This window comes from Miniopterus natalensis, chromosome 10 (genome assembly GCF_054644295.1).
Source record: "Miniopterus natalensis isolate mMinNat1 chromosome 10, mMinNat1.hap1, whole genome shotgun sequence".
In the NCBI taxonomy this organism is placed as follows: domain Eukaryota; kingdom Metazoa; phylum Chordata; class Mammalia; order Chiroptera; family Miniopteridae; genus Miniopterus; species Miniopterus natalensis.
The window spans coordinates 53,892,102-53,964,190 of NC_142090.1; positions in this window are offsets into that span (position 1 = coordinate 53,892,102).

Consider the following 72,089-nt stretch of genomic DNA (forward strand, 5'->3'; position numbering starts at 1 on the left):
GATAAAGGTATTACTAGTTGTAATACCTAATTTTCCCTCTTCTACCTGTATTACTAGTTAAAACTACAATTGGTAATCTGGTGCATCACAAAGGTAGAAGAGATCACAAAGAGCTGGGATTTAAAATATATAAATGAATCAAAGTCTCCTGCCAACATTTAATAGAATCTCTCCTAAAGCTTTGTCTAAGTGCACAGGTTTCTACAACATGGTGTTTATCCTTTCACTTTTCTCTCTCTTTCCTCTCTTGAGTAAGTATGTGTCATCAATTTACTTTTCCAGAATCACAATGAATAATTCTGAGTTTCAGAGTCTGAATGGGACCTGGTGTGTGTGTGTGTGTGTGTGTGTGTGTGTGTGTGTGTGTGTGTGTGTGTGTGTGTAGATTAACCAAAGAATTTGTATGCATATATGCATAGCCCATGGACACAGACAGTAGTGTGGTGAAGGCCTGCAGCAAGGGGTTGGTGTGGGGAGAAGGGGTCACTGGGGAAAAAAAGGGGACATCTGTAATTCAACAATAAAGATATAAATAAATAAATAAATAAATAAATAAATAAATAAATAAATAAATAAGGCCTGGTGAGAACTAGTTGAGCCAAATTGCTCTGTAGATGACCCTCCAGTTAGTCTGTCCCTTGCTTTTTTCTACTTCAGGGTAGGAAAAAATAAATGCTTATCCTTGAGGTTAGAGGAGAGAGTGAAAGCTATAGACACGTTTTTTGATGTGTTTGTTTTTGCATTAAATATAATATTCTATTTAATCTAAAATACTATGGATTATTTTTTAAAAAGAAAAAAATGCTACCAATTAAAACCATAATGCAATGCTTAACTTTTAGAATTTTTATTTTATAATAATTGAGAGAACTCTTTTGGTTTTAATTATACTGTCTTCTAAAAAATATAAACCAACATTTTTTAAATAGAGCAAAAAAATATAAGCCAACTAGATTGGGTATCACATTTCTAAACTTGTCACATTCAGAGTACAATTTTAAAGTCATTTTTCAATTCAGTGTTGTTGATTTTTATGTTTTTCACCATATAATCAAAAGCATTGATGGTAGAGAACTTTTAAATAATTTTTTAAGTTACTAATGCTGGGCTCTCTGACAATTACACAACATTGAACAAGCCTACTTTGGGCTCTTATGTTTTGGAAACATTTTAACTGCATTCAATCCATTATCTTTTAACTATTTGTTTCTTATGGATTAAGAGTTGTCTTCCAAATAGCTAATACCCTTTTCCCAAATTCGATGGTTACATTTTGAACACACATGAGCAGGTTGTGAAAGAATTATCTCTCAATGGAGAGAAATTATAAAATATTATTGATGTTAAAATGCATCGATATTTCAGAAATGTTAAAACTTGAAAATATGCAATTTAAAAATGAAATGATCTCAGTATAATAGTATCCTGCTGCCATTTTTTGTCTCTGACAAAATTTTAAATATACTTTCAAGAATAAAGATAAATTAAAAACAAAATAAAAACAATTTTAAATATCATTTGCTTAAATTATATTGCAAATAAATTGCCTTAAGAAAGCTTTTATTAACTTAGCATTGGGGACAACATAATCTAAAGGTAATAATCAATTACCTTTTTCTGTAGCTCGGTTTTTCTTGTCTTGTTTCTGTTTCTTCTGACTCTTTCAAGGAGGATAAAACTTGTCTGACCATACCTAGCCCACCCTCCCTTTAAGACCCTTCAAAATATGAAGCAATTCCTGATATGAAGCAAGCATTGATGACTTAAAATTTCTTTCACATAAAATATTAAAGTTTTATCAATTTCATACTATAATATTCTGTGTTTTTTCAAGTATCCAAACAAATATCTATTTTTATTTATATAGCATACATTGCATTCTAAGGAAATACTATATTTCTAGTGCTGATTATATTGCTAAATTTTACATTATATATATTTCTGTTGTGCTCGCGGGACGCGAAGAAAACTCGAGACACGGGGAATGTAGAATTTAGGTGGAGATGCAGAGGGTTGAGGCTCTGGAGGCGCTGCAACAACCCTCCTCACCATCCAGCGATTTTTATTGTGAGCCACAGAAAGGCAGGTGTGAGAGATAGTGATCAGTAGAAACTATAAAATGCGAATGAACAAATGGCTTTGTTTTGTGCTAATGCTTCACATTTGTTCTGAAGGCCATAACTCTCCTGGGGCAAGCTTCCTAGATCGATAAGGGTCTGTTTTCAGTTCCTGTCAGAAATGTCTCCCTTGTTTTCAAGGGGATTTCTGCGATTCTGGGGAAGCTTGCTACCCAACTCCTTCAGAGTTTGCTTGTTGTTTGCTGGCCTTTTCCTACACATTTCTGCCTATCATACAACACATTTGGATGTTCCCAAAATCTCATACACAACATATTCAAAGTTGAATTTCTATTTTGCCCCTGAAACCTACTTGTCAACTTCCTGTCTCAGCACCTTCTAATGGAAAGCTAGAACTTGCACCTACTACTCTCTTCATTATTCTATCAGCAATCTAATCCTATAGACTGTACCTTCCTAATATTTCTTGAAACTGGCTCTCTCTCTTCTTTCGAAGATTCAGTGACTTATTTCTGCCCATCACTAGTTCAATCTCAGATTAATGTGATAGCCTCTTTACTGGTCTCCCTATAACCAGTCTATCTTCTACTCACTCTAACATCCTTTTAGAAGAACTTATACAATTATCTTTTCTAAAACTTTAAGGGAAAAATGTTTTAACTGTTACACTGAACACAAAATGCCTTTCACAATCTGCACTCCAATAATTCTATGCACAATATTCTTAATTTCTATTTTATTATTTTATTTACCCTGAGCATTACAAATAATTCTATGTATTTTTGCTTTGCATATGCTGATCTAGGTGCATTAAAGCCTCCCACATTAGCAGATTAATGCCTGCTCATCCCTTAAAATTCAAGTCAAGTCTACTCATCATTTTGGGAAAAAAGTCCTCAAGATTCTCCTAGTTTATGTGACTCTCCTCTGTGTCATCGTGAAGCTCTTTGCATCACATCTCTATCATTACACTTAACTCATGGTGCTATAATAATTAAGTCAGATCTTCCTCCTGTTTTATCCTATAAGCTACAAAAAAGAATGGACTCATTTCTTATTGGGATGTTCACTTTTTTATTTGTCCTTTTGTTTATTTTAACTTTATATTTCCAACAAAACTAATAAGTGTTAAGCACTCATAAATATTTACTAGGGAAATTAGTCTTCCTTGTATTACAGTTTATTATTACAGTTAGCAAGGAACATGTCTGTTGGCCTCCAAATACTGGTTTTCAAACTTCACTCTGCCAAGTGCTAGGAATTATCTTGAGCTATTTTTGGAATTTGCTTGACATTTTAAAATATGTATATAAATATAAAACTTTGATAAAATTAAAATTATTAAATAACATAAAGAGTAATGTCAATCACATAGGTATAACTGGCATGCTTCATTTCACCAAATATCAGTAGGAGGAAGGAAAGTTGAAGTTTAGGGTTCAGATGTAGTGACTTCTCCCCAACCTAACAAGATTGCCAGATATTACATCAGCTCTCAGTCCTCCTTTAAAAAATATTACATGGACATTTCTTACCAAGACTGCTCAGGACATTAGATTTATCCATCAAGGCTGATTTCTAGAGTTTTTTACCTTACAGAGTCCCAGTTTTAAGTCATGGTTTCTATGCTGCCATTTTTGCAATAGTTGAGGACTTTCTGTTTCCAGGAACTGAACTGTACTGTATAACACCCTGTTCTTCAGAGACAATTCAGTAGTTGAAAAATGGTGTCCTGCTGAAAGTGATGAAATACGGAGTTCCAACATAGGTTCCTGTCCACTACGTGGATTACATTGGAGACCAAGTTATAGAAACCAAGATGGACCAGAATTCTCCTGTAAGGTTCTCAGGGTGCTGCAACTCGGTCTGTGAGTAGGTTTCAGAGCATTCTTGAAATTGTATGGGTAAAGTTATATTATTTTCACTGATCTCTAATGAAATTTAGCATTCCCTTCAATTATCAAGGAAGGTAGCATAGTTTAGTAGGTTTAATAGTTTTAGCAGTAGCTGTGATTTTTCACTATAAAAAAAGTCACAACGTACTTTTACACAAGTTTAATAACTTTTGATACTAGATCTTTTAGCACTCACACATAAGTTTGTCTTACAAAAGAAAATCATGGCACACATTGCACTAGACTGGAAAGGATTCCCCTTGAGAAACAGACATTTTTATAATTGAAATTGCACAAGGTCAATTTACTAAAAGCCAATTTGCCAGAAATAAAATGACCAATTTACCTAGTTAATTTAATGAATTTATTCATTTTTACAACTTGTTTTAAAATTTTTGAAAAAGAGTGCTCAAATATAGTTGATCAATTTTTATTTTAAAAGCGCTTTTCCACTTTAAGGAATGTAAAACATTCATAAATTGAAGACCCAAGGAGTGTTTGATTGTTATATGTAATAATCATGAATATGTATTTTATTAGTAGTAATTAAAAATATTATCACAAGGGTTACCTTTTCCCCACATCCTGGCCAACACTCAGTGTTTGTTGATCTATTGATAATAGCGATTCAGACAGTTGTGAGATGATATCTCATTGTAGTTTAAATTTGCATTTCTCCAATGATAAGTGATGTTGAGTATCTTTTTATATGTCTGTGGGTCATCCAAATGCTCTCTTTGGAGAAATGTCTATTCAGGTCCTATGACCATTAAAAATAATTTTTTAATAAGATTGTTTTATAGGTGTTAAATTGTATGAGTTCCCCCTTTTTTTTTTTTGCATTTTAACCCCTTATTGGATCTATCATCTCTCATTCAGTAGGTTGTCTTTTTGTTTTGTTGATTGTTTCCATCAGAAACTTTTTAGTTTGAGGTAGTATCATTTGTTTATTTTTTGTTTTGCTTCCCTTGGCCAAAGAGATCGAGCCTGAAACAGAGGTACATGCCTATGACCAAAATCGAACCCAAGACCCTTCGGTCTGAGGGCTGATGCTCTGACCACTGAGCAAAACAGGCCAGGGCAAAAAACTTTACTACAGTAAAACCCTAAGCTCTACGTGGCCTGGCCTCTGTCTACCTCTCTAACTTCACTTTTTTCCATTTCCCCGCTTGTTTCTTCTGCTCCAGCCACAACAATAATCTTTCTGTGCTTTGATCAAACCAATGTCTTCCTTACTTTGGTCCTTCACACTAGCTGTGGCTTTTGTCTGTTATATTTTGCACTTAATTTTTGCTTGATTGACAGCTCTTTGCTATTCAAATCTCAGTTTATTTGTAGTCTTTTCTGAACATTGAAACCTATTTTCATTCTCTACATAGGAACAATCACAATCTGATTTCTTGCTTGTTTATTGTTTTTCTCTATTGAAACATAAGCTTTATGAGAAGTTTGTCTGTATTGTTTCACAGTTATATTTTAGTGCCAGTATATACAACACATTGTAAAAATTATGTAACAGTTTTGGAATTAGAATTAGGGTGATAGTATAACTTGAATAGATAAGTGTTCTTTCAAGTATGAGTTATTTGACGTAGTTGTGACAGGGTCAATTAGAATGCAAAGAATTAATACTGAGAGCACAAACATTTTTTTAACAATACTAATTCATGTGTTACTTATGGAAAGTTGTTTCATTACTGCTACTCATTATTTTTAGTTGGCTACTTATCCCAAAATATTTTAATGTACATTTTGTCTTTTCTTTTGGGGGAAGAAACTACCTCATGAGGGTACTAATATATCTTGAGTTTCTGGCAAAAGTCATCTCACTGTACAATTTTGTTGAAACTTTTCTCATTGTTGCCTTGTCTGGAGGAAATTTTAGATGCATAATTTATTATTTTTTCTTATAATTCTTTACTTACACTGGCAGCCTGAATTCTTGTCGTTTCTCTGCCAAGAGTTAAACATCTTTCAGTAAAGGCATTATGCTCTCCTTGCTGAAGAATTTTTGGTTGCCTTCATTTAGTTTTACTCTTAGACGAAAATGTGACAACTTTTCATGAGCTGCTCTTGGAAGTTATCCTATAGAATTGTGGCAGTCTCCATTAAGACAAACTTTCATAGGAAGCTTGCTAGATACTTTGAGGTCTATATAGAATCCATTATATTAGATTATTAGACTCTATATAGAATTTTACATAAAAGTATATATAATGAGTAACAAAACTAACTTCTGTTTCCATTGTAACTGGCTTTCTGTGCTGTCTTGTTCTTCTGATTCAGTTCTCTATTAAGGAAGAATTTTTACTGAATTTCAGTAAACCAGCAGAAAACAAATATAGCCACTGGGATTTTAGAAATATTGTCCAGTGCAGCAAATTCCTTGTGGTATAATTAGACGACATTTTTAGGATGCCTTAAAATATTCTGTTTCCACCATTTACGTGGCTACTTGTCTGACTTTGTAAAGTGTTGAGTGTTCAAAATAAATTGTATGCTCTAGCGCTTCCATTTGTAGTGCTTTTACATTAAAATGCATCCTATAGGAATATAGTGATACTTATGCAAATAAATAAATAAAATAAAAAACTGACAAATATCTTACTGATTAAAGTATATGAAAATTCCTTGTCATTCTTTAATAAGTGCTAAACATCTCAAATATTGTCTTCACTTTTTGCATAACTCTAGTGTAATATAATAAAATAATAGTGTAGACACGTGTATTTTAGATTTAGATATGCATTAAGTAAAGCCTCCATGAATTGTGCCTTAATCTATGATCATCTGATTTGTCTTTTCTGAATCTCACTTGAATTAGCTAGTTTTGTCTTATTTTGGTGTTACTTTTGTCTCTTCCTATTTGGGTTCTTTTCCCCTTTCTCATTTAAAATCTCAGAAGCTACTGATATTGTCTTTTTAAACAACCCTAGGAAGGAAACCTCTTGAAGGTACACTACCACTACTGTGTGTGTGTGCGTGTGTGTATCAATATCAATAAATATTTGTTGAAGGAATAAACTTGAAAAAAATGAACGTAAAGAATGGTACATAATTGTTCTATGTTATGTCAGTTACTATTGCTTATTTCACTTAGCATAATGCCCTCAAGGTCCATGGTATTTTCACAAATGGAAGAATTTCCTTATTATGGCTGAATAACATTCCACTGTTTATATATACAGCATCTTCTTTATCCATTTATTTGTTGGCAGACACTTAGGTTGTTTTCATATCTTGGCTATTAGTAAATAATACTGCAATGCACATGAGAGCACAGATATCTCTTTGAGATTCTAATTTTATTTCTTTGGAGATATATATATATATATATATCCAGAAATAAAACATTTTTAATTCTATTTTTAATTTTTGAGGAAGCTCCATATTGTTTTCCATGATAATTATATTAATTTGCATTCTTACCAAAAATGTACAAGGGTTCTCTTTTCTCCACATTCCTGCCAACACTTTATCTTTCTTATTTCGATAACAGCCATTCTAACAGGTGAGAGGTTATACTTACTGTGGTTTTGATTTGTATTTCCCTGGTGATTACTGATGTGAGCACTTTTTCATATGCCTGTTGGCCATTTGTATGTCTAATTTTGAGAAATGTCTACTCATATTATTTGTTCATTTTTAATCATATTATTTGTCCTTTAGCTTGAGTTATATGAGTTCCTTACTATTTTAGATATTAACCTCTTATCAGATATATGGTTTGCAGTATTTACTCCCATTCCATACATTGCCTTTTCATTCTGCTGATTGTTTCCTTTGTTTACAGAAGATTTTTGGTTTAAAGTAGTCCCACTTGTCTGTTTTTGCTTTTGTTACCTGTGCTTTTGGTGTCATATTCAAAGGACTGTTGTCAAGATCAGTGTCAAGAAGATTTTTTCCAATGTTTTCTTCTATGGGTTTTATGGTTTCAGGTATTGCATTTAAATCTTTAATCCATTTGGAGCTGATTTTTGTATATGGTGTGAGATAATGGTTCAGTTTTATTCTTTTGCATGTGGATACCAACTTTTCCTAATAAGGTTTATTGAAGAGACTATCCTTTCCCCATTGTGTGTTCTTGGCATCCTTGTTGAAAATCAGTTGACTGTAGATGCAAAGATTTATTTCTGGTCTCTTCATTCTGTTCCATCAGTTTATATGACTGTTTGTATGCCAGTACTACACTGCTTTCACTACTGTAGCTTTGTAATATTTTTTGAAATCAGTAAGCATGATGGCTCCATTTTTACTCTTGCTCAAGATTGCTTTGGCTATTCAGGATTCTTTGTGGTTCTATATTAATTTTTTTAAAAAATCTCTTTCTGTAGAGAAAATGTCATTGGGATTTTCAGAGGATTTTGATGCAGCCATTGTCAGTTTTTGTGCTACGCAGGGTTGCTGTAACTTTTTCCTTGTACTCTATTGTTTTCTCAGAGCTGTTTTTGTCACTGGGTAGTTGTTAAATCATTGTTTTTGTGCTGAAAGAAGTGCTGGAACTTCCTAATCCACCATCTGGTTGACATCACTCTATTACTTTGTAACTGGTTATTTTTGTGTCCATGTCCTTAAATTTCAAAAGTAGTATTATGTCTTCTTTATCCATATATACACACTGAAATTTATATTAAACAAATCATTTCATATTAAAACTTATTGCAAAGGTCTGCAAAGCTATGCAAGTGTTGACAGCTTATAAATTGTAGTATAATTTAGCAACTACATTGACTAGAGGTATATTAGGTTGCTGGAGATTAAAATAATTTTCTCAATACATTTCCTAATAAATAACTTAATTTTTTACATAGTATATTTATTTATTTTCAAACATTTTTAATTACAGTTTACATACAATATCATATAAGTTTCAGCTATACAACATATGGATTAGACATTTTTAAAACTTTGAAGTGATTACCCCAATAAGTCTAGTACCCATCTAACATAATACTTAGTATGACAATTATATTTACTATATTCTCTATGCTGTATTTTACATTCACATAACTGTTTCGTAACTATCAATTTATACTTCTTAATTCCTTACCCTTTTTGAGCCATCTCCCCAACCGTCATTCCCCTTGGCAACCATCAGTCTATTCTCTGTATCTGAGTCCATTTATGTTTTGTTTGATCATTTATGTTGTTGTTTAGATTTCACATATAAGTGAAATCATAGCATTTGTCTTCTGTCTTATTTTACATAGGATAATTCACTCTAGGTTTGCCCATGTTGTTTCATATGGCAAGATTTCATTCTTTTTTATGGCTAAATAATATTCCATTGTACATATGCACCACTTCTTCTTTATCCATTTGTCTATGATGGACACATATCTTGGCTATCGTAAATAATACTGCAATAAACATATGGATGCATATGTCTTTTTGAATTAGAGTTTTGGGTTTCTTTGGATAAATACCCAAAAGTGGAATTGCTGGGTCTTTCTTTATCTCTTATTATAAGCTTTGCTTAAAGTTCATTTTATCTTATATAAGTATTGCTACCCCAGCTTTTTTTTTTTTTTTCATTTTCGTTTTCATGAAATATCTTTTTCCATCTCTTTACTTTCAGTCTATGCATCCCTTTCAATCTGATATAGGACTCCTATAGACAGCATATATATGGGTCTTGTTTTCTTATTCACTTAGCCACCTTATGTTTTCTGATAGGAGCATTTAATCCATTTACATTTAAAGTAATTGTTCATAGATATGTATTTATTACCATTTTATTATTCATATTCTTGATCTTTCTTCTTCTCTTTTACTTAAAAAATGCTCTTTAACATTTCTTGTAATATTGCTTTGGTGTTGATGAATTCCTTTAATTTATTCTTGTCTGAGAAGCTTTTTATCTGTCTTTTGGCTCTAAATGATTGCTTTGCTGAGTAGAGTAATATTGGTTTTAGGTCCTTGTTTTTCAACACTTTGAATATTTTGTGCCAATTATTCTGGCCTGAAAATTTTCTGTTGAGAAATCAGCTGACAATCTTATGGGAGCCCCCATTTAGGTAACTAGCTGCTTTTCTTTTGCTGCTTTTAAGATACCCTTTGTCTTTAACATTTTGCATTTTAATTATAATGCGTCTTAGTGTGTGCCATTGTGTGTTCATATTCTTTGGGACTCTCTGCACTTCCTCGACATGTATGTATATTTCCTTTGCCAGGTAGGAAAGTTTTCCATCATTATTTCTTCAAATATGTTCTAAATGACTTGCTATCTGTCTTTTCATTCTGGTACATTATGATGTAAATATTGTTATACTTGATGTTTTCCCAGAGGTCCCTTAAACTATGCTCATTTTTTTTTTCCAGATTATTTTTTTTTGCTGTTTTGATTGGATGTTTTCTGCTACCTTGTCTTCCAAATCACTGATTCAGTCCTCTGCTTCATCTACTTTATTGTTGATTCTCTGTAATGTTTTCTTTATTTCAGTTATTGTACTCTTCATTTCTGACTAGTTCTTTTTCATGTTTCCTATCTCTTTGTTGAAGTTCTCACTGAGATCATCTCTTCTTCTCCTAGGTTCATTGGACATTCTTATAAGCAGTGTTTTGAACTTTACATCTGGTAGATTGTTTGTCTCTATTTTGTTTAGTTATTTTTCTGAAGTTTTGTTCTGTTCTTTAATTTGGAACATGTTCCTTCACCTGCTCATTTTGGGTACTTGTCTTCATTTTTTTCTATGTATTAGATAGAGTTGTTACTTCTTCAGGCCTTCATCAAATGGCTTTATGTAGCAGGTGTTCTGTGGGGCACAGTGGTGCAGTCTCCCTGGTCACCTGAGCCAGGTGCTTCCTTGTGTCAGTTGTATGTGCCCTCCTCTTGTTGTTGAGCCTTGATTGCTGTTGGCACATCAGTGGGAGTGATTGATCCTCATACTGACTGATTGTGAGAACTGGCCATGACTACAGTGAGGAGCTGTTGTGCAGGGGCTGGCCCTACAGGACAGGATCCACTTTACCTAGGCTCTGGGGCCTGCTGATTCTTCCCTTTGGGTGTGTCATTTGTGGAGGTGGTTGGGTGGTACTCTGATGAGGTCTGAAGCTGACCACCTGGTATGTTGGTTCTCAGGCCTTTGGGGAGGAGCTCTGGTGCAGGCCAAGTTCAGCTGCTGCCTTTTCCCTCCATGGAACTACTTGTTATGAACTATGAAGTATTTTGTAGATGGCTACCACTTGTGCTATGCTCGGAGGTGCCTGAAAGAGGCTAAGCTGTGAACTGAGGTCAGCTGCTGCTGGACCCAGGCTTCGGGGGCTGCTTAGCAAGAGGTTCAAGGTATGCCAAGGCCAGATGCTCCCTGTTTGGGGTTTGTGAACCTTTGATAAATTTTAGGAAAGTACTCAGCATGAGCCAAGACAGGCCATTTTATGGACAAGCCACTGGAAACAGCTTGGGTGGGCCCAAACATTGGGTGGGTTGAAGTTTCAGGGAATCACCAGGGTGGGGCAAACTGTGTTTGCCAGGTTAATGGAAATGCTGATATAGCACCCACCTGCCAGCTTTGTTAGGGGAAGGTTCAGCAAAAGGACAATGGCCTCTGCCAGCACTTCTGTCTGGGAAAATGTTGTCCCTCCAGCCCTTGCCCTGAAACCAGACTATTCAGTTCTTTCCCATATGTCCCTGATACCTTTGGAGCTGCTGTTCCATCACAGGAGCTCAGAGTGAGTGAGTCCTTCAGCAAGTAGATCCATATGTGGGCCCTTTAAGAGGAACACCTGGCACTCCAGAGGCTCTTTGTCATACTCTGTCACAATTTCTGCTAGTTTTTACAGACAGAGGTTATTAAGACTTCTCTTCCTGGCACTAGAACCCTGGCCTGGGGCAGCTGGTGTGCAGCTGGCATCCCTCACTCCTCAGGGGACTTTTATAATTGAGATATCCCTCCCAATTTTTAACCACCACACATGGGTGTGGGACCAGCCAGTTCAGAGTCTGCGCCCTTTCTACCAGTCTCGTTGTGGCTTTTTCTGTATATCCTTAGTTATAGCATTTCTGTTCAGCTAAACTTCAGGTGGTTCCCAATGATGATTGTCTGTAATTTAGTTGTAATTTTGATGTGGCCTTGGATAAAGGTGAGTATAGCTTTTACCTTGTGCATAGTCTTGAATTTAACACTCATAAATGTTAACTACCTTTGAGCCAATTATTGCTCAGTTATACCAAACACAATGATTAATAAAAAAAAATTACTAGGATTTTCCAATATGGCTTTTGAAGATGTATTTTTTATGCTGTTTTCTATTAAAAGCAGCTTATCCAGGTTTCCTGAATCCTTACTCTCATGGATAATATTATCTATACTGTATAAGTAGGAAATGATCCCTGGTATTTTTTGTCAGAAAGAATAGAATCTTCTCTTCAGTTCTTTTGTCAATGGTGAAGATTTGCTCACCCCTTTAACTGTCCTTTTCTTGCCATATTGTGTATTATAAAATGTAGTTTTACTTAAAACATTAGAACTCAAAGGGCAATAAACATACATAGCCAGACTATGTTGAATATGTGGTTTTGGTTATAACTGAAGCTATGTGCAGACTAATTACTTTCACTGAATCATCACTGCCTCCCTGATACACACATGCATACTTAGCTTTGCTCTAAAGGGGAAACTTAGTATTTAGAATACAGTTCTCTCAGATTAGGTAACTGTATAGGCAAATGATCTCCACAATAATGGGAGACAAAGCATTAACTACATGAATGAGAATTGCATGTGCTAGCATATATGAAGGTTTTGATAATAAAAGTATAGCAAGAAGAATAGTATAATAAAGTTAGCAAACATTTTTTCTAAAAAAATAATTAAAAGTATATAAAATATGAAATATCCACTATTACTTCGAATGTCATCAAGAAATTTATAATGTATGGGAGAATACAGTGCCATTTTGATTTTAATAGAAATTTAAAATGTAAAACCTAAATAACAATAAAAGTTTAACAGTGTTATCTACCTTTTATTGTATGTCCAATGTGTGCTAGATTCATTACCAATAGTTTTACACAAGTTATTTAATCTAATCATCACAGTTCCCATATTAACTAACCTATACTATTCCAAATTGCTTAATGAAGTAACTAAGACTCAGAAATGACTTGACAATGAGCAAGTTCAAAATTGGATTTATCTATGTCACTATAAAGCCCCTGCAAGTTATCTAGGCATATCATGCATGATTCACTTGGACAAAATTGTTAGAGAAGTGAATTTGTTTTTTACCAGCTATTATGGCTTAAGTTTATAAACACTCAATAGGGCAAAAACTATAAAATTACACTCAGGCCCAGGAGCAGAAGGTTGAATAGCTAAAGACTCCTCTCAGATCTCATTAAGCTGACACATATTGCATTTTGTATTCAAGATAACAATCTAGGAAGTATATGAACTTCAGTTATGAATCTATATTTTCAAGGATGGAGACTAATTTTTGAGGAAGCTGCAAAATATTAAACAGATGAGATTCTTGAGTGCTTTCTTCAATGGAATTCTATTTAAACACTTGAAGAGTGCAGCACCGTTTGAGCTAGCCTCTGTGTCTCAAGTCCTTTATGTTTCAGTCTGTTCTTGCAATCACAGCTGGTAGATTCAGCTTTCCAGAGCAATAAGGCAAAGGTAAGTTCTTTGAAGACAGAGCTAGGTTTCTGATGATGTATTATATTTGAGAGGCACAAGTAAATATGTGTGGTATAGAAATGCAATATTATGATTTCTAAGAAATATTTGTTTACTCAGATGACCAAAATATACTTACATATATTAGATCTTCATTCATAATTCCAGGCTCACAGCTCCCATAACCCTTGGAATTTCTTACGTGTTGAGAGAGATAAAGGTCTTTTACATGTTAATGAGGCAACTTTGGGAAGCACCTAAAGTTGGAAGCTGTTTGCCAGAGACCCAACCATATGATTACAGGTTGTACCTTTTAGTCCCATCCCCCAACCTCCAGGAAGGGGAGAGGGTCTGGAGATAAATGCAATCACCAATGACCAGTGACTTAATCAATCATGCCTATGCAATGAGGCTCCATAAAAACATAAGAGAAGGGGTGGAGGGTTGAGCTAACTTCTAGGTAGCTGAACATGTGGAGGTGCCTGGAAAATGGTGCTCCTGGAGAGGGCATTGAAGTTCCAGGCCCCTTCCCACATTCCTTGCTGTATGTATCTCTTCCATCTGCCTGTTTCTGAGTTATATCCTTTTGTAATAAACCAGTGATGTAGTAGGTAACATGTTGGAGCTTTGTGAGCCATACTAGCAAATTAATAGACCTGAAGAAGGGGCTGTGGGAACCTTTCATTTATAACCACTCAGTCAGAAGTACGGGTGAAAACCTGGGCTTGTGACTGATTCTGAGTTGGGGGGCTTAGTTGGAGCCTCCAATCGGTGGCCAGTCATTCAGAAGCAAAAGCAGCCTGGGCTTCTTTCTGGCATCGGAAGCGTGTGTGCCGGGGGTGCGGGCGCAGTTCTTGCGGGACTGAGCCCTTAACCTTGGAGTCTGACGCAAGCTTCAGGCAGACGGCGCCAGAAGCGAGCCGAGTGCTTGGACACCTGCTCACGTCCTGAGGGGCAGGGGGCCCTCTTACCCTCCGCACGAGAATCCGGGGACTCAGTTTAGGAGACGAAGCTTATGCTTATTTGGGCCAGTTGTTTATTGCGCTGTATGCCGACGGTATTTGCAACATTTAACTTCAGCTGTTTCTAGTATCACATTTCACACATGATTATCATACGTTTCATCACATATTTCACATGTCTGACTGTTTTGTACATACATATCATATACAAGTATATATATGGTCCTAAAAGGTGCATTAGGAAAATGGATTAAATGGAAATTAGACGCAGTAGCAAGAACTGGTGAAGAGGCGGAGGGAGGGAAGTTCTCACCAAAGCTGGGAAAGTATAAATTAGTATCACTGTCACCTCGCCAGAGGAAATAGATTCTTCAGCGGTGTCGCAGGGATAAAACTGCATGGACACTGACGTGGGAGGCGTTTTAAGGATCGCGCAAGATTTATAGAACAAAGCGGCCGCGCGCTCCGGAGAGGCAGAGCGCAGGCTGCCGTCCGAGCTCCTTGCTCAGCTTCCACGTATTTTTGTGGGTTCAGGAAAGAACAGGTTTTCTTCCAAGCTGTTCAAACTCTTCCCTGGCTTTTCCCGGGCTTGGTTTTGTGCTGTTCCCCAATTCACTCTCTTTTTCTCAAATTTCCCCAGGCCAGTGCCCGTCCCCCTCTCAGGGTCCTACTGCGCATGCCCCCTAGTCCCGCGGGCGTCGGCGTCTCCCGCGCATGCGCTGAGTGAGGCCTGCCCGCCGCGTTCGCTCCTTTCCCTGCCGCCTCCCCTCCGACGTCTGTTTTTGTCCATTTGGCTTTAATGATGCTAGTTACCCCGCAGGGCGACTAAAAGGCTGCTTTTTGCCTCCTTAATCAGGCTTAATCATTTAACCGGATGACTGGTTCCAGCCGCTCCCTTCTCTTTGGTTAACGTCTAACCGCCTGCTCGAATGCAGCCACTTTGGCAGCGTTTACTAACACATGCAACTAAACTTAGGTTATGTACCCAACAGAAATGCACATATATGCGAAAAAAGGCATGTATTAGAATGATCATGGGAGCACTATTCACAACAGCCCCCAACTGGATACGATTTTGTGGTGTATTCTTGCAACGAGATACGTAGTAATGAAAATGAACAAGCTGCAGCGTGGCTGGGGCTTCATCAGTATTATGGGAGTGAATAAACCAGGCACAGAAGCATGCGTACTATATAATTGCATTTATATAAAGTTGTAAAAAATGACCAAGTTCATCTATAGTATTAGAAGACAAAATATGGTTACATGGAAGTAGTGATGAAAGTGAGCATGAGGCAACCCTGTTGTTTGGTTATGTTCTATTTTGTGATCTTATTGCTGGTTACTCAGGCACATTTATTAGAAAAAGAAAACATCAGTCCATACAATTTAATCTGTATATTTTTCTATGTGCATGTTATATTTCAATACAATTTACAATATTTTCAAAAACCCATTTTTCTCTTTGTAGTATGGGATTTGAGACATGTTTAGCTGACACATACATTTTTAAAATTCACTGCGTAAAAGTTTCCTTGTTTCTCCCTATCTATCCATATAGGTCATCTCTCTAAATCATTCGAATGGAAATGTAAAAAATACTTATCTTGGTGTGAGTCATACGACGTCTAATTTAGGTTGATGATGCAGTACATTCTGTCACCTCTGGTGCGACTTCAGGGTCGATTGAGAAGTACCATCTGTCTCTATAGACACCATGCCCGTTCACTCAGTGTGGATTAGGATTCCATTCTGGGTCTGTGTTCTGTTGGAAGCTTTTATATTTTAATGTACATTCACCTAGTGGAGTAATATTTGGAGTTATTTTCATTCCAAAGTAGTTTTTAAGAATATATGTGAAATTCACTGAGAGAGAAGGTAGGAAAGAAAACAAAGTATGGAAACTCAGAATGGATACTTCCCCGGTTTCACAGATTTATGCAGAGCCAGGCCCAAGGTAACCTTCATGACTCTAAATTGCAAAAATAATTTTTATTAAAAAATGATACTTTTTAGTGCCATATTCTTTTTTTGCTTCTCTATTCACATGTATTTATAAAGCATATTCATACCTTTGAACAAGACAGATGACACACAATAAATTCTTTTAGGAGAAAAAGCAAAAAGTAACTTTTATGAATTCAATGTAAACAGAAAGAACTTCCTCCCTTACCATCACTTTCACAAATACTTCTTGCCTTCGCCACTGTCACTGCCCTAATTTTAAAGTTACTACTAATCACCAACCTTGCCTGGTCTAGAAACGTGTATTACCATTCTGCTGACACATGTTCTGCAAAAGACCACAATCATAACCAGGGGCAATGGGGAGGGAATGATTGTATATTCTGCCATCTGTGACCTTTGTGCTTAGGTTTTAAGCATAAGAGTGGTAGGATAAAAGAGGAAAAATGTTTAGTTGTCGCATAACACCAAAATCAATCTAAAAACAGGCTCAAACTTCCAGTTTAATGAAATATATGATTTCATTGTCTAATAATCTTAAAGAATTTACATTAGCACATCTCTATCTCTGATTCTATTTTTATCTTTCCGTATTCATATATTTTTTTAAAACATAAAACACTGTATACATATGTGTGCAAGCTGGAGAAACCCTCGACAAATAATCAACCATGACAATGTCTACTAGAGGATCTCATAGTTAAACAGGCTATGTGATCATAAATAACAGAGCATAGAAGAATCATGCAAAGGTCAGCCAGTAATTCTCACCTCCTTGGAAACTTGGAATTGATTAGTTTAAGACTTTGTACATTTCACAAATGGCAACCATATCCTCTTTCTTGAAGTGACATAAGGAAGATAATAACAAGGAATTTCAAAACAGTTAGGAGTCCATCATTTGTTCCTCTTAAATAGAGCTTTTAAGTGGTTGCACATCCCTTGGTTAGTAAGAGCTAGTAACCTGCAGTTTGCAAAATTATGTATGAAACACTTTTGTATACACACTGCCACCTGCTGGTAATTGTGTGTATATCTCACAAGAGGTCCTAAAAGCTTTGATATTTCAGAAGGATCTGTTGTTTTAGAACTCAGTGATCAGGCTTTGGATTTTGAATGAATCTTTCTGTTAATAACAGAAAAGTATTTTTAAAATAAATATCTAGGTGCAAAGAAACACTGATCATAAGAGTGACTTTCTATATGAATTTTGTACTTTAAGTGAATCAACTTGTTTGGAGACAAAAGTCAGCAATATTAGTGGAATATATGGTTGACTTTTCATAAACATATTGTACATGTTGAATAATGTCCAGTAACATTCAGTTATCTCTATAATTTTTATGATTTTTAATTTATAAATTAAAGTTAAAAATGATATTTTAATAATAGCAGCCATTAATAGAAAATATATTATAGCCCATTTACTTACATTATCCCTTTTGATTCTTACAGGATTCTTACAACAGTATTATGAGGCAATTACTGAAAATATCTCCATCTTAAAGATGAGTTCAAAAATACAGAACAGTTAAGTGATATAGAAATAGATCGCCGAATATCTGTATTATAAAATATCAGACAAAACCACATTTAAATGAAACCAGTCCTTTAAACTGGTTTACCTAGACATTAATTAGTTGTGACTATTTAAAAACTGCAACCATTTTATTCTTTTGTCATAAGTTTAATTATGATTCTACACTTAATTCTAAAGAACTCTATGTAGAGAAAACACATGGAAATCTGTGGCAGTTTAAAAACACAAAATTGAGCAATTATAACGTTTAGTCATATAATAGTATACATATAAACGGTATAGGACTACAAAATGCAGACATTTCAAAAGGGGGTCAAGTATTACGAATTTTAATGTGGAAAACATTGTTGCAAACATGTCTATAATAATTTAATTTATGCTATTACATAATATAAATGATATATAATTTCCAAATGGATTCTAGTGGTTGACTTATTAATAAAACATCAGGAAAATTTTTAAAACACATATTTAGGGGATTAGGCAATTTCTTAAAAGGTTCTCACCAATACTGAATGTGAATCCACTTACTATGAACCCACTTACATAGATTTGAAACACACCGATGATGTTAGCGGATGAGAAACCTGATTTGTTTCACTATGCTCCACTGAAAGGCACAGATTTAGACTTAACCATATTTCTAGTCACCATATGTTCTTTATTTTGTGGGACAGTCAGAACATCATATAATTATATGCCTTTCAACAAAGATGACCAGTTAAATTTATTACTAATATGATTTCATTTTTATGCCTTTAGAATACATCATTTAAATAAATACAAAGTACAGAACAAAATATTTGCTCCATTGGATGCACTCAATTTATATTTGGCCAGTATAATTATTTTTTGGATTAATAAGCTGTATTAGGATAAAGAACTGGTTGTATCAAAGAGCAGGCATGACTTCGGGCCTTGCATTTTTCAAAATGTCCAGAAATGCCCAGGCTTATAAAACTATGTAAAATGTGGCCATCTATCTATAGTCAGAATTTAGGATCAATTGAAAGCCTCTGCTGCCACTGTTTTTTTATCTAGCTCACTAGCTCCACATTTAAATGTTTCTTCTCTTATTCAAAGTAAACATAGGTTTTATACTCTTAAAATGGGATTACTTTGTAGTAACCTATATGTATTCTGAGTGTGTATATAAAAGGCTTATATTACTTTATACGGCGTGTCATGGAAGACTGGGAAGGTAGTGCGATTCTAAAGAAGGAAGCCAAGGCAAACTTCATCTACATTACTATCAGGCATATCTATATTATATGATACTGTTTTTTTGTAAGTGGATCTAAGGTAAAGCTCCCTCGTCCTGCTTTCTAGATGATTCCATAAGCCATACATTTGTAGACTCCAGTTCCAGATTATTACAAGATAAAATAAATTCCATGTTGAAAGCCCATTTTTTTCTCTAGAATGTTGGCACTTAAGTTTAATAGCTGTACCAAATTTATAACACATTCCACATATGTGTTATTTTCTTCTTTTTTCAAATTCATCACCAAATGCATACATAGCTCAGCTATGCTCTCAAAAATGAACTCCAAACCATTTTTATCAACTATGTGCTGAACATTTTTCTCTGATTGTCTGTTAAGTCAACATACATTTCTTATGGAACTTCAATGAAACCACACCCACAGTCACTGCTAAATGCCACACTCCCACCATAAGAAGAACACACATATGGATAAGGCACAGGCTGTGCCCACAGAAAGTTTATAATCTGAGAAGGAGTTACAAATAGAGATATACTGACAGATGTTTAACAACCAGCACTTGAAGGGTGGGGGTGGTGAGCCCAGAGAAAGCCATATAAGAAGCATTTGCCAATTTTTATGGTGTAAATGCTCCCGCCATGATTGGTTTCAAGTCACCAATTTGAAGGGGTTGGGAAGAAATGTGCAGACTTCAATTTTGCAAGCTGGTAAAACCCTAAAAGCTGCTGCAGCACATTGTTGGTTATGCAGAAATCATTCCTAGCAGCACGTGATAAGTGATTTCAATGAGGCCTGTCATAGTGCCGATGAAACACAGGAGAGTGGGAGAAGTTTTGTCTTCCAGAACCAGAGAAGGCTTCCAGCAGGTCAGTCATTAGCCCAAACTCTGCATCATCTCAACTTCTTCAACTAGTACTCATCTTGATCTGCATTAATACATAACTGTATTTTTTCAATTACTCGGAAGGCATGAAATCTTGGATTTACCATTATTTCCAATTATTCTTTTTCCCACCACCACACATCATTCAGTTTTGAAGTTCTATTAATTCTACCTTCCTTAAAACATTGGTATGGATCCCCCATTTTGATTCTCACTGACACAATACCTCCATTCTGGGTCAAGACCACTTTTCTGACCCAGATCAACCAAACATGTGCTTTCAAGCTGTAGAAAGAGGTTACCTGTGATACAGCATTTTTACCTCCTTCATGCATCTATTTTCTCCACATTTTCATTGTATTTATGTATCTTTATATGTCCTCTTTTAAATGCTTACAATTTGCTTGAGGGGAAAACTATGATATTCAAAAAACCTAGAACAGTGTCTCACAGATTATTCACAAGAGATACCTGTTGAATAAATACATTTATAAATAAGTATGATTATTTAGATTCTTAAAAAAATGAGCTTATTTATTTTTTCTTTATTCTTTCCAACCATTTCTACTTCAGTTTTTATTTCCTATGGCAGATAGACCTGTTTTACCTACCATAACATTAATTTTCCCCCTTTACCTAATTAACAAAGTTACTCAAAATAGCAACACTCACAGTTAAAAGATTATATTTGTTGGTATCTTTGTGGCTAAGAGTATCTATGTGGCTAGTCCTGTGCAATAGTATATCATTAGAAGTGTCCTGGGGTAGTTTCAAGGAGTCTCCTTAAAAACATGATGAACTTTCTTCTCACTTCCTATTTTATTGGTGGTTGGGTTTTTGTTTTTGTTTTTGTTTTTATTGTGGGTGTTTTTTTGCTGAAATATAAGTGTAAGAGCTCAAGTTCTAACAGTTGTGTTAGGACATAAAAATGACTGATAACGGAAGCCATTAACAAGGATTATGGGGTAGTGAGATAGAAAGAACCTGTATTGGTAACATAATTGAACCATCATAGTAATTCTCAGTTAAATTTTTAAGATATTACTTTTTTTTTAGAGGGACAAAAAACTGAATGGCCCACTAAACTACTATTCTCAAGTAAATTAATGTTACTTTATGTTACATATAGCGGACTCTAATATTAATCAATATTATTTCCAATATTTCTTGTTGTTCCAACTTTGTTTTCCAAGTTCATTTTATTTATTTTATTTCCTCTGATAATCACCACTTATTTCTGTCATGTACTATATCTTCAGCTTGAATTTCTAAATCAGTTGTTCTGTAGAGGTTTCTCAGGGCTCCATACATTCTTCTTGTGGCCTTGTGCAGGTTTTGAGTCCCATCCAAATATTAAAGCCCCGGTAAATCTCTATGTGATTACTGTTTGTCCCTGACATTTTTAAGTATCCCTCAGCCATAATCCTTAAATAGTTCAGGTTCTCTGAACCTAAAAAGCTCATCCATTTTCTTGGAGATGAGGAATCACTGTGATCAAGCCCACTTAGCAGAATTTATTTTTGGAACATATTTTTTTATTCTGGGTTTAGTCTTCTTCTGATATATGTCACTGGAATTCATGACTATGTGAAAATATAAGGAATCTGTATTATCCACTTTAAAAAGGTTCAGGATTTTGGTCAATCTTATTATAGACTTGTCTGCAAATATGGTGTAGATAACTTCCTGTCATCACAGAAAATCAATTATATGTATGCAATTCTTTATAGTTTACAAAGACTTTACTCTCAATCATCTTATTGAACACCACAAAGCTTAGTGAGGAAAGAACCAGTATTACTATTTATATGTTGCATAGGAAATGACTGATACTCTGGGGACGTCCTCAAAGAAATAAATAACTGCATTCAGTACAGGAGTTTTTTATTACAACTTTCATGATCCTCCCTCTTTAATACATCCCTAGATTGTTACTGAACCGTATTTGAACTTAAAACAAACATATTAAGAGGGAATTAGTAAAATTTTACATTTGAACATCAATAGGAAATTATTAATCCCCAAATATCTATTCACTGCTTTAATCATGAGTGTGTGCTAAGGTATGTACAGTATCTGATTGGCCAAATATTTTACTGATTTAAAACCACAAAAGTTGGGGGGAAGCAGGGGTGGGGAGAGGTGGTCAGTGGGGAAAAGTGGGGACATCTATAATACTTTGAACAATAATGATAAATTAAAAAAACAAACCCAAATTTAATTTATTTATAGCTTGTAATCACATCTAGAACAGATCAGCAGGACTGATCTGCTCATTAAATCAGTCAGACAAAGGTTGATCTAGGCATTGTCTTGATTCATCCTTCCATAGTCACTGAGGCAAGGAAAAGAAAAAGAGAGTGCTACAATGCCTAGCACTGGCAATTAAATGTTTCTAGCTGAAAATGACTGTCATCATTGTTGTTCACATTTTTATAGCCAATACAAGTCACATGGTCCTAAGAAAGGTATACTGGTTTCCTAGGGGCTGTGACAAATTACCACAAATGTGGGGACATAAAACAACAAACAAAAATTATTCTCACAAATTTCCAGGCAAAAGTCTAAAATCAAAGTGTGGACAGGGTTGTATTCCTTCTGAAGGATCTAGGAGTGAATCCTTTCTTGCCTCTTCCAGATTTCAGGTGTTGTTGCTTAGCTTGTGACTATATCCAATGTAGCAAATATCTACATATATCTACATGTGTAGATATCTACATATCTACATATGTCTTCACATGGTTTTCCCCTCTGTGTCTGTCTTTTCTTCTTGTCATCGACCGTAGGGTCCAACTGGATAACTCAGGATGATCTCATCTCAAGATCCTTCGCTTAATCACATCTGCAAAAACACTTTACAAATAAGGTCACCATCAAAGGCCCTAGGAATTAGTACAGGGATATATCTTTTCTGGGACCTCCATTCAATTACCATACTAGGCATATTTCCAAAACCCCATTTCAAATGTTGTTAAAGACAATGCTGGCAATAGAGAAATTTTCCTGAAGGCTGAGTCAGAAGCTATGGGGAACTGCGGTTAAGGAAGATACATCCAGGGAATGGAAAGAGGGCAAGGGATATTGCCAACTTCCAAAATAGGGTGCCCTCAAAATATTTGCTCAGAGGGATTTCAGAATTACTGTGGATCAGAGACTTCTTGTCTTTCATCTGCCAGTATGAATGGGAATATGTATGACATTATCATGACCTTATTGTGTCCCTGAATATGTAGGACAGATCATTTATCTTATGCTTATAGGTCTCCAGATCTGAGGGAGTCACATCTGGGTCATTTGAAGAGACTACTGTACATCACTCCTAATGCAGACATTATCACATACCCTTCAGAAATCCTACACTCTATGCCTGTGCCTTGACTCTATAGTAGTTTGGAGTTTCTTTCCTTGGAGGAGAGAGAGAAGAAGTTATATTGCATGCTGAAAGGGGACTGAGACACGTATTTTGGAACCAACAGAGAATACTGTGATAGACATGTAACAAAAGTCTTTTCTGTACATAGTAGAAATGTACTAATTCACCCCTTTGAAGTTATTCATGACCATATGTCTTGTTTGGTTAATAAAGTGTGAGCAGAATTGCCATGTGAGACTTTCAATAATTTTTTAAGGATCACCTATCTTCCTCCTTTTACAGCAACTGATAATTTTCCATATGGCAGTGAGTAGCTCCATTAGCTTTCATTACTAAGTGACGAAGTATGAAATAAAGCTTCCATGATGGATATTAGTATGAGCAAGAAATAAACTGTTGTTGTCATGTGCCACTAGAATTTTGAGGTTTTTATGTACTGAAGAAAAACCTAGTTTCTTCTGACTAATATAACTCTTTTCTTTTTTTTTAATATATTTTATTGATTTCAGAGAGAGGAAAGGAGAGGGAGAGAGAGAGATAGAAACATCAATGATGAGAGAGAGTCCTCGGCTGCCTCCTGCACGCCCCCCACTGGGGATTGAGCCTGAAACTCAGGCTTGTGCCCTGACGGGGAATCCAACCAAGATCTCCTGGATCCGAGGTCGATGCCCGACCACTGAGCCACACCGGCCGGGCTGACTGATATAACTGTTTACATAAAATTATAACGCTAAGCACTGTGGATGATATGGGATGAAAAATGAGCACTGACAATTTTTTAATCAAAATGTCTCAAGAGAAACTGAGTTATAGGTAAATGTGTTTGAAACAGTTTTAAGTTTTTATGTCCTTTATTTTTCATTAGTTAATTTACTTTTGTTTGTAGGGAAGTTCTATCTTAGTACATCATGTCTAACCAAAAATGTTGTCTTTGATTCTTCTTTATCATTGATGAATGGGAAGCCTAAGCAGACGTTACAGAGGGCTCCTCACAAGCAAGCTTTCAGAAAAGAAAGTTTTTAGCATCGTAGGCAACACCAGACCCAAGTCTACTCCTGAGAATATATTTAACTAAGGACTATGCGGAACAAACTTATGGCACTATCTGCATTGTGCCGGAACCAAAGGTGGCGTTTGTTTGGTGGATATATGATATTAATGTGTCTGTTTGTCTATTCATAGAATAATGGAGTGAGTAGTACTAGAATGAAGAAAATTATTTAATTTGTGGAGTTCTGTTTTATGTCAGCAGGAACAACTCACATTTTCCATGATGAACTATAGTTTTATTAAACAATATTTTTAAGTAATTCATAATGTTAATGGATATATTATATTTAAAAACTAAAATAATCTTGTATTTATTTTAAAAATGATAATTTCTTCCAGGATTTTGCTTTTCAATTAATTTAAGATGGTCTACTAACAATTTATCATTTGCATCAATTAACACTTTATCTGATCAGTGTTAGACACTCTCCACTTCTTTATTTTCACTTAACTGCAGACACAGCCAAAGAATCAGTCTCATGAAGGGAACTGGAAACTAACATGGTACCTTCAATATTCTCAGGACTATGCTCAAATTCTATGAAGTAGATATCATCATCTTCAATTTGTACTTGAGGTATCTTGCCCAAAGTGTGCAACCGGGCAATGACAGAGAGAGCATTTTCATATTCATCAGTCTGACTTCAAAGCTCAACCTTATTCCAGTCTATCACGGAACCCCATTTCCACAGTAAATGAAGTCTAATATTATTCTTTATTCCATAAGCTTGGTATTTATCTGGTTGGGATGAACCCTAAATACTCACCTATCCTCTGCTGCTTTTGCAGAGCTCATGTAACTTGGCTTCTGTTTAAATGACTGATTGCACTCTAGTTACCCTTTTGGAGTGGGAGTCTTAACATTTTTTCAGCTTTCCTTACTTCTAGCCAACCCATGTATCTTAGGCTCTGTCTATGAAATGTGGTAGACATAATTCTAAGCTGGTCCCCAAGATTACTGCCTCCCTGGTTTATATGCCCTGTTTAATCTCATTCCTTTGAGTACAAGCCGGAGCTTTGAAAATAATAGGATATCACTCCCATGCTTATGTTATGTTATAGGACAAATGTGATTTTGAAGATTTAATTAAATTTTGTAATCAGGTGACTTTAAGTTCTTTAGAAGAAGGATTTTCCTGGGTTGGTCTGACCTAATCATTTAAGTCCTTAAAAGAAGTCAGCAATTTAAAGTCAGAAACACTCATTTGCTAACTTTGAAAAAGGAAAGTGTCATGGTGTTGCGACTGCTAGATATCAAGGAATGATGTACATTTTCTAGGAGCTGACGGCCTCACTTCTACAACACCCAGGAACCAAAATCTGCAACAACCTCTGCTTCGAAGTGGACTCGAAGCTCCAAAATGAGGACAGCCACCTGACACTCCGTTTCAGGCTTGGGAGACCCTGAACAGAGAGTCCAGTTATGCCAAACCCATAGTTCTCACCTAAACAACTGTGAGGTAATAAATGGGTGTTGTTTTAAGTTGATAAGTTTATTGTAATTTGTTATACGATAATTAGTAACCCATAGGGCACTGTACTTTCTATGCTTAGGAATTAATGTTCGGCTTTTGTTCCAAATAAATTACCCTAAATGATGATACTGTCACATATCTAACTCTTAGCCTTGGTGCTAAAAAATGACATCTTAGAATTCCTACCTACCAAATTAGGATACCCTTTAAGTACCGAAGCTGGGCTGGATAAACTTAAACCTGCCACATCCTTTTTTGGACTGGCTTTGTGTTCTGTCATTCTTCACGGCATCGGCTTTGGTATCACATTAAACCACTCATTTCCTGTGCTCTGAATTCTGGTTTCCTTCTCTTTCCCAGTAGCCACTGATGAGATTCCTATCTATTTGGCAACAAGTTGGGAGGGTTGCATCAAACATATCTAAATGGTTTAAAATATCTAGTATTTTAAAATAGGTTAATAAAGCTGCCATCTCAGTCTGTTATTATCATCTATAAGATTTCTAATATTATATTTCTCTGAGTAGGAAAAAAAAGATGGTTATAGATTTTGTGAATGCAATTACAATAGGAGCAGGACTGTATATTTTCTAGCATTTCTTTTATTATTATTTAAAGTCATGTTTACATTTCACTGAGTTTTGTACTTCCGATTACATATGTATTCCTCCCTTTGATTTCATTGTGTTAACTTCTAATTATTGCCTGTCAGAACCTTGACGACTTTCAAGTGTGTTTATATATAATTCTCTCATTTCCTTTAAAATATGCATAGTTTTGGAATTCCATTAAACCCATCTGTACTGCACACCTCTGTATATCATGTCAGTAGTGGAAAGTTCATCTCGAGAACAGAGATGATGAACAGGACACCACAGCAGGGAAATTTAAAATAAAAGAAAAACATATTTATTGGCATGAGCTGTAAGAGGGAGAAAGATGTATACAATATAGAGAACTTTCTGCCAACTCCTCAATTTTAACTCCCCACAGCCCTCATCCAAAATAGATACAGAGAGCATCAGGGCAAAAAAAAAAAAAAAAAAAAGAAAGAAAAGAAAGAATTCCTCCCCATTTGATGTAAATTCTTTTGCCCTGGAAGAATCTGTATTGGACACAAGGGAAGAGATAGGCATGCTTTCAAGAATCCGCAGAGGTTAGCAGGAAATCAGGAAAGACAAATGGCAGCCAAAGAATAGAGTAACTTGGAATCTTAGAAACCTGTGGAACAAATCCAGAACAAGGAAGGATGCTTTAAAAGCTGAGGCAGTCAAGCCCCTGATAAATGTGACTTAAATGAAAACTACGTGTGTCTTACATTTTTTAACGTGGGTCTTGCTTTATAACTGACAACAAACAACACAGTGGAAACCTGGCAGCCTGGCTGCTAGACTGGAGTTTGGCACTGCCTTCGTTTTAGTCTGTTGCCTTGAGTAAGTCACTAAACTGTCAAAGCCATTGGATTGCAGATGTTTAAATGACTAAAACAATATTTACCTAACTCATAGGAGCACTTGAGGGTTTCATTAATTTTATTTGCAGGTTGGACTTTTCTCTTTAAGAGTTTTAAGTGGAAAGTACTGAGATATATAAAGTAGTATTATCATTTTCCTTCTAATTGATTGATTGCAAAATGCATCATTATGCTAGATTTTACCAATAAGAGTCAAGTCAAAATCTAAAACTGCTTGTCTTAAATTTCACCTTTTTTTTCTTGATAAATGTTCCAGGCTAAATGTACAATATATCTTAAATAGATGGCAAGAAAAGAGGTAAAGACAACTCCTCATGCACATTTATCTTACTATATTCAGTAGACAGACATTGGTCTCAAGGTAATGGATAGTCATTATCTCAAATATTTGAGATTAAAACAACACTTGGTTAAAAGAGAAAACTTGCATGCCCTTGTGGTTCAGCTCATTATATCTTTAAGAATAGAGTTGGACATTTCACTTTAGGAGTCTTTTGTAGTTTTTTATTTAATAGCTTACAAATTACTCTCACTTATATATATATAATTTATGTATTAACAACTACATCATGAGTGTTAGGCATACTTCTACAACTTTTATTTAGTTGTCTGCTTCCAGGCAAACTATAGAGTCTTGTTATAGACAAATAACTACTGAATATTGTGGGAATTACAAAGAGTAGAACCATTCATTCTTGAATAAATCTAAAATTTACATTGTAGGTAAAATTCGTAAACATAAAAACTTATTGAAAATATAATTAACATACAAAGCACCATAAGTCCCAAGTATAGAAATATTAAGTGCAAAAATAATAATCTTAAATGCATTACTTTTTAAAACCACTAAAATCAAGGTTTTTCTTTTTCAAAATTGGCATTATTATTTCCATGTAGAAACTGAGATTCAGAGAGGTTAAGAAACTCTAGAGTCAGGAACAGCGGGAAAAGCTTGTCTAACTTAGAGGGGTGGGTCTACCAATGACATATGTAAGGTGAGGCGTCTAGGCTGGCTGGAGCGAGGGGTTCAGATGGGGCCTGGTAAAGATCAGGCTGGAGAAACAGTTTAAGTTTGTGTCTGGTGGTTTGCTTTTTCTTTCTTTTTTCATAAGAATTGAAGTTCATTATTACATGGGCACACAAATTGTCACCTATGACAATAAGTTTGGCTTCTCAGTTTTTCAGCACTGTTTTCTTGTTTCAGATGGATATTTTCACTGCTTCTACTTGGTTGATTTGAGAGAAATGTAGACGAGTGCAGTAGATGATGTTTCTTTATTTTTATTATTATTATTTTTTGCCACCCCCCTGCCCCCATGTTCATTAATCCTACTTCTGACATTAGTCACCAGTTCCTACTTGAGGTTCTGTACCTTGTACAGTCTCAGCCCATGAATGCCTGCTGCCGGTATTCCTGATGCCTTATTACCTCCTGGGACAGTGATCAGATTAATGGTAGAAATGGAATGGAGGTCAGGCCAATAAAAGCCAAAGACTTTTATTTTGATTAAGAGAAACTGATACTTTTATTTTGATTAAGAGAAATGGACACACTCTTCAGGACAGACCTGAAGTGGCTGTGCCCTAAGGCTGTTGCTGAATCCGTCTTGGCAAATTAAAGGAAGTAGAGCTGATGCGAACCCAAGAGATTAAGAGGGAAACATGGTCCTGATAATATCATTTACATGAATATTTTGAACAAAGCTGTCCCTTACACAAATTTATTCATTAGGCTTTTTAGGAATATGAATGTGGTAGGCAGAATAATACCTCCTAAATATGTCTAGGTCCTAGTTTCTGGAACCTATGAATTTATTAAAGAGCAAATTAAGGTTGCAGATAAAATTATGTCTGTTAATCAGCTGATCTTAAAATAGAGAGATTGTTTTGAATTATCTAGTGGGTCCAATGTAATTGCAAGGGCCTTTAAAAGTGGAAGGAGCCGTATGTCAAGCATCAGAGGGAGATGTGACCACAGAAGACTGGTCAGAAAGTGGTAACACTGTTGGCTTTGAAGACGGAGGAATGGGTCCATGATCCAAAAAATGTGGGCAGGCTATAGACTCTGGAGAAGGCAAGAAAACGATTTTTCCCTAGAAACTCCAGAAAAGTACACAGCTCTATGACATTTTAATTTTAGCTCAGTGATATCTGTGTCCAATGGCTAACCCATACAACTGTGAGATAATAAGTTGTACTTTTTTAAGCTAACAAATTTGTGGGAATTTGTTACAGCAGCAATACAAACTACAATGAGCAAATAAATGCCACCTCCCCCCCTTCACACACACACTTTTTTTTCAAAACTTAGTTTGGGTTAAATTTTCTTTCACTTGCAGCAAAGCAATTTACTTTGTTGAGTTGAGAAAATATATAAAAAACTTTAATTTAAATAAGCTCAGGAACCATATACAAGATCCATAGCTCAGGAGTTTTGTTATTAGTTTGAGAAAATTAAAAATAAAAAAACAATAAAATTTGCTTATTTTGAGGATGGGCTGATTCTTTGGAAAATTGGTATTGAATGTTCTTATGTTCAGAGAAATAGAGTGAACTAGTAGGTAAATTTTTGTTATCTATTTTGCTTTAATACATATCAAGAACTATCATTTTTAAAGGTAATGTCTTTCATAAGAATCCTTACCAGCCATATTGTTAAGGTAAGTACAGGGTTAATAGATTTAATTTAATAGAATAATGAAATTTAAGTAAAATGAGTTTTCTACACATCTGTAAGGACTGTACATCTTATACAATCATGAGCATTTTAAAAATGCTTGTAAGATGTTATTATGGTTATACTTTCTGAGAATATTCTCTATTAATCAAGAGAAAGTGTCAATTTAGAGCAACATAGAGGAATTTAGTATTGCATTTCATGAATTATTTTTAGAAGTATCTGCTCTATTTACTTCTTATAAAACTGTATTGCTCATGAAATGTGGTTAATTATCTTCTATGTCCTCGGAAAAACAAAGCAAAATGTTACCCTATGTAGAAACAATGCAGTCACCTCATTTAAAAATACCAGCCACATAGCAATTTAACTGCTTCCCAAATCGTAATGTGTCTAAGTGTGTTTGTGGATTATAGAATCCCAACATACGTTTTTTATTCAGCTGTGGCTTGGCGCCTTGGAGGAGCTCTGCAACTGAATCAAGTAATTTTTGGTTGAAATGTGTGTCCTTTTCTTTTTAAAAGTTGCAGAGTTTGTGAAGTTTACTGGTACTTACAACAACAGTCATGCAAATTGTTAATGATTATAAATTAAACTTCATATGTACACTTAAAATGAATTTACCTGTGATAGTAATTTTATAGTTGTAACTAAAAACTGAAGGAAATACATTATATAAAGAAAAAAATTTGTAGTGTACAGGAAACCAGGCTCATGGCCAGATTGGACAAATCCAAGTACACTCTGCAGTCCTAATGGAAAAGACCACCAAGAAATTATGTGATTGCCTTGAAGGCTTCTAGTCTATGAGAAATGCAGGAAAGTGATGAGAAAGTAGTTATTCCGAAAGGTGTGTTTAGCTTATTGATAATGAATGCAAAAATTCTATAGAAAAATTTGTCTAGACAAGGTACCCAGTTCCTGAATAAATTCATAAATACCATCTATTTATTCTCTGGAACTGTATGAAACAATGCTTATTTAAAGTATTGAGAGTTGACAAGTCAATATCATTAAAAGCAGAACTATATTAAGAGGAACTTGATTTCTAATTTTAGGCCAAATACTTCAGTCCTGTATTAGACAAATACTTGAATGAATAAGTACTTTCTTCATTTACATATTCTTTTTCCCTCTCAAAGAGAAAATTAACAACACTTAACGTTACGGAATAATAGGCTTCCAGCACAGCATTTTGAAAACACTTGTAAGATGTTGTTATGGTTATATTTTCTGAGAATATTCTCTATTTATAGAAAATTTTGAGTGGCTTACTTAAACTAATTATTCATGATCAAATCTTTGCTTTATTGCAGGTGAGTCAGGGATATATATTCGGCAGGAGGAATCTTCATAGGGTTCTCTGCACACATAAGAGAAATCTTACTTGGCTGTCTGCACAGAGGATTATTTTTTTGTATGTGTAGGAGCAATCATGTCTCTTTGTGTTCCTGCAGATGTCATATAATATCAGTGTTACATGGTTGCAGACATTTGCTGCTCTAGGCACTTAAACAGAATTTAAGTATAAAAACCATCACAAGGAAAGAAATATTTTATTGTTTGAATAAACCTTAACAGTATGGTGAATCAATTCTCCTGTTGGAAACCATTCTGGTATTAATGTGTTGCCCAGGATATATTGGCATATTGCATTTCTGGCTTACTATTTAGAAAAACAATATGAATGTTTACTGATTTCAGCATTCCTTTTGGTGTAAAGATGAGTGAAGCAATCATGTTTGGCTCTAGTCAAGTCCAAAAAAAAAGGGGGTGGGAGGGGAGTATTCCATCTATTAAGGTAAACAGATCATATGAGTAGGACAAAGCCAGTAATAAATATGCTAGAAAAAAACATGCTCTTCAAGCCATCAGTACTTACTAAACTTTTATAGGAGGAAAAAATCTCAAGGAAACAATTTGTTGTAATAAAAAAATAATAAAAATTTACTGAATATACAATTTCTCTAATCTGTCATTTCCTTTCCATCCTTATTATATTGCCCTAATTTAAATTTAAATCTTTCTTTTCTTTCCTCGAGTGTTGGTGTCCCTCCTAATGCAGCTAGAATATTCCAATTGAAACATAAATCAAACCACAATCTCTTTGCTAAAAATTTACTAGTCCAAATTCATTAATTGGCCCTTACTTACTGGTAGTTTCTCCTCTGCTCACTCCTTCTCTTAGGATTTGGTAATACAAATTTTATTCCGTATAGTTCCACACTTCCATTCTGATGTCTTTATTGCATTATTCATTACCTTGGCCTAAGTGACCTGCCTATGTAATTTTCACCAGGCCAACTATAAGTTAAGTTTATTATTCTGCTTGAGCTAAATACTTTAATGCTTCCTCAGTACCCCACTCCCTTGCATATCTCTGTCTTAGCATTTATCACCTTATTTTGACATTATTTTTGTCTTTCTCTCTCTACAGACTCTAGTTTCCCTGAGACCATTTTTGAATTCTCAACAAGTAGCATAATGACTGACATATAACTGACTCATAATAAATATTTGTTAAACTGAATTAAATTAAATTCACAGAACATGATGCGTTATTATTTAAATAATAGTTATGCAAATATTTAAGATAGTCATGACTGATATTATTATTCACATTTTACATATGAGAAAACTGAAGCCAAAAGAGCTCTAGTGACTGACTCCCAACTACATATTAAGTAAGAGGTGATGATGGGACTAAAATCCAGGCCTTCTTACATCACATTTCATTCTCTTCCCATAATACTTCACTGCTTTTCTAGAACATGGATACCAAGTAATTATAGTTCTGTTCTTAGCTTTTACACAAAACTCACGTAAGCACATCTGGTTTCAGTTTTCTCCTTCGTAAAATTTGAGCACTAAAATAGACTCTAGAGCCCTGCCATTTGGATTTTGGTTTCCTGGAGCCAAAGTAAACAGTTTGTTTGTACACAGCACTATGGTGCTCTTCTTTTACGCTTCTGCTTAGCCTTTTTTCATAATATTAAGAATTAGACTTAAATTTTTGCTCAAATTCAGTTGGTTCATTTGTTGGGATATTGAGCGTCATCTCCATAGCTCTACTCTTGCTTTCCTTGGGTTTGGACCAAATGAAATAGAAGGCAAGAGTTATCAGGTGGAGAAAAGAAACATTATTATTGAAAAAGGCCAAATTGAAACATACAGTTTAGTGTAGCTATGAATATGGACTTCCTAAGCCCTGTCTCTCAGTTTAGGCCTAGGAATAAACCCGAAACACAAGCCCCCACTGCTCTAAGTAGATAAACAAAAAGCAAAACAAACAAACAAAAAACAACCACCACCAAATCTTTGAAGATCGGATGCTCTATTGATTATCTTCATTTAATACACAAACATAACTAATGGAAATCATCAGAAACCAGATAACTCACTTTTCTTCCATGGTGTATCAGTTATTTATTGCCATAATAAAATTGTGTAACACAAAACCTCAAAACTCAGTGGCTCCAAGCAATAAAGCATTTATTTAGCTTTTCAAATGTAGGCAACATATATGGAGCTCGGCTTGGGGATTCTGTTGGTCACAATCGGATTGCTTTATATGTCTGGGATTGGATTGTCTATTGATTGATAGAGGATGATCTTATCTAGACTGTTGGAATGATGGGAACAACACACATGGTTTGCCTCTGCTCCATGAGACTCTCGCATCTCTTAAGCAGCTTAGCCTGAGCATGGTCATAAGATGTGACACAGGTGTAAGAACAAGTAAGTCAAATTGTTCAACAGAGGAGAAGAAATGAGCAAGTGTTTTTTGAGACCCTGACTGCATCACATTAACTTCTGTTCCATCACTTCAAAAAAGTCCCATGGCCAGCCCAGAATAAGTGTAGGAGCCTGTAGTTAGGGAGAGGCACAATGAAATGGGACTATTAATCACCATATATGAGGAGAAATGAGGGGTTGGGAAACAGGCAGAAACATTTAAAAAATCATCATCATCGTGGAAAAGAAGACCATCTTAATACACATATAGATGAGAATAGCCTCATACAAAGCAACTAGTTGGAGCATTGTCTTAAGGAAGGATGAAACCATAGGTTTACTAAGTTTATTGACCCGGAATTTTCATAGAATATATATCATGGTTTCAAAGATACAGCTGAATCACTAACGCCAGCTGGTAATTCCAAAACAGACCAGGTAAGAGAATGAAATCAGCTCAGTTAAACTCAACACACCTATTAGGAAAACAAACAAAATTTCTCCATTATCACATCCTTCATAGCATGGAGTAGTGATTATATGTAAAATGATACATAAATGCAGTTAGGCATATAGAAATGGCAGTATAAGTTCTTATCAGACAAACCTTCCAACAGATAATAATTATAAAATATGGACAAAATATTTTTAAAAACTAGTTGAAGATACAAGAGAGTGATCAAAATCAAACAACCATACTCAGCAATAAAACTGTAAAAAAGCTACTGATACATACATTTGGCCAAATGAACAAAGTCTTTCACAAAATGACACATACTACATGATTCACTTTACCTAAAGCCTGAGAACAGGAAAAACTAATTTCTAGCAGGAAACAAGAGAATTGTTGCTTCTGTGGGAGTGAGAGTTTGGACTTACTGTGAAGTGGCAAGAGGGGACTTCCTAGAGTGGTGGTAAGAGTCTATATCTTGATAAAAGTTTGTATCACAGTTGTATGTATTTGTCAAAATTTATCAAATGATACATTTATTTGTGAATTTCACTTACATAAATTTTTACCTGAAAATAAACCATAGACAAATGCTGAACTCTGGTTAATAATATGCATGCTGAAGTATATACGCTAAAGTGAACTGATGCTTATGAATGTGAGATAAAGCACAAATAATGGATTAATAGCTAGACAAATTGGTAGATGGACAGATATATAATAAAGCAAGTACAGTAAAATGTTTACTACAAAATCTAGGTTGTATATATATATGTGTGTGTGTGTGTATGTGTGTATGTGTGTTCAGTGTAAGTCTATGGGTTTTGCGTCCATTGAAAAATACAAAACCAGACTTTAAGTTGTGTACAAAATCTCTTTTTCCCAGTTTTAAGGTTTTGGTATTCATTGGATCTTCATATAATTGACTTTCTTCCCTTTGGATGAATTATTTTGAAAAACAGTCTACAGAATTGTGCAAATAGTATTCTGATGCTATCAGTTAGTTAGACATACTCTGATATGGCTAACACACAGCCACTTACTTTACGCCATATCATTACCATGTAAGCATTTCATTATCTTGAAGAAGAGGTAATATGGTACACTTAGTGGTTAACTTCCCTAGGCTTTAGAATCACCTGTCAACCTCTGTTTCTAATTGTGTGATCCTAGATAAATTTCTCTAGTTGTGTAAGACTTGATTTTTTTCATCTCCATAGTCTTCATTGTCCAATGCAATAGCCACTAGCCACATGTGACTGTTTTGCACTTGAAATGTGGCTAGTCCAAATTGAAATATGCTGTAAATGCAAAATACACACTTTGGGGAGATGTAGTATAGAAAAGAATGTAAAATATCATTAACATTATTATGTATTGGATATATGTTGAATTGATAATATTTGGGATGGATATATTGGATAAAATAAAATACTATAATTAACATTAATTTTACCGGTTTCATTTTACTTTTAAAATTGTGACTACTAAAAGTTTAAATTATATAATTACTCACTAATTAAAAATGAATGAATAATGAAATAATAAGTTACATTATAATTCTGTTGGGTAGCATTGTTTATAATGCTAGTGATAAATGTTTACATATCATGGAATTATGGTGAAAATTAATTAAGAAAATATTTGTTAAGTTCTTAACTAAGAGTTAACACATAGTGAAGACTCAATAAATACACCATTTGATTTCTTTTTAATGAACAATATAGATTCATAGTAATTATGAAATTAAGAAGTGTGTATTGCATAAATTTTCAGTTAATACTGAAAAATCAAGTTTTGATATTTTTCTAATATAATTACATCCATATTAGACATAATAAAGCTAAAATATAGCTTAAATTAGTGACTTGCTAATAAACATTTTATAAATGTATGTGACATAAACACTGACATTATTCTAAAATAAATTAATATTTTTAAAAGAAAATTAAACAGTGTCCAATGTGAAAACAAAATCAACTCTATCTTTATTTAGTTTATTAGGGAAACTAAGAGTCTCAATTCACATTCTTGTAAATTTCCACCATGGTCTTTGACAGCTAAGGGATAATTCACCTGAACTACATCTACCACTAGTTTGGGATATAGGCCGGGGTATTTTTTCTTCAATCTTAACACTGGTGTTCTCACTTTTGCTTTCTCTCTTTCGCTCTAACTCAGATTGAGAGGGATCAAACTGAAAAATGATAGGGAGTTTAAAGGAATTCCCCCAACCTCAATCAAGCCTTAATTTATTTGATTATAAATTAGATGTATAAAAGTGATAAAACTGTACAAGTTCATACATGTCTGATTCAATTCTTTCTTTTTTTCCCCAAAGGTGACATTGATTGTCTCTGTTTGTTGTAATTAATCCAAAAGTTTAAGGTTTCTCAACTGAAGAGCATGTTATTTTTCTTTTTTCACTCTTCAGTAATTAGTACAAAATCAGTTGATTTTATTTTTATGAATAGATGTGCTTGGATGTCATTAAAGCTGGACTCCTCAGGCTCAGAAAGATGTCTTAGGCATGTTCAAGAAAAAGGCAAAACACAGACATTGTTAATTAGCCCTGGTGCACTCATGCAGGATCTTGAAACAGAATAAGCTGTGCTTAAGTCCGTGCTCTATCATTTATGAACTGTGTCTTTTGGCTGTTATATCTAAGGTCTCAGATTTCTCATGTATAAAATAACACCTATGTCATGGATTTTTTTGTAATGATTAAATGCATAATTCATAAAAAATACTATGGTTCCTAGAATATAACACATACTCAATGCATATTAGCATTTTGATATTATAATCATTAGTACTAACAAATACATATGGTGAAAATCATAGACCCAATGCTTTTCATATTTAAAATTTTAAAATTATACTTATTTTAATTGAAAGGCAATAAAATTCAGAGTTAAAAAAAGTGGGATGAGTTCATTTCACACAATTTATTAATATTTGGTCCTTTGCAAATTTCTTAATCTCTGAGAATTGTAAAGTGAGGTTAACAATATCTGTCTCATAACAATATATAACAAATATGTCATACTTAGGATAGCACTGGATACATAATAAAAGTTCAATGAATGGCAACCTTTCTCTCTCTTTAAATTTTATTCAACTGAATACTTTACCTGTAAAAGATATTTCATTTTTTATATACAGGCCTTTAAGGAATGACTCTGGGGCAAAACATGGTTTCATATATTTGGACTACTAAATGTCATTTTGGAAAAAATAATTAGGGATGATAGAAGAACCTCATGAATATTTTTAAAATTCTAATATAGATATAATTTCCCCAAAAAATAAAATTACAAAGGTTTTATAGAAATAACTGTTATATAGGGTATCCCAAAAAAATGTATACATGCTTTAACAGCTGATAACTCACTTAATTTTCACTCCTTTTCAGGTTTAATTGATTTGAAATAATGGGTGAAGCCAGACTAAGCTTTGAACAAAGAACATTTATCCTAAAGTGCCACTAGACTTTTTTATGGGGAAACATAAAAGATAAAGTTTACAGTACAAAAACCAGTAACAGTAGATGAATTAAGGGCACACAAATATTGAACGAAATGATGCTTGATATTTGTGATCCCGTTGCTTAGTGTTATCAGCAGTGCCTGCACCAGAACAATCATCAGTTTGAAAACAGGAAATGAAAAAAAAAAAAGGTATTAATTTCTATAGAGTCTTTTAAATTTTGAAAATGAACTGTATGTTAATAAACATTGAGTTTATAATCTTCAAAGTGCATATACTTTTTGGGGGACACCCTGTAGATATGTTATTGAAATTTTTCAAATTCACAATGAGATGGAAACTGGCATAAGGGCTTGAGGTTCTCAAATTCTATTATTTTCTTCACTCTTTTTTTGGGCAAATAATATTTATCAGTGCTTCTGCTTCATGACATTCACATTCATAATCTTAATTAATTGGTTCTTAAAAGTTAAAATTGCTTGATATTGATTTTTAAATTAGGGAATTTTTTTAAAACTCAAATTTCTCCTTTCGAGTAATTTTTCTTTAGGTTTTTGGTTGGGTTTGGATGGACTAGGATAAAGTTATTACAAAGAGTATGTTCTACCCATAGTCAAAGAAAGAGAGAATTCACTTTGAAATTTAGAGTATAAAACATTGATTTTCCTTCTTAAATGAAGATTGGTGCAGCATCAAAAAAAAATTATGTGATATATCTAAATATATACAGGATATGTAACTTTTACTTATTTCATTTTCAAATCCATTAAGCTCAATCTTTCCAAATAATCTCTCCTGTAATATACAATGTCTATGCTCTAATTACTTAGATGCATGGGCAGAAAAAAAATCTCTCAACCTGCACTTTCTTAAACAAGAATATAGTGTCTTTATATTGCAGTACTTTAAGCATAATAATAATTATAATGCAATTAAAGATTACTGCAAATGTTTTATACTATTCCATTATTTTTCAAAAAAATATTGGTTGAGTTTTATTGTGGATTTGCATACTTGAACTTAGCATTCAAAATGTAAAATTAAAATGAAAATAATGTTATGACAAAGTAACCTTTGAAAGATTTCCTAAAATATTCACAAAGCATAACAGAATATATGTTTTCTTGCCAAAAACATTACGTGGTATTGAGGTGGACTGGAAGTAGGTTTAGACTTCCCGACTCATGCTCGCTAAAGTAACTTGTTTGTTGAGTGTAATGATTGGAAAAGTAAGTCTCTCTCTGTCCTTCTGTTTCTCTTTCTCTTTGTTTCTTTCTCTCTTTCCCTCTGCCAAGCCCATATAAATGTACAGTTTTTATACTTCCATAGCAATAGCTATAGTGCTTTTTTGGTGTGTGTGTGATACTGAAAGGTAATGAATCAGACTCTATACCAAGTTTTAGAAAGCAAGGCACAATTAAAAGTTATTTAAAAAATATATAACTCTCTGCTCTCCTCCAAGATATTAGCCTTGATTGGAACACACTTGATAGTCTGCAGGAAGCTGAAAGTACAATTCTTAATGATAAGATTTGCATTCTCAGCATTATAAAATGTCTTTGCTTGTTTGAAAATAAAAATTTAATTTGATTGATATTAACATTAGTGACAATTATGCTTTACAATACATCCTTATAAATAATGTAACTCAAATTTGCAGACACAATGCAGTTTAACTAATTATTCCTGTTCATAAAAAATTATTATAAATTATTTGGGATAGTACTTGTCACACATCAAAAGTGTGTTTTGAGGGAGAGGGAAGATGGCGGCCCTGTGAGAAGCAGCAGAGGCCCTGCTCCCACCCACAGACTCGATTTCCTCCTAAAATCCTACGTAGCAGCTTGGAAAACCCAGAGACACATACCTGAGTGGACGGAGTGCAAGTGGGGAGCACTGAGGAAACATCACGGAGTCCGGTAAGAGAGGGGGCGTAGGGAGGGGGAGCCCCCCTGGAGCCTGTGCTGGGCGCCGAGCCCTGAGGCCTGGAGGCCGCAAAGCTCTCTCCCCTTGGGAGTGTGGACAGTATCCAAAAGTGGGGATCCCATACCCGGAGCGATGAGAGGGGAAGGAGCGCCCCGCGCACAGGGCAGAGGGACCCAGGGGAGTGGTGAGCCCCGGAGGGGATGGCGCCTTCCTAGGAATCAAAGCCTCTAGTGGGGGCTGTGACCGGCATCCGGTGCTCGGGGTGCCGGCCACAGGGAAGGGTGTCTCAAGGCCTGTGGCACCCTAGTGGTAAGGGACCAGAGGACTGCTCGGAGCAGCCGCACACGGGGACCCTCTGCCTCCCTGTGGGGCACTGTGTTGAGCCCCAGAAAGCACTGAGTCTATGGGGCATGGGGGAGGGGAGGAGCCCTCCAGCCCTGAGCTCCCGGTGCCGAGAGGCTGGGATGGGTGACCAGCCCTGAGGGGCGCATGAAGCCGCCCCAGCTTTGCTGAGACCAGCAGTTCAGGGAGCTGCATAGAGCTGACTTTGGGTCCCCTCCCTCTGGGGCCTTGGTGCACGGGGAGCGGGACCTTGCAGGGAGGACTCTCTGCCTGTGTGTTGCTTTGTGCATTTGTGAGTTTGATGGCGGAACTGGTTCCCAACTTCCCAGCATGCATTGCGCAGACAGACCAGTGGAGGTTGGGATTGGGGTCTGCACAGTAGACAGTCTGAGGGGCGGGCCTGGTGGGACCAGCCAACCAGAGCTGGGCAGGGAGGGGTGGAGCCTTCCAGCCTCTCCTGCAGCCGGGAGCACCGCTCTCAACAGGAAAGGGGCAGGTCCCGCTCACTGAGGCCTCAGAAACACTGTCAGGGCACAGTCCTGAGGGGGAAAGGAGAGAAGCTCACAGGAGGACTTTACAAGAATAAGACTCTCAGGGACTGTTGTTTGGGAACTGGAGGAAACGCTGAAAACCCCTGCTGGGGGCAGGATAGGCAAAGGGCTCACCAGAATGTGTTTTTAATCGAACCCACTGAGCCCAGGCTGCTGAAACGGCCCATACAGAAAAGGCAACAGGCTGAGATCAATCTGAAGCTGCAGCAAGACAGAGCCTGGGGATCTAGAATCAGAGGACAAGGTAGGGACTGAGAAGCTGGCTGTGGAGCAGAGACTAACTCCTGCAGAGTGAGTGCCTGACAGCAACACCTCTAAGGGGACTGGTACCCTGAGCTACACTAGCCACCCTGCACCCCAAAGACTCTACAGAAAATTCTGAAGTAAGACCAGGCAACTACAAGTTTGCAAAATAGTTGACAAGAGGAGGTGGTCCATGAAGAGCCTCAGATCAACCATCTACCTAAAGACACCAGAGCGAAACCTAGACAGCTCCTCACATTGGGTGAAACACAAGCACCTCCCAGGAGAACTGAAACCAGCACACAAAACAGCGACCCTCAGACAACATAAGTTGCCCACAAGAAACTCACCTGATTCACTACCTTTTCTTCTTCTGTTGTTTTGTTTGGTTTGGTTTTGGTTTTGTTTTTTTTGGTTTTTGGTTTTTTTGTTTGTTTTTTGTTTGTGGGTTTATTTATTTTTTCTCTTTTTTCCTTAGGAAGAAGAGAAAGGGGAGAAAATTTGTTTTTTCTTCTTTTTTAAATTTTATAATAATTTTTTTAAAACATTTTTCTAACTAAATTTTTTTTTCTGTTTTTTTAAAAGAATTTTGTCTCACTTAGCTTGGTTTTAGGTTTGTTTTGGTTATTTGCTTTGTTTTGCTTTATCCTTGCTTCTAATATCAAGACTTTCTTGATATCCCTGCTTAACAACTGGGACTTTATCATTATAACCAAGTTTACAGCTTTCCTCTATAGTCCCCCCAAATCTCTTATTGGACTCCTTCCCTGCCTGGGCTTTATTTCTCTCTCTCCTCTCGATCCATTGGCATAACATTTTTTTCTTTTTCTTTTTTGTTTTTCTACTTTCTTTCACTATTTTGTTATCCTCCCTTCTGTCTTCCTGTCTTTTTGTTCAATTGTTAGTTTCTCTTATTCTCTTTATAGTATTTTTGTTTTCTCATTTTCAACTATTATCCTATTATCCTATTCTCTCCCTTAATTTTTTGCTGGACCTTCTTTCAAAATCTTTTCTCTGCTTCTGTTATGTCCCAACAGCTTCTCTATTTCTTACATTTTAGTTTATTATTATTTTCTAAATTTTCACCAGTATTAACAACAATATACATCTCTCTCTCTCTAAGCATTACTTTTCTTTCTCTCTTTTTTTTTAAGCATTTTTTTGTGTGTGTGGGTGTGTTCTTCCTTCACTCTCCCAGTTGTATTTTCACATGGGTTGTTTTCATTGTGACTGTCAAGATATCTTGTAAGATACCTCTTGTTTCCTGGAAGTTTAGTTGTGTATTGTCCTGCCTTGGAAACACCTGTACAACAGCTTACACAATGAGGTTGGGGCTGAGACACAGTTAGCCAACCTGATAGGAGAGTCCTCCCAAGGACTGATCAACGACAGTCTAGACCCAACCACAACATGAGAACATAAAGAAACCACAAAAGGGACACCTACAAAAAGGACATGCCTAGAGCAAAGAGTTCAGTAGTATAAGGAAAACACACTTCTGGGCTCCACTGGACCCAGTAGATAAAATCTCATCCCACAAGACTGGGAGACAGCAAATATATCTAATATATAGATACAAACACTAAAACCTACCAAAGTGGGGAGATAAAAAAAAACAACAACAAATTAAAGAAAAGGAAAAATTGCCAGAAAAAGACTTTGATGAGATGGTGTTAAGCAAGTTATCAGAAATGGAATTCAGAGTATAAATGATGAAGATGTTCAAGGAACTTAAGAAGACCCTAGATGATAAGATCAAGGACCTAGTGAAAACATGAAAAAAGAGATACACACCATAAACAAAACTCATACAGAGATAAAGAATGCTGTATCTGATATCAAGAATGAACTGGAAGGAATTATAAGCAGGCTCAATGAAGCAGAGGATAGAATAAGTGACTTATAAGACAAGGTAGAAAAAAAATCACACAATCAGAGCAGCAAAAAGAAAAAACACTTAAAAAGCATGAGGACAGTCTAAGAGAGCTTTGGGACAACATGAAGCAAAACAACATTCGCATTATAGGAATGCCATGGGGGAGGAAAGAGAGCAAGGGATAGAGAACTTGGTGGAGGAAATAATGATAGAAAACTTCCCTAGGCTGGTGAAGGAAAAAGCCACACAAGTTCAGGAAACACAGAGGATTCCAAACAAGAGGGACCCAAACAGACCAACCCCAAGACACATCATAATTAAAATGGCAAATGTCAAGGACAAAGAGAAAATATTAAGGACTGAAGAGAGAGACAAGCAGTGACCTACAAGGGAACCCCCATAAGGCTGACAGCGGATTTCTCAACAGAGACTCTTCAGGCCAGAAGGGAGTGGCATGAAGTTCTCCAAGTAATGAAAAGCAAGAACATGCAACCAAGATTGCTTTATCCAGCAAGACTATCTTTTAAATTGAAGGTGAAATAAAGAGCTTCCCAGACAAAAAAAGACTAAAGGAGTTCAATACCTCTAAACCAGCACTGCAAGAAATGCTAAAAGGGCTGCTTTAAGAAAAAGAAGGAATAGTGAGAGAAAGGTACATCAGCATAAAGGGTAAAAATGGCATTAAATAAGTTGATATCAATAGTAACCTTAAATGTAAATGGAATAGATGGTAAAATCAAAAGACAAAGGGTAGGTGAATGCATAAGAAAACAGGACCCAAATATATGCTCTCTACAAGAGACCCACCTGAGAGCAAAAGACTCACACAGGCTAAAAGTCAAGGGATGGAGTAAAATATTCTATGCAAAGGGAAAGGAAAAGAAAGCTGGAGTAGCAATTCTTATTTCTGACAAAACAGATTTCAAAATAAAGACCATAACAAGAGACAAAGATGGTCACTACATATTACTAAAGGGATCAATCCAACAGGAGGAAATAACACTTATCAACATTTATACACTCAATATAGGAGCACTTAAAGATATAAAAAATTTCTTGGGGGACTTTAATGGGGAGATAGACAACAACACAATCAGTGGGGGACTTTAACATCCCACTGTCAGCATTGGACAGATCATCAAGACAAGAAATCAACAAGGAAACTCAGACCTTAAATGAATCACTAGACCTAATGGATTTAACTGACATTTACAGAACACTTCACCCCAAAGCAGCAGAATACACATTCTTCCCAAGTGCACATGGAACATTCTCAAAAATAACCACATGTTAGCGCACAAGGCAAGTCTCTACAAATATAAGAAGACTGAAATCATATCAAGCATCTTCTTGGGTCACAATGCCATGAAACTAGAAATCAACCACTATAAAAAACTCAAAACTATTTAAACACATGGAGGCTAAATAGCATGTTATTAAACAATGAATGGGTTACCAATGAGATCAAGGAAGAAATCAAACACTTCATGGAAAGTAACAAAAATGAACAGACAACACAAAAATCTATGAAACACTGCAAAAGCAGTCCTGAGAGGAAAATTCATAGCATTAGAGGCCTATCTCAAGAAACAAGAAAAAGACCTAATGAACCATCTAACACAACAACTAAAAGAACTAGAATGAGAACAGCAAAAAAATCCCTGAGGAAGTAGAAGGAAGGAATAATAAAGATCAGGGCAGAAATTAATGACATAGAGACTAAAAAACAACAACAAAAAAATCAATGAAATTAAGAGCTGGTTCTTTGAAAAGGTAAATAAGATTGATGCACCTTTAGCCAGACTCACTAAGAAACAAAGAGAGAGCACCCAAATAAGTAAAATCAGAAATGAAAGAGGTCATATGACAACTGACCCAACAGAAATACAAAGGATTGTAAGAAAATATTATGAGCAACTATATGCCAACAAACTGGACAACATGGGGGAAATGGACAAATTCCTAGAAGCATACAACCTTCCAAAGCTGAATCAAGAAGAGGCAGAAAACCTGAATAGGCCGATAACAACTAATGAAATTGAAGCAGTAATTAAAAAACTCTCAGCAAACAAAAGTCCTGGACCAGATGGATTCACAGGCGAGTTTTATCAAACATTCAAAGAAGAATTAACACCTATTCTATTCAAAGCATTCCAGAAAATTCAAGAGGAGGGAAAACTCCCAAACTCTTTTTATGAGGCCAGCATCATCCTAATCCCCAAACCAGATAAAGATGCTACAAAAAAAGAAAATTGCAGTCCAATATCCCTGATGAACATACATGCTAAAATCCTCACTAAAATACTAGCAAACCAGATCCAGCAATACATTAAAAAGATCATACATCATGATCATACATCATCTGCAAGTCAATAAATGTGATACATCACATAAACAAAATGAAGGACAAAAATCATATGATCATATCAATAGACTCAGAAAAAGCATTCGACAAAATCCAGCACCCATTTCTGATAAAAACTCTCAGCAAAGTGGAAATAGAGGGATCATACCTCAACATAATAAAGGCCATATATAACAGACCTACAGCCAACATCATACACAATGGGCAAAAACTAAAACCATTTCCATTAAAAACGAGAACAAGACAGGGATGTCCACTTTCACCACTCTTATTCAACATAGTACTGGAAGTCCTCTCCATAGCCATCAGACAGGAAGAAAATATAAAAGGTATTTAAATTGGAAAGGAGGAAGTAAAACTGTCATTATTTGCAGATGACATAATATTGTACACAGAAAACCCTAAAAACTCCATCAAAGTACTATTAGATTTGATAAATGAATTTGGCAAGGTAGCTGGATACAAAATCAACAACCAGAAATCAATGGCATTCTTGTACAACAACAATGAACTTTCAGAGAGAGAAACTAAAAAAGCAATACCATTTACCATTGCAACTAAAAAAATAAGATACCTAGGAATAAACTTAACCAAGGATGTAAAAGACCTGTACTCGGAAAATTACGTGACTCTGAAAAAAGAAATAGAGGAAGATTTGAACAAGTGGAAGACTATACCATGCTCATGGATTGGAAGAATTAATATCATTAAAATGTCCATACTACCCAAAGCAATTTATAAATTCAATGCAATTCCTATTAAAATACCAACAGCATATTTCACAGACCTAGAACAAACATTTCAAAATTTTATATGGAACCAAAAAAGACCCTGAATAGCTGCAGCCATCTTGAGAAAAAAGAACAGAGTGGGAGGGATCACATTATCGGACATCAAACTGTATTATAAAGCCACTGTAATCAAAACAGCCTGGTATTGGTACAACAACAGGCACATAGATCAATGGAACAGAACAGAGACCCCAGAAATAAACCCACACCATTATGGTCAGTCAATATTTGACAAAGGAGGCAAGAGTATCCAATGGAGTAAAGACAGTCTCTTCAATAAGTGGTACTGAGAAAATTGGACAGCTACGTGCAAAAAAATGAAACTAGACCACCAACTTTCACCATACACAAAAATAAACTCAAAATGGATAAAAGACTTAAATGTAAGTCACAAAACCATAAAAATCCTGGAAGAAAACATAAGCAGTAAAGTCACAGACATCCCAAATAGTGGAATTTTCACTGATACATCTCCTAGGGCAAGAGAAACAAAAGAAAAAATTAACATATGGGACTACATCAAACTAAAAAGCTTCTACATAGCAAAAGAAAACAGCCTCAAAATACAAAGGAACCCCACGGTGTGGGAAAACATATTTGCCAAGGATGCATCTGATAAGGGGCTAATTTCCAAAGTGTACAGAGAACTCATATTACTCAGCCAGAGGAAGACAAGCAACAACCCAATTAAGAAATGGGCAAAGGACTTGAATAGACACTTCTCCAAAGAGGACATACAGATTGCCAAGAGACACATGAGAAAATGCTCAATGTCGCTAATCATCAGAGATGAAAATTAAAACCACAATGAGGTATCACTTCACACCTGTCAGAATGGCTGCCATCAGCAAATCAACAAATGACATGTGCTGGCGAGGGTGTGGAGAAAGGGGAACCCTAGTACATTGCTTGTGGGAATGCAGACTGGTGCAGCCACTATGGAAAACAGTATGGTGGTTCCTCAAAAAATTAGAAACAGAGCTGCCTTTTGACCCAGTGATTCCACTCCTAGGAATGTATCTTAAGAATCCTGAAACATTAATCAGAAAGAATGTATGTACCCTGATGTTCACAGCAGCATAGTTTACAATAGCTAAGATCTGGGAACAGCCCAAGTGCCCATCAGTAGATGAGTGGATAAAAAAGCTGTGGGACCATTTACACCATGAAATACTATGCAGCTGTAAAGAAAAAGAATCTCGTACCCTTTGGGACAGTATGGATGGGCCTAGAGAATATTATGCTAAGTGAAATAAGCCAGGCATCGAAAGACAAACATCACATGATCTCGCTTATATGTGGAATCTAAAGCACTTAATAAACTGATGAACAGAATTGATTCAATGACATGGAAGCATAGATGAGACTGACAAATGTCAGAGGGATGGAGGAGAGTGGATGGGTGGAGGGGGAGAGAGTAACCAAAGAATTTATATGCATATATGCACAGCCCAAGGACATGGACAATGGTGGGGAGAGGGATGGGACCGGGTGGAATGGGTCATTGGGGAGAAAAAGGAACATCTGTAATATGTTAAACAAAAATAAAATTTAAAAAAAGTGTGTTTTGAATATCTCTCAAATGAGTCAATCAATTTCACAATTAAATGTGTATAGGTGATTTTGAAACTACTAAATGAGTCTCATCATTCAGATAAATTATCAGTAAGATGTTCATTTTTTTTACACTATATAGTTGAATAAGCACTTTATGAATATTTTAAGTTCTCAGTCAGCTATGACAATGTCACAAAGTAAATATGTCACAAAGAAAATGACAGTGGTGTGTGTGTGTGTGTGTGCAGTCCTTTAAATGGAAACCGATATGTTGCAATTGACAGTTCTAGTGCCATCTTCTTACTCATTCTAAGTAAAGAAATAGTAGGGTTAAACTTCCAACAAATTGGAATTTTTCTAATTCCTCTTATGTGTCAGGCACTTACAGATGATGGAAATTCAGCAGTGAACAAAACAAGTAGAGGAAAGCAGACGATGAACAAAATAATTATATGCGTAATAATGGAAGCCCCAGACAACCATTAATCCACTTTTTTACAATGGTTAATTTTGTGGGGTATCGTTAAGTATAGTTAGTTGGAAAAATAGGAGTGTTGTTAAAAATAGGAGTGTTAATCTTAGTAGGTGCTGCCATATTCCAAAGTGATTATATTATGTTATAGTCTAACCAACAATGTATGAAAGTTTTAGTTGTTCTACATTCTTACCAACACTTTCTGTAAATTTTTTAAATTTAGCTGTAAGCACATCTAATGGTGCTTTTATTTCCCTGATCTATTTGTGCTTGTGTTTCCCTGGTGTCTAGAGATACTGTTTTCATTTGACTGTTGCATACTTTCTTATGTGAAGTGTCTGTTCAAGTTTTAGTCATTTTTGTTTGTTTTAATAAGTTGATTATTTTCTTATAATTGAATTGTAAGAGTTCTTTTATATTCTGCCTACAAGCTCTGTGGGATACATGACTTATAATTAGAATATTGAGGCCATTAACATTTATTGTAATATTTGCTATAAATTCTGGATTTTGGTCTAACATTTTATTAATAATAGTTTTCTACACATCTTCTCTGCTTTTTGTTTATCTCTTCCTTCTGACTGGCTTTTATTGGATTATGCAAATGTTTTTTACAACTCTATTTTGATTTTCTTATTGTAATTATTTCAATATTTCTTTGCAATATTTTCAGTAGTTGCATAGGAACTACAGTAAATAATCTTAACTTTCCATGATCCATGGTTAAATTTAACCTCATACTAAAAGCTTCAAAAGCTGAAACTCATTCCCTTCTATAAGTGTCTACTGTTCACTACCTTAAGATAGGTTTGTTTGTTTGTTTGTTTTGGCAGGTTTTATAGTTGTTTTCTGCTGGGACACCCATACAATTTTCTTAATATCTTATTCTCTTGAATGATGTGATGGTTAAATTTATATGCCAACTTGACTGGGCTAAGGGATGCCCAGATAGCTGGTCAAACATTATTTCTGGATATATCTCTGAGGCTGTTTCCTAAAGAAACTAGCATTTGATTCAGCAGACTTAATAAAGAAGATGCGAACAGAGACATGGATACATGGAACAGACTGACAGGTCTCAGAAGGATGGGGAATTAGAGGGCTGGATGAAAGAAAGTGAAGGGATTGAGCAAAAAATAATATATATATGTGTACACACACACACACACACACACACATATATATAACAATAGATACAGACAGCAATGTGGTGAAAGCCAGAGGGAAAGTGGGGTGAAGGGGTAGGTGGAGGTGGGCAAAGGGGAGCAAAATGGGGACATAAAGAGACTGCCTAGGAAAATAGATACATGATGCAGTGTGTATATAACATTTTATTGAGTTGAACACTTGAAATCTGTATGATTGTACAAACCAATATCACCCCAATAAATTCAACAAAATAAATTAAATAAATAATAATTTTAAAATAATCTTTTAAAAGTTCCACCCTTGCCAATGACAAGGGGCATCATCCAGCCCTTTGAGGGCCTGAATAGAACAAAAAAGTGGAGGAAAAGTGAGTTATCTTTCTCTCATCTTGAGTTGGGACATCCATCTTATCCTGCCTTCAGAAACTAGACCTCCTGGGTCTCAGGCCTGCAGACTTAAATTATATCACCAGCTTTTCTGCTTCTCAAGCTCATTGATAGCACACTGTGGGACTTCTAGGCCCCCATAACTGAGTGAGCCAATTCTTATAACTAATTATTTCACACATATATATATGTCCATTGGTTTTGTTTCCTCTGGAATCCTGATTAATACAAATCATAAGCATAAATTTATCAAAAAATATCTAAGACTTGATAGTCTCAAACTGAAACCACAGCATACACTAAGATAACATAGAAAAATATTTGTTAAATAAATGAGTCTTTCTTCCTGAGAAGCCTGTGGTTGGAAAAAACACAAAAGTTGTTTTATTATATTTGGCATACAATATTCTATTAGTTTCAGGTGTACAAGAGAGTGATTCAACATTTATATATGTAATAATGTGATCACCACACTAAATCTAGGAGCCCCCTTCATTTTATCATCACCCATCCTACCAGGACCCTTCCCCTCTGGCAACCGTCAGCTTGTTCTCTGTATCTTCTGTGTGTCTGTTTATTTTGTTTTGTTGGTTCATTCACTTTTTTAAGATTCCATGTATATCTATATATCTATATATATCTATATATACCACTTCTTTTTTTTTTTTTCTTTTTTATCTCCTTAGGGGTGATAAATTGATGACTGCCATAGATACACAACTTAATTTTTTCTCTTAATTTCTTAGAGGATTCTCCATGTGAATTCATGCAGATCTATCTTATTCTTTTTTGTTTTATTACACCTGAGCTGACTGCTTTTTTTTTCATTTCTATTTCCTCATCCTCCACGCCTTGTGGGTCTGTTTCAACTTTGTTTTGCTTATTCACTAATCTATTTTTAAGATTTCACATGTAAGTAAATCATACAGTGTCTGTGTCTGACTTATTTCACTCAGTAAAATACCCTCTAGGTCCAACCATGTTGTTGCAAATCCAAGATTTCATTCTTTTTTATTGCTGAGTAATATTCCATTACATGGATACATCTTCTCTATCCATTCATCTGTTGATGGACAACTATATTGCTTCAATATCTTGGCTATTATAAGTAATGCTGCAATAAACATAGGGGTGCATATATCTTTTTCAATTAGTGTTTTCATTTCCTTTGGATAAATATCCAGAAGTGGAATTACTGAGTCACATGGCAGTTTTCCATAGTGGCTACACCAGCTTAAAATCCCAACAACAGTACATGAGGGGTTCCTTTTTCTCAACATTCTCACCAACACTTGTTATTTGTTGACTTTTTTATAATAGCCATTCTGACAGGTGTGAGGTGTTATCTCATGGTTGTTTTAATTTGCACTTCCTTGATGTTAAACATCTTTTCATGTGTCTTTTGACAATTGGTATGTCTTCTCTGAAGAAATGTGTATTCATAGCATCTGCATATTTTGTTTTTGATGTTGAGTTTTATGAGTTCCTTATATATTTTAGATATTAACTTCTTACTAGATATATCATTTGCAAATACCTTCTCCCATTTAGTCTAAGTTGTCTTTCATTTTGTTAATTGTTTTCTTTGCTGTGCAGCAGCGTTTTAGTTTGACAAAGCCCCACTTGTTTATTGCTGCCCTTGCCCCAGGAGACTTATCCTAAAAGATATTGCTAAGAGTGATGCCAAAAGATGTACTGCCTGTGTTTCTTCTAGGATTTTTAAAGTTTCAGGTCTTATTAAATTGTTAATCCATTTTGAGTTTGTTTTATTATATAGAGTAAGAGCTTGGTTTTTATTTATTTTTTATTTTTTGATCATGAATCTGCCCCTTTACTTACTTTGGATTTTGTTTTTTTGTTTTTCTAGTTTCTCTAAGTGTATAATTAAGGTTGTTTATTTTGGATATTTCTTGTTATTTTAGCAGGCCTGTATAGCTATGAATTTCCCTCTTAGAATTGCTTTTTTCTGAATCCCATAGATTTTGGGAAGGTGTGTTATTTTCATTTGTCTCAAATTTATTTTGTTTTTGTCTATTTGATTCTCTTTTTGATCTGTTGACTTTTTAGTAGCATATTGTCTAGCTCCACATGTTTGTGTGTGTGTATTTTCCCATTTCCTTCTTGTATATGAATTCAAGTTTCCTACCATTGTGGTCAGAAAAGATGCTCAAGATGATTTCAATCTTCTTGAATTTATTCAGACTTGTCCTGTGATCTAATATGTGAACAATTTGGTGAAATATTTCATGTGCAATTAAAAAGGATGTATGTTGTATAGTTTTTGGATTAAATGTTCTATAAATGTCTATTAAGTCAATTGTTTCCTTATTGAATTTTTTGTCTTGATGATTTAGCCATTCCTGTAAGACATTAAAGACCCCTATTATTGTATTCCTTTCCGTTTCTTGTGTTAATATTTTTTTAATACGTTTAGGTGGTCCTTTGTTGGGTGCAGAGACATTTACCATTGTTAGATCCTTTTCTTGGATTGATCCTTTATCATTACATAATGCCCTTCTTTGTCTTTTTTTTTTTTTTTTTTATGGTTTTTGTTTTAAAGTCTATTTTGTCTTTACTGTAATAGGTTACAAGAACAGCTGGCCCTGAAAGATACAGAGAATGCTGCTCATAGGACATGAATCAAGGGGGTTCAAAAACCCTAAAGCGGCTTATCTCTTAAAACTGATATTATCATCATTTGGATCAAGTGATAGATATTAGGTTTCAAAAGACAGTGCATTTTATGTTTTAATTTCAAATTTATAGCAAAGTAATTCAGCCCTTTATAAAAGGTAAAAATACAGAAAATTGAATAGTATAAACCTGAATATAATCAACCTGACTTAAAAAGATGACTATTATCTCCCTCAAAAAAAGAAAAGAAAAAGATTACTAAATTCCCTTTTCATTGTATTTGTCTCAATAGCCAGTAAATACTTGTGACTATTTCAAATGAAGTGTTTATTTTTATAAGTATATTTTATAATTCTAAGTGAATGCACACTTTCTTAAATTACATTTATATGCATATATACATTTTGTTTTTAAATATTATAAAATGATATGCAGTATATTTTATAAATGGTAATTGTCTTACTTTATTTTCTCTTTATGTACATGAAAGCCAGTACAAAGAAATGTAAGTAATTTAATTATGATAATAATGGCTATTGCTTATTATATCTTTTTTAATAAAAAGTACATTTAAATATCACATTATTATTACCCCCCATAGGAAAAAAAGTGTAAATATATGTAACCTGAATAAAGTTCATAAAACTAGTACAGTAAAACCTCTCTATAACAGACTAATTTTGGAGAGGGGAGTCCGTTAAAGCTGAAAGTCCTTTATATAATAAAGTAGATTTTCCAAATGCATATGTTAAAAACTTGACAAATTAGTTTACCTGTTTTTCCTTATGTTCACATGTTTGTAAACAGTTACAATTAAATATGCATGAAAAGTTTAATTTCACAGAAAAGTTTTCTGTATGTATTACAGTAATTTCTATATGTATTACAGTAATTTAACTAGACCTATACTGACTAGGCCTAGTAAATGAATACATTCACCAGTCACTCTGAGTAAACAAATGAACATGGCTAGGGTGTGGCTTAGCGCACATGGGAACATTAGCCTGAATGCTAGAACTGCTGCAGAAAGTCACATTAGGTGACACCAGAACCAATTACTTCACTCGATTAGGAGTGATCACATGCTAATCACTCGATGAGTATTGTTTACAAGCAGTGACTCTTGGATTTAAATATGTAGACTATCGTTGTAGAGATGTAATATTTATTTATTTCAGCAAAATTACTACATTGTTTTTTCCAACATATGGCCTGTTCACTAAAATTTGCTAAAAATAACAATGAATTAATAACAGAAAGTAAAATGTTAAGTTAATTATAAACAAATCTTGGTTAAAAGCACTTTTTAAATTAACAGGGTGTTAATTTTCACATATGACATACAGACAGAAAATTTTGTTCTTTAAAGTCTATTAAATCGAGGTCTGCAAAATTGAGGGTTTACTGTATTATAAATTTTCTATGTGTCACATCCCTATAGACATTCCTTTCCATCTTTTCTCTTTTATCTCCAAGGTATTTCTCTCTGCTGGTCAGTCACATTTGTTTTTTCCTGAGGCCTCTCCTATTTTTAGTTATTTCTTGAGTGAATCTCTTTTCTTCTCCCCATGCTGTAATTCTGGATAAGAGCCATGTTACCTAACATTATGAGTTAATAGAAGATTGTTAGTTAGGAATTATCTCACTCCATCATCCTAATTATAAGTGATGCTGTGCTCTCAATACTTATTTGTAGCTTTTGTGCACTACAAAAAGTATAGCTAATCTGAGTTTAATCTGAAAGTCCTACTTTGTGAGAAGTAACTGAGTTTTACTAGCAGGAAAATAGTTTAGTATATATGTTTCTTAGTAAACCAGTCATTTATATGGTATTAATGGGAGGAAAGAACCATAATACATTTGTTCCTGCTAATAGAAATGATTCAGTCCTTGCAGAAAATCCCCCTTTCTTAAAATTCTGTCATTCCATTTATATAAGTGGCTGTTTCACCTCAAACTTTTGGTGGAACACATTCACCTTATAAGATCTAGGAAAATGTAAAGAATGATGCTCTATTACTAGCTTTTAAAATGCCGAATATAAAGAACAGATGCCCAAGGTACACCAATACATCCATTGTGAATACCATGCTGTCACCACACCTCTGGCACATCTCCTGCAGGCCCCATTTCATCTGTCATTGCTATACATTTCATTTTTCAAAGAAATAAAACAGAGCAGAGCATGCTCCTGAATACATTTTTCTGTTTAAAAGCCTCAAATGTGCTCCCATTATTAAGTAATTAACTCACAGTATTGGGCAGTTTCTGGCTCAATGAGCAGTTTTAATGTTTTCTCTAATGTTATAGTATCTCTGGTATGTAGATGATAAGAACAGTCCACAGTCTAGATAAACCTTAGAATAACTCCTTGAAATGAACTTTCTCCTGGAGAAGAGAGCTGTCATTTCCCTCTCATCTCTTGGATAGCAAGTTTTGGGAGGTCTCCTTTCAAATTAACTCTAGAGGGTTACATTTGTTGCTCACACGGTCCACAGTTACTGACTTAGGAGCATATGTGCCTGAAGTACCTGCCTCCCTTAGGCACTGACAAATCTGCAATTCCAAATGAGTTTTAAAATTCAGAATATTGTATTTTGTTTAATATGGTTTTCACCATGAAGGCAGCCGGCCACCCAGACATTCAGGGGGTAATGTGAAGATACAGCCTTTGCAACTGCAGTTTTGTTAGTGTGGAATCATTTCATTTCATCCTTGAATCTTGAATATAAAATCTATACCAGTTCATTAGAGTAGTTCTGAAACATGAATTAAAATTATAAAAGTTTTCACAAAGGTACTTTTCACAAAGTGTTTATTTGATTAACCATCACTACTTTGGTTATTAACTTCAAAAATAACTGTATTTACATCCCAACTTATGAAGCTAAGGTTGCCCTGATACTAGAACTTGGCAAAGGTACTACAAGAAATAAAAATGATAAGCTAATATGCTTTATATATATAAATATAAAAATTCTTAACAAAATATTATAAATTGGATCAAGTAATATATAAATTCAATAAGAAATCATAACTAAGTGGGTTTATCACCCAAGTTCAGTGAAAACAATATAATAACCTTCATTAAAAATATAAAGAAAAAGGCCACTTATAGCCTCAATACTTAAAGAATCAGCATTTATATAAAATATAATTTACTTCAGCAAATTTAAAATATAAACTTTCTCATTCTTATAAAAGACATATGTGAACAATATTTAAGTAATATCTTAATTAATTGTGAAGTATTAAATAATTTTCCCACAGGCTATAAAACAATGGAAGGGTATTGTTTTCTACTTAAAATTTGAAAATAAATAGAAATAAAGCATTAAAGAAGACAAATTTTCATTTATCACAGATATCACGATTTATACATAAAAAATCTAAAGGAATTTAAAAATTATTATAAATAATACACAACTTTAGGAATTTCACAGGATACAAGGTAAATGTATATATTTCAACACTAAACAGTTGGAACAATTTTTAAATATACTTTAATAGTAGCACAAGGAAATATGAGTAAAAATGGACTGTAATGAAAGGTAAATAAGACTTCTATACTGACACCGACAAGTCCCACAAGTTATTTAATAAAGGCTTAAATAACAACCTAGGTAAACCATAGTCCTGGACTGAAAAACTCTATAATAATAACATATCTATTCTCTCTAAACTGATACATAGATTCTGCCATAGTTCTTATCAAAATTCTAGTAGACTACTTTGAGAAAATAGACATGATGATTCTAAAATTTATATAGCAGTGAGAATAGTCTAGAATAGACACAATCATGAGAAAGAAATGTGAATTCCTTTTATATACATTTTATACAAAAAATAATTATGTTATATTAACTGTATTTAAAGCTTGCTATAAAGCTATAATAATCAAGAGAGTGTGATATCGGTAGATAGGTAAGCAAATACATCAACGTAATAGAATAAAGAATTCAGAAATAAATTTACATATATAGGTTCAACTGTGTTCATAAATGATGTTGAGAAAATTCAATAAAAAAAGAAAATGTTTTTGGGAAACAATGATGAAGAACCAAATATTCATGTAGAGGAAAGTAGCTATTGCAGTCTCTCCCAAAATTAATTTACAGTGGATTAGTAATCTAAACATAGACATCAAACCATAAAGCTAAAAGAAACACATGAGAATATCTTCATAACTTTAGGTTAAGATTAAATTAAGGTTAAGGACAGAAAAAGCACAGTATAAAAATAGTGACATGGTGGAATTTATTAAAATTAAGATTTTTCCAATCATCAAAATATGCTATTGCCCAGCCAGGCTTGGCTCAGCGGTTGAGCATTGACCTAGGATCCAGGAGATCATGGTTTGGTTCTGGTTCAGGGCACATGCCTGGGTTGGGGACTCAGTCCCCAGTGGGAGGCGTGCAGGAGGCAGCTTATCAATGACTCTCTCATCATTGCTGTTTCAATCTCTCTCTCCCTCTCCCTTCCTCTCTCTCTGAAATTAATAAAGATATATATATATATATATATATATATATATATATATATATATATATATATATATATATATTAAAAAGATGCCATTAAGAAAATAAGTAAACAAAGGACAGACTGGGGAAAAATACTCAGTCAAATATATCAGACAAAGAACTTGTATCCATGATACATAAAGAAACCCCACAAATCAGTAAGGAAGAGTTGGACAATCTCCAAATGGTCAAAAGACTTGATCAGATACTTTACAAACAGGAGATATATATGGGCAATAAGCACACAAGAAGATGTTCAGCATCATTAATCATCAGGGAAATAAATATTAAAATCACAATCTAATACCACTTTAAAAACAGTAGAAAAATAAAACTGATTGACAACACCAATGTTGGTGAGAATTCAGGTAACTCATATATTGCTGTTAGGAATGTAAACTTGTCAAGTACTTGGAGAACTGACTGCAAGTTTCTTATAAAATGAAATAATCAGCTACCATATAATCCAGCAATTCAACTTTTGGTATTAACCCAAAAGAGATGAAAACATATCCACACAAAAAATCTTATACAAGAAAGTTTATAATAGCTTTATTCATAGTAGCCAAAAGTTGGAAACAACTCAAGTATTCATCAACAAAAGATAAACAAATGTGGTATAGCCATACCATCTAATATGCACTGAAGTTTAAAAAAAAATAAACTGTTGAATACTCAACAACAGGGAAGGATCTCAAACTATTATGTAAGCAAATGAAGTCAGACACAAAAGAGTACAGAGTAATTTCACTTATCTAAATCAAATACAAGAAAGAAAACTAACCTATGATCTTAGTGATTGTGATAATGGAGACTTTTGGTAATATTCAATATTTTGATTGAGGTGTTGGTTTAACAGATTCATGGATTTATCAAAAATTATTTAACTGAACAATTAAGATATATGCATTTCATTGCAGTTTATTTATATCCCAATTTTAAAATAATAGCATAGCATCTAAAATACAGATGATTTAATTTGGAATAGTGACCTATCCAACAGTTACTATAAATAAGACAGCCATAAGACATTATTTTTGTATTGAATTTGTGTTCATATTACAAAAGAACACCTTACATGCTGTAATTCCTATTTTTATAAAACAATTTTCTCAATTTGAGAAATTTGCTTTCTCAATTTTCTTATTTGTAATATATATGCATATAAGAGGTAAATTTGAGGAATGCATATATGTTAAAAATCAATACTACAAATCAGAATAACAAAGGCAAACAACCAAAACCAAACAAACAAAAACCTTTCTATTAAACATTTGCTGGATACCTTTCCAGGTATCACTCTAAACATTAGGTAGTTTAATGCCTAAATTCAGATACGAATGTATTTCTTCATTAACAATAACACTAAGAATAAAATGATTTGACTTAACCAATTGTAGAAATTAGGATAGATAATTGAAGGTAACTTTAAAATAAATAAAGGTATTATCTAAGTAATATTTTGGCAATCTTGCTTTGTTGTTAGTGGTTCCACTGGGACATTTGAAACCATGGTCTATAACCCCTTTAAATCTCTTTTTTCTCTTGAATTGGAGATTAGCTTACTCCATGAATGTATTACTTCTATCCCTATGGCCGCTCTGTCCTAGTATCATTTTCCAGCATTTACTCCTCTGTTGAAGTTTTCCAAGGACCTTTCTTTGTGCATTTTAGTATTCTCCCTTGGTGAAGTCATCCACAACCAGAGTTAGCAATCATTCATACATGAAGAATCCATAAATGTGTGTTTCAAATCTAAATAATTTTCTGAGCTTTGGAGATAGCTTTTTAGTGCCCACAGGCATGAAGAATTCAACATGTTCAAAATCGAACTGACCGTCTCCTTTCCCACACCTAACTAACCCACCCTTTGCCATTGAATGGAATGAAAAGATACTTACTGTACATGACAGAAACTAAAGAATCTTTTCAAGTTTTCTTTCTTATTCTCTCACAACCACACATCAAATTATTCCCAATCCATTTTCTAAATTTCTCATAAACAAATTATTGTTCTCCATTGCTACTGCTACTGTGTTCATTTCAATTCTCAAAATTTCTTTTTTTCTCACCCATCTTCTTATTGCTTTTCAAGGAGGTCTTCTGGCGATGGAAGTCATATAAGATCACTTTCTGCTTAAATGGACTTACTAACACTCTTTCATTTAGGTGATTCCTATGCATTTGTCTTAGAGAATGCATCATTTTCTCAAGGGAACAGTCATTCCTGTTTCTCTCTCAACTCTAGCCTAAGGCAGGTACCTCTGTGATCTTGATCCTGTAGTATTCTTTACATATCTTATCAAAGCACTTATCACTCCAAATATTTTTTTTTTATTCATCTATCTTTTCTTCTTGACTTTGACCTTATTGATGACAGGGACTTTTCCCCATATATACTTAGCAACCAACACAATAGATGGTAAAGAATTACTTTTGATTAACTGTCATACATTTTAAGCATTTCTCAGAGTAATCATAAATCTATTTCACCACAATAATATTGAAGATGACTAGATAATTTTAGTACTGCTTATTTAATCCATCCATCATTTCAACAAACATTCATTCAATGACAAACAGGGTAATTGGTGCTGTGAAGTTTGTAATAAATTAACAAAGCCTTTACTTTTATAAAGTTTCATTCCAAAAGAGAGAGATACGTGTAAATAACAAAGGGTTATTGAATATTTTTGGAACTATGATATAGGCCCTTAGTTCTGGAGTGAGGTAAGATTGTTGAAAATTTTCCCACCTTTGAAAACTATTTTGAGTAATAAGTAAAGATAGCGTACAGATTTGTAGAGTAGGGTGTTTGAAGCAAAGGTAGAAGTTTCATGCAAGTGTGAAACCTCTTGCAATTTAGAGAAACTTTGTAAGACTTCAGAATGGCTAGAGTAGATAGTAAAATGAAAGTCTGTACAAGAAATGAGTTTGGCAAATGACAACCAGACTTTGCAGTCTCATGTATGCTATGCTATGCAGAATGGAGTGAGATGGAAAGGTCAAGGTGGGAGGAAAGAAAGAAAGCCATGAAATATAAGAAACAGAATGGAAAAGTAGGTAAGGCAATGTAGATGCCAGAACTGTACCTGAAGCACTGGGGAGGTTGGACAGAAGAGGAGACATGTGGGTGGAATTGTGGAGTGTGCCAGACAGAGAGACAAGGTAGCCAAAGAAGAATCGAAGAACGGTCACAACAGAGTCAACCTCGGATACTACACACACTCATGATTTCTGGCTGTCCTCTCTAGTTTAAGCATTTGCTCTGCTGTTATCTGGACATGGTGAAATGTGTTATGTTGCTGGACATGGACTGTTTGTATTACTTTTGTTTTAAAATGGAAGTTTGCCATGGAAAATTTCACAAAAGAAAATCTACGCCCAACCCTCCCAATAAATTTCATATAATCATTGGCAGTTAGCATGTGGTTAGATTGAATTCCTATTTTGTTTTTGTTTTCTTTTTAAACAAAAAAGTATAATAAAGCTCATGTACCTTTCACCTAAAATCATCAATTGTTAATATTTTGTAAGGTTAACTTTTTCTCCCATTTTTTTCTTTTTCTATTTATATGTTTATTTCCTTTAGCTGAGCCATTTGAAAATGAATTGTGGACTTTATAACATTTCACATATAAACACTTTGCATTATCCCTCCGAAGAATATGGAATTTCCTCAGTATGCCAATACCATTTTCACAGCAAAGAGTGGTTCCTGATTGAATTAATTTAGTAGTGAAATGGTCATTTGAAAATTTTTTACCTTCATTTGTAGCTCTGGTCAAATTCCTCAGGTTCCTCAAGTTCAGGTCTGGTGGCTTCTCATCTTAGACATCTCAGCAGAAATGTACATTCAAAGGGGCTTTTCAGGATTGCCCTTTGTAACATAGTTCCCAATCAATTGCATTTCTTTTCCTTTTCTTCCATTTAGTTATTTATTTAGTGTGTGTATATTTTTCCTTCCTTTCCACTATAATGTAAATTCTATAAAGAAAAGGATTTTATCTTATTCACATTTTTGCACCAGAGCTAAATGGATTTAGTCCTTGGGCAAGATTTAGGAACTAGGTTTCCATCTACATTTGAATTTACAGGTTTCCTTACATCCTCAGTATTTTTCAATTAAATAAACATAACAAACTTATTTGTCTTTTTCCCCCTATTTTAGAAATTAAACTTTTGATTCTCAACAGTGGCATGTCCTGGATCTTTTAATAACAATCAAAATGTCTGCATATCTTGGTACATTATATAATGGTGGAAATAATTCAATTCACTATTTTATTTTTAATGATTATGTGTAAATTGAATGTCATGAGACAGTCATACTCCAGATGTTCTTTGTGTTGGCTAGCCATTAAATCACTGTATTTTGAAATTTCTTACATAAACATTTAGATTTTGTTTGGAGCATGTTCAGGTATATAGGAACACATGGATCTTATTTTCCAATGCAGAACTATTTGGAAAATATTTCTAAAGGACCCACACCCAGAACCCTGATCACTTTCCATTTTGTAATCCTATGAAGTTTGAAGTATTTCCAAAACTTGCAATTTCTGTATGCAGCTCAGAAGATTTAAAATTAATGTTGCTTCTCAGATTTGTTTTTATAAGCACCTGAATCTGGAGATCTGTCAAGGGGCACTTATGCTTGCTGGTAACAAACATCTTGATTCAATTTAGTATGTGTATCATTTAAAATGCCCAACCTGTGTGTGATATGGTATCATCCCACATGGAAAACATGTACCACAAAAGCTTTGTCAAGCACTTAAGCAGCATTTCCATTTGGATTGGAAAGCAAAGATGAGCAGAAAGTGATCACAGAATGGCTGAATGAGAATGAACCACTTTCCCTTGCACACTATTAAAAAGGCCTATGAAAGGAATTAAAAGCTTAAAAAAGGAATTAAAAATTCACAATTTTATAAGGAATTTGGAAGGATTTTATATTTTGCATGATAAGCACAAAACTTTTAATTTTGTTGAAGTGAGCATTACTTTATCGTATCAAATCAATCTACTTTCTCTCTCCCTCTCTCTTTCTTTCTCTTCCAAGTACACTCATCATAACTGACAATATTCATTCTTCCTTTGCCTTCTTTTAGATAAGATTAGTTCTTTCCTTCATTCAAGAATATGCCAATATTCCTTGGCCATTTTTATATACTATTTAAACTACATATTTACATTGAATAATTTGCTGTTTATAAGTCACTGTTTGGAATTGATGAAAGTGGTAGGATGTATCTGAAAATAAGATGTAATTTCTGTTTATAGGAGTTACTTCACAATCAGGCACTTTTAGATGCTTAAATTTCTTTGGAGGCCATTCAGAATGTAAAGTTCAGATATTATGTTAGACATAAGAATCTGGCTGCCTTCTCTCTTTTAAGCAGGATGACTTGCCCTACTAATATCTAGACAATATGCTCCTATTGACTGTCAGCTTTACTGAAACACCCAATTTATTCTTTTATACTGTTATAAGTGTGTCAATAGCATTTATAAAAATAACATTAATATTAATAATACATTAATGCCTATTCAAGAAAACACTATCTTTTAATAACAATAAAACAAGTTAATCATGATCGATACAATTAACACAGACCTCACAGGAATATATTTTTGTACACTGGATAATAAAGAGTTGTTGAAAATATGTTTTAAGTAACAAATAGTGTTAGCATTCACTGTGTAAGACATGCATTTAGTATAGGCAGAGAAGTAGAGAGAAATTGGCTTAAGGAAGATGAAATTCTTCATTGAGAGGGTACACCCAGGAGCTGATGGTTGGGCATGAGAGTTGCCTGATTTCTCCATCAGCTCCTAGGTCTGTCTCCTTAGAGAAGCAGCAGTCCAAGTGTCAGCAAATTAGGAGAGAGAAGGAAAGCTCTTTCTGCCACTGACTGCCACTCGTTGTTTAGGGAGTAGTCACATTTGTCTTGTAAGCACATAACCTTATTGATTTTTATTTTTTCTTTCTTCTGATAACTGAAGCCTGATATTTCTTTTAATTGAGTAAATGTTTATTCTGTAGTTATAGACAAAAGAAACTGCTAATGTTTGGGGGTAAATCTTTTGAAAGTTTTGCATATTGAGGGAAATCATCAATCGTGCATATCCGATTGTGGAGAATGTGAATAAAGCCTAAGGACATCAACAGTCAAATTTGAGGAAGAGATAGAAGCCTTACAAATGACAGGTCCTTCTTCTTCCCCCCTTCTCCCTTCCCCTCCCCCTCCTCCTCTTCCACCTCCCCTCTCTTCTTCTTGTGCTCAGTATTTTATTGCTACAAAAGGAAAAAATTGAAAATTTACTTAAAGCTATATTGGTCATCATGACATATGCAGATAACTTGTCATGGCTCACGAATATAATTTTAATGGATAAGACTTATTTTAAAGGAGTGTAGCATCTAGACCATATTTTGATTCATATATCGTAGTGACAGTGTTAGCATTTTTCTGTTTTCAATACTATGTTTAGAAACTAGAGATATTGAGAGAAAGATATGTTTGCCTTTAAAGAATCCCAAATCTGTAAGATTTAGATACTATTCTATGTTAGAGGTTCCTTCAAAATGCCACGAGGAGAGCTTGGCTGGTGTGGCTCAGTGGTTGAACATTGATCATAATCCAGGAGACTGAGGTTTCATTCCTGGTCAGGGCACATGCCTGGGTTGCAGGCTCGATCCACAGTAGGGGACATGCTGGAGGCATCCGATGTTTCTCTCCCTTCCTCTCTCTGAAATCAATAAAGACATATTTTAAATTAAAAAAAAAAAAGCCACAAGGATAAAGAAATGGGAGAAATTCAGTAACTGTGAGACCAATTTGAGTCTGGACTGGGGTCTTGACTCTCCGGATATGGCAGCCTCTCTGGTCCTCATGTAGTGAAGAGAGAAGGCGCCTGCCCTTTCTCCCTTGGTTGGTACAGTGAATCAAATGAGATAGGGTACGTGAAATTGCATTTATCACTTTTAAAAATTAAGGTTGTAAATTTGAATTTGTTTACCAATCAAGGGTAAACTCTTTTAAATATGTATCTATGAAAATTACACTTTTTTTTGGCATTTGTGTTGTTGAGCTTTTAAGAATTGTTATAAAAGAATTTTCATTGCCTTATCATGGGCTTTGACAGTGCTCAGAGAAGGATCCTGCAAGTAAGCCCACTTGTTTTTGTTTTATTGGTTTTAATTCAGACACAATTTATTCTTTTTCAAATCACTTGTAATTTGCCAGTTATATTTTGTTCATACTGTCCAATTTTTACCCTAAGTTAGCCCTAAATTCCTAAGTAACTTTTATAAACAATCTAAAATCGAAGAAAAATAATATAACTACATTCCATCCTAACAATAAATATTTAGAGCATAATAAAAAGTAGCCTTGTTTCATCAGAAGATTTTGACTTTATAATTCAGTGACTATATATTATTTGAAATAAAAGTCATTTATAAAATGAAGGTTTTAAACTAAGTCTCTGAAATACTCTTCAACTCCAGAAAGTGGATTGAATTATTCCAGCACTACAATTAAATAATGCATAATTTTTTCTTAACTTTACCATTTTTTTCCCTCAGTAGTGGTTCTTAGACCTTTGCTACAACTTATCAGCTAATAAACATCAGCAAACCATATTGCATACAAATCAGTGCGTAAGCAATATTAATGAAAGTAATTACAAATGGCAAATCATGCTGTAACCACCATCTCATCTTTTCTGTACCTTAGGATATAATTTCTTTTGAACAGTTATAATGTAGTCATATTTCTGCTGGTAAAAATGTTTTCAGCTCATATGAGAGAATTAAATATGTCATTATTTTATAGTTGTTTTTATGGATATGAAAAATCCCCAAAGAACACTCTGACTTCAGGTGTTTTCCATATTAGCACTGGGCCAGATGATCTATAAAATCTATTCTAGCTCTACATTTCTACAATTACTTGATTCAAAAATAGATATAATGTAGCTAAAGAGAAATAAAACATGAATATAGACTTTAAGTTAAACAATGGGCTTTAAAAACAGTTTAAAGTATAGTTTACTTTAAATTTTACTCTTTACATTGCTTTACACAAATGAAAGATAACTAAATGGTTGGTCATAATTAGTAAGGGTTCAATCAGGGTCTTGCCAGTAAAATAAACACCAAGTATTTTAATAGTGAAGACATTTAATATAAGAAATTCTTGGCAGGTTCTGAGAAGTGAAAAGGCAAATGGAGAACATTGAGATATCACAGAGGAAGGGACTGAAGGAAGCAGTTTCCATTGGCTGGGAGACAAAGGGAAAAGACTGAGATTGGACCCCGTCTAGAATTTGAAGGAGGGCCCCTCCCGTCTTAGACGGAGCCCAGTGCTCTGAGGAGAGGGCAGGGCTCAGCTGGGGCTGGTAGCTCAGCAGGTCAGATGAGGGCCCCTCCACATCTGAGACTTAGATCTCTGAGAAGGGGGGCACCCAGTTACTGCTGATATTTCAGAGGGGACAGAATGAGGCTAGTTCCTCGACTGTGGGGAGCAAGCTGCAACCCAGCTTCTACTGCCAGGGTAAAGAATGATTGCTGGAGCAATGCTGACAGCAGAAACAGGAAGAGTGAGTCCCTTCTCCTTCCAGACTTCCCAACACCCCCTAGTAAAATCTAACAAGGACTCAGCTGGTAATAGAGAAATGGGTTCTCAGAGTCACAGCCTAGACCGCACAAAGCAAAGTGTAAAAAATAGGATTTGAAGTCGAAAAATAATTGCTTAGTAACCTGCACAGGGAGGAGAAAATCATAGCAATGATTCAGAGCACAAGTGAATGTTCAAAAGTAAAACCGGAGACAAACTCTTAAATTATAAACACAAAAGGTTGTATTTTTCTAAATTCTATATTTCTACAAAGGAACTTGATTGAAATAATAGCATATTTATCTTACAGAAGAAAAAAAGTAAACTATCTCTTCATTATACTGAATAAGCAGTTATTTATTAATTAGATGTTAAGTAATGGCTATTAAAAACTGCCAACTATTAAGTGAAACCTGGAGCCTGGTGTAGACAGTAGTTATTTTTCTCTATATAAAACATACATACATACACATGCGTACAGATAGTTAAACAACCTTTTTTCTAAACCTGATAATTTTATTTTCAAAGATGGACTATTAGCATCTAATGGGCATGTGTTTACAAAGTTTATAGCTGTAGAGCAAATGCTTTTAAAAATAAATGGTTCATTTAATGGAAACCAAAGTAGAAGATAGGCTCTTCTTAGGTCAAAAGAAAAGGACTATTATAGTGGAAACCCACTAAAATATCTACTTATAATTTAGGTGACCTTATGAATCCAATGAAATTGACATAATGTTATTGTACAGCTCTTGGAATGTTCCAGCTGCACTGACTAGTTAATTGACCCACTTAATTATTTTTTACTACTGAAATTGATTAACTAATTCACGGAAGTGACTCATTTAATTAGTTGTTTAGACGTTATGGGACATAACAAACTATTAAAGTTTAAAAGTAATTTTGTGTCTAATATTCAAGTAATATAATAATAAAAAATAAAAGTTAAACTGGTAAGCAAAGGATTTTTAGTTTTGAGTAGAAGAAATAATCTGTAAATTATTTTTTCTAATTTTGCATAACTATTTAGATATTAGATAAATATAGTGAAGTTCATTTTACCAAAAATTGGGAAATCTGTATCACTTTTTGTTTAATCACATTGTAGGTTTTAATCCAGGCTATATTTATAGGGTAATATGCAAATTTTATCTTTTTAGTGAATGTAAACCTTTTTCTATTTATTATGAGATTTCAATGAAAATTTAAATATTTTCGTACTTGATTATGCACCTATTGAAACTTCACTTAAAAGAGACTCATAGATTAATCTCTTTAGTTTTAATTCATGTCAATAAGATGATACAGCAATGCTGAATAAATTATTGTATGCTACTTACCACTAAGTTAACATTTAGAAATGTAGAAACACTTCTAATCATGTAGGTAAGACATAATCCTAAACCTAGAAGAAAACTTTAATTACTATTAAATTAATTACTATTAAATAAGTTATAGCTTTAATTACTATTTTAATTAATTCCATCATTCATTCAATAACACTTTCTAATTAACTTCTATATGAAAGATAGAGTGCTAGGAGTTATTAAGAACTTAAAAGTGCATAAGCACAATCATCATATATTCCCAAATTTCTAAGACATAACAAGTTAAAATAGTTTGTGCCTGTAACAGACCTATATTTTTTGGTTCATTAATATAGCCTCCACAGTATAAAGTCTACTCCTTGCCCTTGAGGTTCTTACAAGTTAATGGAGGCAGTATGCTGTGTAAAAGACTAAATGACAGACAGCTTCTGTAATCAAATTATTTTTTTCAGGTAGCAAAGATAGAACAAAGGACCTCTCAATGCCTTTATTATAAACTACAATTCTTTTAAGCACTCCTGTTGGAATCTATTGTTTAGTGAATTTTCTGTTGCAATCACTGTGACACGCTTCATTTTCTTGGAAATCTGGTGGCTGCCTTTTTGTGAGCACAAGTCATATGTTTAGTGATATATCTTAGGGGCCTATTTAAATTTTCTGTGTAAGAAGTTGGTAATCTTGACGGTTCCTACTGCTTTCAATGGCTGGATGTGGCAAAACTGTAACACCTGCAAATTCCTGGGATATTGCAAACTGATAAATCTCGACAGGCAAATTGATGTCCATTATATGTAATTATAGACTGAATTGCTGGCTACTATCCCGCATTCAGAGAGAGCAGCTGCTGTTGCTTTGTTTTGAATGTTTTTCTAAGGAATAAAGGAATAATTGTCTATCACAAACAACTCTTGATTTCTGAAATAGACATATTCGTACTAAAATATTTTGGCATTATGTGGGTATATGAGGCTTCAATAAAAGATTTAGTCACTTTTTCCTTGCAGGTATTTTGAGAAATATACTTATCTGTGTGTTCTGTTCTCATCTGCTGCTGAGAGGAGTTTAAAAACAATTTTTTATTTTTCACTTTCTGGAGACACCTTATACTTACCCAAATAACTCTGTAATGGCCTTAGTTTAAGAAGGCTGTAAAATTATTGCTTACAACTCTGAATTAAATATGATACATTGGCCTCAAAAAAGTAATATTTTCAGTAGATTTTGCTTCTTGCAATGATGCTTAACTGATTATTTCAAAGCAGGTGGAATAATTTCTGTGTGGCCCATTAACCCTTCTTATGCTTTCAGTAAACTCAATACATAAGAACACAATCTAGAAGCTTCTAAATCCTCTGGTTCTTAGTTAACACTTCTTTTACTTAAGAACTTTTAATACTGCTATTTCTTTTGGCTAACATAAATAATAAAAAATATGTAGGGAGAAATCTGCATCAGATTTAATAATTTTTTTTTTTTACCAAAATAAAAAGGAAAGCTATTATCTATGTACTTTGTCATTTTATTGGTTGTATTCTTCAGGGAATTTTTGGTTTCTTTTCATTAACTTATGCGAGAAATGTATTGATTGCCTGATCTTATTCTCTTTATTCTTTATTTATTATCCCCCAAACCTAAATTACTTTTTAAATAAATTGGCCTGATCACTGTTCTTTACCTTCTTGAAATGAACAGTGTGCAATTTCACTCTGTTGGTACTCTTGCTTTTCCTGTGAGAAAAGACAAGCTTTGTTACGTTCATGTTCTCACCTTCAGATTTTCAAAAAAAAAGTAAATAAAAAGATGTTTCAGTCCACCAGTTAAATTCTTATGATTTCTGGACCATTATGTTGTCATCTGAATAAGTGAGGACTACCTTTAATGAGGTGCGCGTGCCTGGTTGCATTAGCTGCCTAACAGATGTCTGAGTGATTAAAACCCCCCTGGGTACCATAGCTTTTGCATTTCCTTGAATCCCGTTTGCCTCCTGACCCAGGACTTCCACTCAAGATTCCCACTGGATGCTTTATTTTTCCTTTGTAACTCTTAGCTGAATGATCAAAGTAATTTGTAAATATCTAATTATCAAAGGTCATCCTTGAGTCTGTACAAAATTATCCTATCCTTAATTCCTTTAAAAATGTGTCAATAAAATAAATGAAAATATTAAAAAATTTCAAATACCCTATTGGGATCTGCTGTTTGTCGGCCCACCTGATATTTTGGTCTGGGTCCCAGAATTGTGGAAAATACAAAGTTGAACTATTGCCTAAGACAGACAAAATAATCTTTAATGTTTGGAAAAGAATAGGTGTCATTGAGAGATCTCCACTCCACCCCTCATAAAAAGCTGCTTTTTGGTACCTGGTTTATCTGCTTCAGAAAGAGGAAGGAGTTGGTTGACAGGAATTAAACCTGTGGCTCCAGGCAGTCTAGGCATTCTAATTTGGATTCTCAGTTCACTAAGCCAAGCCCTTAGGTCTCAGAAACTCTTTTATTTATACATAGATAACTATTATACCAGTCAAGCTGACATTCTAGTAATAAGAATTTCACCAAGTTTCACTTATACCTTCAAATGTGTGATTGTTTAATCGCATCATATGAGTCAAGTTGAATCAAAGCCAACTTGTCACTTTTACCTTCCAATATCAATTTTGAGTAATTAACTATTTTCCCCTGTACTTATAGACTCTATTCTCGGAGGACATCAGAGCTGGCCTTGATGAAATATTATAATGCTTCCTTATCTATAAAAATATGGTGAAAAACAAGGCACAATTTTCTCTTAATTGCAATAAAAATGATATAGTATGTTGATACTAATGTTTGTAAAAAAGGATTTGAAACTAGAACATACTTATTGTTCTATTTTTATATTACCTTTGTGAAAAATTATTTCAAAATATAATTTTCTATAATCTTTCTATTCATATTCAATTTACTTTGTACACATTATTCTGCATATTTGGACTTTATTAATTGCTAGACAGTAAATTTCTGGGCATCTAAGGTTAATAAATGGGAAAAATTAGTATTTCAGACTGCTGTTAAAAATAATATATACACTCTCCAAATTAACATTATTCATTTTTATTACGGGTTTTTCTCAAAAAGTTAATTTATTGATTTATACATTATTTAGTTTATGCATAAAATTATAAGTATAATAAGATGAATATTGCTGAAGAAAAATATAGATGTTTATGATAATTTATAGAACAATGAGAAAGATATATAATAGTTTAATTAAAAAAAGAAAATATCACAATAGCTAGTAAATTGTAACATTAAAAGTTAAGTTTTATTTATACTGATTAAAGTGAGAATAAAAAGAGAGAATAGTACCAATTATTTTGTTCTTGATATTAGCTGTAATATGTACATATATAATTTAGTAAGTGAAGTAAAACAAAGTTAACCACTTACCCGTTGCAGTAAATAGTAAATTAAACTTAACTCTAGGCTCTGCATAATATGAATTTTAAGACTTTTAAATTATGACTGAACAACCTCAAGTTTTAAAGAAGTTGTTAATAGGATCTCTTCAACTATGAGATATCAAGGAAAGTGAAATAAGTAGACTCATCCCCACCCCCACTTGGAAAATTTTTAAGAAGGAAAAAAAGGAGTTGCATTTGGACCTGGCTTTGTTCTTTTTGAGGATTGTGTATTACATCATTTTGATACTTATTCTGTCTTAGGTATTTATAAAATACTCCTATTTGAGGCAAATAATGATATGAACCAAGCTCTTATTTTTACTCACATATTTCTAAATTTGGCCCAATTTTTGTATTCCATGGGTAAAGATGAAATCATCAGGGGTAAAATTAGTTGTAGTGTATATTTTTCAAACATAACCTGTCTTTTCCTAGACAGCAGATTTCTCATACATTTCTAGGCAAGTTGAAATATGCTAGCAGTTCAAATCTAACCCACCTCCATACAACTGCAATGAGGTAAGTTTGTATTAGGTGAGTTTTAGATGGGAAAATGTAAAAAAGTTATTTCCAAATGGACTGTATTGCGTAAATGAGCAAATTAAGTAAAAGCATTCAGAGTTCTATTATGTGGAACATATCTGAATTGTGGCAATCATTTTTTAGACTACTTTTCATACATATCTCTATAGAAAAGCTCCTGAAGGCACAATATTGAGTAATATAACTGTAGCTCCTAATACTGGCAATAAGGTAAGAGAGAAGATGACATATGAAAATATACCAAGCTATTCCTTTTGTGAGAATGTAGAGTGTAAAATAAACTGAATTATGAAACATCTAAATTATTATCCAGTATTTTGAAACTACCTATCAACCTAGTAATCACACCTTGCATTTCCAACTACTGTTTTTCCAACTTGGGTACTGTTCATTTGCTAAGTTGTCAATAATGATTATAACCTTATACATTTTTCCAGATGTATATTTCTTCATAAATGCTCCTACCTAACTTGAAGATATTTCATTGCACTTAAAATATCTGATTTCACACTAACATCATCTTTTATTTCTTTTCTTTATTATTTTTGATTTATTGGGGTGACATTGGTTAGCAAAACCATACAGGCTTCAAGTGTACAACTCAATAAAATGTCATCTGCACATTGCACCATGCACCCATCGGCCAGGCTAAGTCTCTAAGTCTCTTTCTGTTCCCATTTTGTCCTCCTTTGCCCACCTCCACCTCCACTCTACCCTCTTTCCCTCTGGCTATCACCACACTGTTTTCTGTGTCTATGTATATGTATATCTTTATCATCTATAACTATATCTATATTATCTCTATATACCATCTATATCTATCTCTCTCTATAAAATATATATGTAACACAAACACACACATATATATATATATTACTTAATCCCTTCACCGTTTTTACCCAGCGCCCCACAACACCCCTTCCCTCTGACAGCTGTCAGTCTGTTCCATGTACCCACGCCTCTGTTTCTATTTTATTTGTCAGTATATTTTGTTCAGATTTCACATGAGTGAGATCACATGGTATTTGTCTTTCTCTGACTGGCTTATTTCACTTAGCATAATAGTCTTCAGGCCCATCCATGCTGTTGCAAAAGGTAAGAGTTCCTCTTTATTTTTTTACAGCCAAGGAGTATTCCATTGTGTAACGGTACCACAGCATTTTTATCCACTCATCTACTGGTCAAATTATGTCTTAATTCACAAGTTTAATAAAATTCTCTAAAATAAATTTAAAGCTTATATATATATGTACATGCATTTGAATTAACTTTTCTCTTATTTATTCTGTTATTAATCCTCTCACATATAAACCAGGAAGCAACAGGTATAATTGCAAGAGTCTTGAATAACATTTAGTATGTATTTAAGCAGAAAACAAGCTGTATACTTTACTCAAGTGGAGAATTACCTTGGCTGTCTCATTGCAAGATGCCATC